The sequence below is a fragment of the Accipiter gentilis genome, unplaced genomic scaffold (assembly GCF_929443795.1).
Source record: "Accipiter gentilis unplaced genomic scaffold, bAccGen1.1, whole genome shotgun sequence".
In the NCBI taxonomy this organism is placed as follows: Eukaryota; Metazoa; Chordata; class Aves; order Accipitriformes; family Accipitridae; genus Astur; species Astur gentilis.
Window position 1 is genome coordinate 20,276 of NW_026060950.1, and position 72,089 is coordinate 92,364.

Below are 72,089 nucleotides of genomic sequence, written 5' to 3' on the forward strand. Positions count from 1 at the left end.
AACAGAACACCGTCAGCCCAACAGAACACCGGGAGCGGTATGTAAATCCTTATGCCAAAACTGCATTCTCTTAAATCTTATGAAAACCATCTCTAATATAAAGCCTGACTTGTCCATTTTCTGACACTCCCGTTCTCTGTCATCAAGGTACTTATTAGACAGTAAAACAACTGACGGGGTAAACACCATAACTAGCACAATAGCTGACTTGCGTAGCAGTTGCATATCAGGTCTGAAGAAATGTGACTTTAGTAGGTAGATACACATTCAGAAATGCACAAGAACTGAAAGGAGTAATCTGTAACTGGTAGACTAAGAACACTGCAATAGCATGCAATGTAAATCAACATGCACCTATAGGGAAGGGAAGTACAGAAACATTCTTCTGGATTGAAAAAAAAAAAAATATACGCAGCAATGGTAGGAAAAGGTACTTGGAACGTGCCACTTTCAATGCACTGAAACAATGTCTGCAACAGCAGTAAGAACACTGGCAAACTACCTTCTCTGTTCCACAGGGCCTTGAAACCCATACGCATTGTCTGTTGCCAGTTGCCCTTAGGAAACAAAGGCGCTGCGATCAGTAGAAGCGTGTAGAACACCGAAAATGAAACTTTTGAGTATGTCACATGCAAGATCCTCATTCTCCGTACAGTCTACAAGGTTACACAATTGTAAAATACTTTGTAAGAATGAGAATCCTGACGTTTGCCTTGGATTAAAAAAGTTTTAAAACTCCGTTTTGAGTTTTTTTTTCCAAGGGTTTTAGAAATAAAAGCATCTTGGTAAAGTGATTTTCACACACTGCACAGACACAAGCAATGTTTCTCCCACTGCGAGAGGAGTATCAAAATACTCTTATCTAATATGTTATAGACAAAAGTGACCAAGGTCACAGGAGAATCTGTACTTTCCCACTGATTACAAGGAACGGGCCAGCTGCTTTGTGCCTCCTATGCAGCTGGAGCATGCAGTTGCCTGGTAACTTGTTCCGACCTATTGCATCTTAATCACATATACATGGAGGAATACCAAGCTGACCGCTTAGGTTTATCAGCCAAAACAGTTTACAGCAACGCAATAGTTTAGAGCAATTCAGGAAGTTTAACACTGTATTTAGGTATGCGCTTATATGGTTTGACGAACAGAACTTTTATAAATGAAAGGGAAACAACAGGTGACTTTAGAGCATACAAAAGGTATAGTCTACAAACCAAATATCAATTATTAGCAATGTTTCCCTGTTCAAAGGGCATCACTTAATGTCTCAGACTCAACAAGCATGAACTGACAGACTGTTATGATTTGAAAATTTTAAAAAAGTTCTAATAGTGTGCCCAAAACAGAGCTGTTTCAGTGTTCAGGCTAGACTCGTTGTCTCCAGTAAATACATATCTTAATTCTAACACAGGATAAAAACCGATTTATAAATTTCCTCTTGTAAAAATGAAACTGTTCCAATCACCCTGTTCACTCCTATTTAAGATATTAAATAGGGCAAATCAGAAGTAACTTGAACCAATCCCTCCCACCCAGCTATAAACCAGGACCATATACAGCCCTTGCAGACTACACAAGACCCTGTCTCATTCCAGCCATATCATTAGCACAAGCTGTGCAAACCCATGCAAATCAACAGGTTCTCCAGGCATAAAAGCAGACTCCAACAGCAGTTAAGCCACTTCTTACAACTGACAAGGTCATACTTCCATCCCTGATCATAGCACAAGAACAAAAGAGAATGGGTCTTTATTGTCCTTCATGAACTTGAGGGGCTGCAAGAAACCAGTGAGGTTACAAGCCTGGATTCTGTAATGTCGCTATCAGCATAATTTCCAGATCAAAGATCCGGCCTCCTGTTACGATCATCAAACATAATTTTGAGGTCAGGGGACAGGTCATCACAACACTATGTTAGGTAGAGTATAAAACCTTATCATCAGATTCTCAGCTAGTTTAAGTCAATGTATTCTGTGTGTTCCGCTGAAGTCAACGAAACTAAACACACTATCATAGGAAAAAGATATTTCAGCACGCCTCAGACCTGGAAAACTATCTTGAAAAATGCCCGTAACTTTTAACACAAATTCTCTGCACTTCCCACGATCTCTCAACAGCGAGCAGTAGTAAGACCCTAACAGTTACTTGCAACCTATTTCTTGCATAGCATTCATTTTTATTTTAATTTTAAAAGGGGCAACTAATAAATAAGATTTTTGCAGCTACTCACAAAAATCAATAAGCAAAGACATTTGTTCCAAGACTTAAATTTCTTGTATAATTTAAAAACCTAGCAAAACTCTGTAAAGTAAAATAGATACATTTACCTACTAATGTAGGAAACTACAGACAAACTTCAGGAAATGACCAAAGGTGCAGAGGATAGGCTAATGCCTATTAGCATTAGGTAGAAAAACAAGGTAGAAAAGGTAGAAATGCCTATTAGCATTAAGGTAGAAGAAGAAGAAGAACAACAACAACAAAAAACCCCCAGAAGTTCTACAGAAAAATGAGTGAGCAGCCCACAGCACTGGCAGACAGCAGATTTTTTTATCCCCGCTTCCTCCACCCCTTCTTCTTACCCCCCCACCCCCGTTTTTTTTTAAAGGAAATAATTATTCTATTCTGAAACATATTGCCAGTGATGCAGTTGAAGCCAAAAGTTTAAATGAGTTCAGGAGAGAATTAACCGAATTCTAACACATGTGCCAACACAACTGCTATAAAAAGCATCTGCATCATGGTGAAATGCAAACAGCTACTCTGAGAATGACACATTATTCTTCACTAAATTTGCCTTTTACCCTGTTGTATAGTTACTAATGTTGAAAAGAGTCACTGCTGTGCAAGAAACTAAAACTTACAGCGCTTTATGCTCGGAGAGAACTGTGGCCCATCAGCTCGTGGCTGTGAAGTCTTACAACTTAACACGTTGCAGTTGCACACCAGCAAGTTCTGAGGTGGACTGCCGACTGTATTCAATAGTCACAGCTTATGTAGGAGGATATGATAAACTTTACTTATTTGCCTTTAACCGATGCTCCAAATATGTTAAAGTCGTTCTTAAAGCAGGTTACTGGTTTGATTACCCTTCATACAAAATCCTCCTTCAAATGGAGGTTTCTCTTCTCTTCTTTTCAGATTTAAGGCATGAACAGAAACCACACCTGCATCATCACTGAAATCAGTGCCTATTTTTCAATAAACTTTAGCAGCAGCATCAGAATTCGTCCTCAAGTACCGGTCATAAAGCAAATGCTTCATTCTTCAAAACTTTTTTTAGCAAAGGTTAGTAATGCTGTACCACAGACTCTCACGCCCAGTCACACATGTTCTTCCCGAGACTGTTACGCAGCTTAGTATTTTAAAAATCGCCATCCTAACTGCGTACCTGATACTACTGGTTCTCCCCTTTTTAAAGTCTGATGTTAAGGAAAAGCTGCAAGTCCTACAAAACCAGGCAGACTTGCTTGTTCTTGCCAAAGAGAAAAAGGTTAAGCATTATTAAAAAATAAGACTATTGCCTACCTTTAAGTATCCATAAAGCTATCAACACGAACCGTATGGTGGCCTGTTAGCATCGCTATTTGAACACGGGCATGCAAAATGTCCTTCAGTTAAATTCCAAACTCTATGAAGTAATTGGTGGGCAATTCCCCAAGGATAAAACGTCTATCAAAAGCCAACAGTAAGCCAGAAATCTCTTTCCGTTTCATAGGGTAAAAAAAAATAAATACAGTGAATCCTGAAAAAAGAAATAGATATTAGACAGGGAACGCCTATATACTTATAGGGCAAGTAATAAAACATTTAGTGTTTTGATTTTATTTTTTTTTATGTCATCACAATAGTTAGACAAACATGGAAACATTTGCAACAGCAATACTTGGGTCACTTTAAAATCTTGGTAACACTGAAATACAGGGCAGCGAAAGCTAATGATGTGGGGAGGGGACTTTAGGTCTTCTTATTTTCATACACATTCACACACACACACACATATATCTATATACACACGCGCACTCCACAACTCCAAAGAGCTATCTTAACTATGTCTGCCAGTAAACGGAAATAGTAGGCAGAAAGGAACCATATCTGTACTAAGACAGTTAGCTGTGCCGTAAAACTGAAGATCACTGCAACCAGTGCCATCTTAAAGAAGAAAAAACAACCACCACCAACAACAACCAAAAAACCTGAAAGGAACCATCACTGTGCATGTCATAAGCATGAAGTTATTTTAACCTGATGACTACTCTGCTCTATACTTTAAGCATCATGAAGTTTTTATGTATTTTTAAAGTCTAAGGTTATTATTTTAAATGGCCTACTTGTAGTGGCAGCCCAAGTAGCATTCTGGAGAACACCACAGTGCCCACAACTTCTACAGGTCAGTGCAGTCTGATCAAGCACTACATTTCTAGGGGAGGAAAACAAAAAACCACTACCGCTCATTTATTCAATTGAAAAGCTTATTACCTGCACCTTCCAAAGCAACAGGCTACAGGAACACTGAATGCAAAGTAAACCAGACCCATCTGGAATACTCTGACTCAGTCTCAGCTCCAAGTTACACATCTTTCATTTCGTATTTTAAGGGATTAACAGCATTTGGATGCACAGAAACTGCCTTTACAGTGAAGTCAGCAGACCTCCGAGTCAAAAGTTAAAATGTCTTCCTAAATTATAACAGTATTAGCACTTCCTCTGAAAAGGAGTGAAAAAAACACAACCAGGGAAGGAGGAAGTGACACAACACCAAGGGTTTTTTTTCCCAGAGATTACAAAATCCTGAGAGAACAAGATGCTTGTGCTATCAGAATAAAAATCCCCAAAGAAACAAAAGAGTTTACCTTTCCCTTGGAAAAGTTACTTTTGAGTCAAGATCTGCCCTTTTTCTCTCCCAAGCATGAAATCTCTCTTCAGCTTAAGACTCTCTTCTACTGCAGTAGAAGTTTAGTGCACATGCTGGAACCTGGACAAAATCTTATTTAAAAAAACAAACAATACAATAGTACTACAGTGGCTAGAAATCTTTTACATATTCTGATGAAAAGACTCAACTTATTTCTAGGAAATAAAGTGTTTGGGGCCAAAGCCAACAGATGATGTTCATGTAAGGTTAATTTTTTTTTTTTTTTTTTTTTTTTTTTTTTAAATTGATATATTGGAAAAAGCTGGAGAAGGAAGCGGGGACAGAAATGAAAAACCACTCAGGGAGTCAGTGGTATAGACTGTCACCATGCAATCTCAATATTGTAATTGCAGATCACATAGTCAGAACAAGCCAGTCAAAAGTAGCACACTCCCTGGGAGAGGGGCGGGAGTCTCTCTCCCCTTGTCTTTCAAGCCAAGACCCAACTAGCAGAAGGCAGCTTTTCTGTCAGATAAAGCAAGGCAAAAGGATCATGTACAGCAACTTCCTTGCAGCCTCTTGCTCCTGAGCACCCTTCTTCACCTCTTTCTTTCTTTCTCTCTTTCTTCTGGTGATGGGAAGGCAAAGCATGTTCTGTTCCTGTGAGCCCATACTGCTTGTCCCTATAGTCACAGCAGGCACCTGTGATTCCTCTCCGAAGACATTTACGCATAGAAATCAGTTGAGTGGTGTGTTACGGAAGCATAAGCTGCAGTGGACGTGATTTTGAATCAGTTAATTTTGTGCACACCATGACAAAATAAAACCAGCAATTTCTTACTTTATAGAAATTCTCCTAAAGTAGTAGTTGCCCCCAACAGCTGTCAAGTTTTTGTATCACAGGAGAACAAATGCAGCCAAAAGAACATTTTCTCTAAAAGGACCGCTCCTAACTACACAAGCAGGCAGGCACAGGCAGCTCCCGATTTAATAAAGCGTATGTACACAGCACCACTTAGTGGTGCAAGCGGAGTCACCGCTGACAGGAATGAGAAGCTTGAACACCAACCTTCCCGCCCTGGCCCCCTGGACACTGCAGCCTGATCTTGACAAATTGACCGCCTGGATAAAGAAAGCTATCTGGCAACTAAAAAGATCCATTGTACTTTTCTGCTCAGTACACCTAAAGATACAGATTCACCCTCGAAATCTCGGCAATTTCTTGAATACCACCAACACTCAGAACAGGTTTCAAATGGCAACGTGGCAGGACAAAGTAATAAATGCTTATCCTTAAGTCTGCTAACTTTCTAAACCTTTGCCTAGACCTTAAGGAAATGTAAAAACAAACAAACTACTGCAAAGTTCAATACGCAAGCCACGCAAAGTTAAGGCTATCAAGTAGGAACCTGATTACAAGTATAAATCATGCAACAGCTACTCTATGACATGTATGTCCTGAACAGATCATCCTCTACAGTGTAAGTCCAAGGTACAAACCCATCAGCACCTCCTTCCCTCTCTGTATCGCTGTGGTTACCTGCTCTGTGCCCAGAGCCAAAAAGAATCCCAACGTTGGAGTTACTGTTCCTTTTATGCCCACCCCCATACTTCTTTCCCGACGGAGAGGTGATGCACCTGATTTGAGGTGGAGTGCAGACAACCTTCTCATCTAGTGCTGGGCAGTTTATTTGTCCCATAAACAAACCCCAGGAAAGAGAATGCACGGTTGGACGGGTGCACTTGAGGTTTTGAACACGCGGTAGCACCGTTAACTGCTGAAAGAGCAGGACTCTCTGCCGCTCCGTGTCCATGTCACGACTGCCCTCACGTCCCCAGTCTGCACCCAGCTCCTCCAGGGTGTGCAGAGGGGCTTCCAGCCCTGGCTCAGCAGGCGTCCACATAAGATCCCCCAGCCAAGAGGGGGGTGTATGCTCACCTGCCACATCGATACCGTGGGTACATTAAAAGCCACCCCCCAACTCTTTCCCCAGGAGTGATTGGGGGAGGCTCTTCAGTCATCTGGCTGTAAACCCCCTCCCCCTCAGGGAGGCCAACATCCAGGCATGCCTTGCTCTAACTCCCCAAATCCACTGCCCTCCGAGGAATAAAAGGCGTCTGGGCCACTCCCCCGGCTCTAATCTGCAGATATGCCTGGCTTCCCAGAAGTAGGCTGAGAAAGCCAGCGTTAAGGCACTCCTTCCCACGCCCAGATCCACAAAATCCTCAGAGAAAAGAAGAAAAATAGCCACTTCACTGCAGCATGAAGTAAATAAACTTGGGGGACACAGGAGGCCAGTTCTCCTGGGGTCAATGGAAAGGAGGGCTAGATGCAACGTATCTGAGGATTTTCCATGTGCACAGCTGAAACAGCCATGCCTCAAGCAGGGATGCGTCCCATTTATGGCAGTTCCTCGCCACTTCTCATCCCCAAAAGACAAACTCGGGCCTCTGCCTTCTCCGTGTGTAGCTCCCCACTCCCTTCAGCATGGAGCTGCGAGGCTCTGGCTTTGTGGAGAACCACAGGTGGGAAACCGAGGCTACTAATGGTGACCACAGAGAACAGACCAGCTCGGAGGGGGCGAGGAGGGCCGATGCACAATTTCTACGTTTGAATTTGTTGGGAACTTGGTGGGAGTCACAGGCTTGCAAGCCACAACCCACAAGCTTGCAAGGCACAACCCCAGCTATCCAAGACATTGGCTTCCCAAGATCACAAACCTCCGGGGACGGGGACGGCGCCTGCGCCGGCGAGCGAACGCCGGGCTGCCCCAACGCAAAGCACGGCGCATGCGCCCGGGAGGCGCGTCCGCACGGCTGGTCGGGGAGCGGGCGCAGCGGGAAGCCCGCGGAAAACCACGCGAAACCGGCAACGCTCCCCAGTCTGACCTGGTCGGACTCCGGGGGCCGCGAGGACTACGCCGCGCCCGAGAGCCGCGCTGCTGCCCGGCCGCCGAGTCCGCGAAAACTACAGCTCCCGGCATGCCCCGGGAGGCAGCCTGCCCTGCTGCCTGACGCCGAGGGGACGCCGCTTCCGTTCCCCCCCACCTCCCCACGCCGGCGCAGCGGCAGTTCCCGCCGAGCCCCCAGCGCCGCTCCGGGTAGCTCCGGCACGGCGCGGCCCCGCTGCCGCTCCGTGCGTGCAACACGGACCCCGCCGTCCTCCTCGGGGCTTTCCCCGGGACCCGCCGGCCGACTGCGCAGCCCCGCCACGGGGCCCGGTGAGCCCCCACCCCGCGCGCACGTTCTCTCAGCCGCCCTGTCAGCGCCCCGCCCCCCACCCCCGCGCGCACGTTCTCTCAGCCGCCCTGTGAGCCCCCAGGGCTCCCCCTCGGCCTCGGCACCCCCACCTCCCCCGGGGCACCCCCACCTCCCCCGGGCCACCCCCGCCTCCGACGTTCGCGCTCCGAGGGGCGCCCGGCCCCGCTCACCTTCTCCCTCGGGGCAGCCGCAGCCCGGTCACTGCTCAGCTCCGCTCCTGCCTGGGCTCCCGGCGGCCCCTCCCCCGGCAGCCCCTCCCCTTGCCAGGGAGGGGGCGTCGCCATCAGCCTCTCACTGCCCGCACCTGCGGCTCCTCCAGCCCCGGCCCGCAGCTGTGGTACCGAAACCCGGAACCAAACCCCTCACCACCAAGGTGAAGTGAAGCAGCAGGCACTGCCTTGACTGAGTGACAGATGTCAAGAGTCATCTGATGTGGAAGAGGTGTTAACTGGGGTCAAAATACAGATTTTAATACCCATCTGATTTTAGTTCTAAGACTTGGCGATTGCCAGGTATCATCTTTTCGATTTCCCCAGGTCCACCCGCGAGCGAGGCCACAAGGGAGATTTCTTCCAGAGAGAGGATAGAGTTATTAAGTCTCAAGACCACGATTTGCTTTTCTCCTTCATGAAGAGGTGAGTGGGTCATATAGCATCACTAGTCACCCAAGCAGTTAAGCCTGAACTTTTCACCTGTCCTTTAATGCTGTCAACTCCAAGCTAAATTTTTCCTGTTATTAAGAGGGGACCAAAGATCATGTGAAGTATTATTATCCTTTCTACAAATACACCCCCATCTTGGAGCTTTAGCTACTAGAGAAGGTCTTGGGAGTTTGGGGTCAGAGAAGCTAGCTGCAAGTACAAACTTTCATACAGCTCTGTTTAGGATGTGTGATGTTTCTCTGGTTGTCTAAACCGGTCTAAATTTCCACAGGTGGTCCCAACTCTGGGTGGCTCTAACAAGGATCCTGGAACTCCAGTAAGTTCTAAACATCGTTTTATATTTTAAACATGATCCCAAGTTCCTTTTTGCACTTGTCTCTACGGTTTTGGCAGCTGACAGCCCCGAGGGGTGCTTGTACAAGTTTCTCCCGAAGGGCGAGTAAATTAATTCTTTTGTCCGTGAGGTGGATGGTTTGGTAACGTTATAATTCACAACGCTATAATTCCTTCTTTCAAATTTAAAAAAAATAATTGCCTTTTAAATCCATCCAATTGAATCTGCTAAAATGATTCTCGTTGTTCTACCTCTTTTCTCAAGTTTTGGTTAAATTCAATGTCAGTATTCTCCACGGAACTAGATTTTCATCTGACTTTGGAATCGGAAAGGCAGGCTGTTACCGAGGTTAAATTCTGTGTCTTTACAAAACTTTGAATCAGTTACAAAACTAGATTATTTTTTTTAATTCAAATTACAAAACCGGTTAATATCAAGATGAATAGTTCAAACAATAATTGTTCCATTTTGTTTATCTCATGTTTAGAACCCCTCAAAAAAACCCACATACACCCTCTAAACACACAAAAAGATTATTGCCCTCGACAATATTCCTAATAGCAACCCCAACATTATAAACTTTACACAACTGTTTTCCCAAATAGATAACGTGAAACTTACTTATAGATTTTCCGTTTTAAAGGGACAGTTTCTTTAGACTTCCAGTTTCTTGTTGGGTGCTTTCTTTATTCTCGAATAATGAAGCCAAGGTTCTTCTCCCAGACCTTTACTGCTACAAGTGTTGTTAAAATGACTCGATACGGTCCTTTCCACTTCTCGGTGATTTTATATATATTCAGTCTCCTGGTCGGAAGGGATGCGCTGCTACGTCCAGTTCTAAGGGTCCAGCTGTGGAGACATACTGACAAAGTTCTTGAAAAGAATTGCTTAAAGAAATCATAACACCTTTTAAAAACATATCTCCAAAGGCACTCAAGATACTCAGAACACAGGACTCTTGATATGGTCTTTCATACAACATTTCCTAAAGACTTGGCTTTTCTTTCTCTTCTGGCTATACTCCGATTCTTAATAGAGCCACGGGTAACGCTTTAACCCATGTGAGGAGTGAGGTTTCCTGACAAATTTTACTCGACAGTTGCTTAAGGATATAGTTCATTCTCTCTCTCTCTCTCTCTGCCCACACACTTGCTTGTGGTCTATGTGGGGTGTGATAGTCTCAATCCATAGATAATACTTGGCTCAACTTGTCTCATAATCTTTGCTATAAAATGAGGGCCATTGTCAGATGACATTCTTACAGGCACCCCATATTTTGGTATTATCTCTTTGAGCAAGACTTTGACTACTTCCCTTGCTTTGTTGGTGCGACAAGGGAAAGCCTTGGGCCACCCAGTAAAGATATCAACTAAAACTAGGACATATCCTTATTTTCAAGGCAATTCTATAAAATCAATTTGCTAATATTCTTCTAAAAAATTTCCTTATTTAATAATCCCAAAGATGATCTTATTACTGGTTCGGGGATAATTTTACATATACATTTCACATCCACTTATAATTGTTTAAACAATCTTTGTCATATTTCGCTTTCTGTTTCCCAGTATACTCTGTGATGTTCAATGGGGCATTTTCTCTTATTATTGTGGGTGGGACTATTATTCGACCTGTCGGTGTTACAGCCTATCCTGTTTCATTTTGTTAGCCTGCAATCTAATAATTAATTCTTCATCTTTTTCATTATAATTTGGAGTTTCTTTAGGCAATTTTATACCTTTCTCTGGAACTAGTGCTAGGATGCCTTTTTCTGCAGCCTCTTCAGCAGCTTTATCAGCCAGTCGGTTACCTGCGTTAGGACCGGTCTTACCTAACGGATGTGCTTTACAGTGCATCATCGTGACTGCTGTTGGTTTTTGAATGCTTTCTAACAATTTCAGTATTTGTTCTGCGTGCTGAACGGCGGTTCCTGGTGCAGATAACAGTCCTCTTTCTCCCCGTATCGCTCCATGTGCACGTACCACTCCAAAAGCATACTTTGAGTCTGTCCAAGTGTTGACTCGCTTTCCTTGACTTAGTTCCAGAGCTCAAGTAAGAGCTATCAATTCAGCCTTTTGGGCAGAGATCATCGAAGGCAAAGTTGGCAACGCAAGTACCTCCTCAGTAGTTATTGTCTATCTCGATAAAACGTTTTCCTTCACAGATGGAACCGCTTCCGTCGGCATATAGTTCCCAATCTGTTTCTTCTAGTGGCACATCTCAGAGATCCAGTCAGCTGGAGTAAACTCTTTCGATTGCCTGCAAGCAGTCACGTTCCAGTTCTCCTTTAACTCGGTCAGTTGTTGAAAACGCAACAGGGTTAACGGCGGTAGTAGTTTTTAGGTAAACATCATCTTGTTCCAGCAACAACACCACTTGGTATTTCAGCATTCTGCTAGGGGATAACCAGTGCCCCCCTTTCCGTTTTAGCACAACAGTTATCATATGGGAAACGTACAGTAATCCTTTCTCCTCAGGCGAACTTACGAGCTTCCTGGATCAGTAGCACAGTTGCAGCGACGGCTCTCGGACGACCAGAGCATCCCAGACTCACGTTATCCAATCGCTTCGAGAAGTAGGCCACAGCTCGCCCACTTGGCCCTAAATATTGGGCCAGGATACCCAGAGCTCTACCTCTTCTTTCACGAGCAGAAAGTTCAAGTGTCTCTTGTGAGATCTGGCAGACGCTAGGGCTGGCACCCCTATTACAGCCTGTTTCAATTCTTGGAAGGTAGCTTTCTCGGCATCGGTCCAATCCGTCGTTTGAGGTTTTGAGCTGCTCCTATAAAGGTCAGGCCAGCAAGCCACAATTTATAATCTACAGGTGACACCACTCGACCATTCCCGGAAATGCTTGTCATTCATTTTTTTAGTCTTAGGTTCGGGGAGACGACACATTGCCTCTTTTCTCTCAGTTCCCAATTGTCTCTGTCCTTTTAGGATTTTAAAACTCAAATTTAAGTTTCTTCTTTCTGGGTTATTTGGGTTTTTTTCTTTTGACACTCGATATCTACTGATTCCCAAAAAGTTCAAAAAGTTAAGAGTTGACTTTGTGCATTGTTCTTCCGTCTCAGCTACCATTAACAGATCGTCCATATATTTCAGCAAGATTTCTTGATTATTTTCTTTCTTCCAAATCTCTAATTCTCGTGCCAATTGATTTCCAAAAATGGTAAGACTATTCTTAAAGCCTTGAGGCAAGACTGTCCACGTATATCGTGTTTTTCTCCCAGTCTCAGGATTTTCCCATTCCAAAGCAAAAACCTCGTGACTATTGGGATCCAAGGGAATACAGAAAAAGGCATCTTTTCGGTCCAACACTGTGAACCATTCTCATTTCTCCGTTAGGGTTGTTAACAAAGTATAAGGATTTGCTACGACCGGATGAATACCTTGTACTATTTGATTTATTGCTCTGAGGAGGTCTTGAACTAATCTATCATCTTTTTCATCAGCCTTTTAAAAGGCAAGATCGGGGTGTTATATCTGGATTCACATTCTATTAACAATTTGTATCTTAAAAATTTTTGTATTACCATTACTAACTCTTTCCGACTTTCCGGTTTTAGGGGGTATTGTTTCATTCTTACCGGATTCGATCCTGGCTTTAAATCAACTCTCACAGGTTCTGCTTTTTGGATTTACCGGGAACTTCCCAGTCCAGACGACTGGAATGACAGCATTACACTTGGACCGGTATAATCTTCTGCTTTCGGTAAACATCCTGTTAACAACAAAGCCGCTGCTTCGATACGTTTAGTTTCTGGAATTAAAATTTTAAGCTCTCCATTTTTAAATTTAATTTCTGCCTCTAAGTTCTCAAATAGACCTCTCCTTAACAGGAGTTTAGGAGAATTTGGCACATACAAAAACTGCCGAGTGACCCATTGCTTTCCTAATTTCATTGTTAAAGATTTAAAGAAGGGTCTAGTTTCTCGTTCGCTTGTTGCACCAACACCACCAATTTCTTCAAAACTTAACTCTCCCTCTGAGGTATTTAAAACTGAAAAGGTGACTCTAGTGTCAACTCAAATTCAATTTTCTGTTCTCCCAGTTTAGCTGTAACCAGAGGTTCTGCTGGGAGACTCCCCTCCGGTCCCCGTCCGATACGTTCACTTAAAAAGAACAAATCTACATATGGCACTTTATTCCATTTACTCTCTCTCCTACAAAACAACAGTAATTGCAATATAGTATTGTAACTCAAAGTTCTGTTTGTTTACCATTTTTCCTGCAGTTCACCCCAACGTGCCAATAAACATCCCAGCGGTGACGTTTCTGGTAACTTTTCATCAGCAGTTCTATTTCCTGCACTCTTATTCTTAAACAATTTTGCTAATGCCATTATACTTATATACATTCAAATACCAAATACCAAACAAATGCAAACGACAGCTGTCCCAAATAATACACAAAGTCCAACCCAGCAATAGCTTTCGCTTATGACTTACGGGCAGACGCCTAGGCTTCCACTGCAGACGGCTACCCTCCAAGCCCCAACCCTGGGAAGCTTTCGCCACGCCTCACGGGCAGGCTTTCCAAACAAATTCCAAAGAAGCAGCGCCTTACCTTTTTTCCAGGGAACGCTGCGAGGAGCTTTGCGTGTCGAGGGTGACGGTTCTCCCCGAGAATACCTCGGTGCCGGCCGGAGCTCGATCGACACGCCATCTCGTCCAGTCTCACTCGCAAGGTCCCATCTGGGTCGCCAAAACCGTTACCGAAATCCAGAATAAAACTCCTTAACGCCAACGTGAAGTTAAGAAGCAGGCACTTTGTTTATCGCAGCGCTGGGGACACGGGGGATCGCTCCTCCAAAGGCGTGTCCCACTTAGTATCAAAATCCATCAGTTTTTACAGGCTTTTCCCGTCAGGTCATTGTTACCTAAGCTCCTTCCGTAAAAACGCATACTATGCTCGTTCTTAAATTTAACCGTTGTAACGATCGGTCCTGTGATTATATAACCTTACCAATATTCTTATTTAAAAACAATCATTGGTCAGTGACACTTGGCTCTGCTGACTGGCATCGTCGATACTCAAATCGAGATGGGGAGGGTAAGGGGGTTTCCAAGCAGCAAACTGGTGTCCACGACGGTTTCCTTAGTTTCCTGAAACAGAACGTAGGAAAACCAGTAACTTCCTGGTGAGGTTTCTAGGGTTAGCTGTTTCAAACTTTAACAATATTACGGTCCCTAGCGTCACGCATAACACAGCTCCTAAAGTTTCTATGGCTACGTTTCAAACTTAACAATCCTATACGTTACGCTTCACAATTTTACTTCTTAATCAAACCTAACTCTTCTATGTGATTAAATGTTGATTTCTTTACCAGAACATTTGCAACAGCTGGAGCCCAGCAGGAACAGGGGGGGCACGGCCCGACCCCCCCCAGCGCCTCACCTCCTCCTCCTCCCCTGGGCTCCCTCACAGCCCCTCGCCCCGTGCAGAGGGAGCGCAAACGCAGCCCAGAGGGCAAAGGGGCCGGCCGGCCAGCGTCTATTCAGTCAGTCGCGCACCTATCGAGTCCTGCCAGCGAGTCTGCTCCGGGGCTCGGGGCACCCCCCGGCGCTCCCCCTGCCCCTCGGACACCTCTGATAGCACATTTCCATACGTTCTGTATGGCACGTCTAAATATTTGGGTGGTTTTAATACTTTGTACCAGCTGTGGTTTGCTGCTAGGTGACTATAAAAGTGAGATTTGGTAAATAATGGTTAGAAATCTTATACTAACGCTACAACTGAAACAACAGACAAGAGTATAGCCGAGCAATTAACTAGCAGAGGTAGGTACTCCTAAGTTTTGCAGTTCTTTGCTCTTATGACTAGATGTTCCCCTGTAAGCTAAATGGGAACAATGCTGAAACTGACCACATGTGATTGAAACTGCGTTAAGCTTCAAGATCAAAGAACAAGGACAAGAATAAAGACTTCGAGGACAGCCAGCAAGAACTTCAAATGGGTCGGTGGTCGCAAAAGCAGCCCTTCGTCTCAAATGGATCCTTCCTTGCACGTGATCGGATGTAGGCAGTGCTATGATAATCGGTTGCCATCGTTTTTATGTATATGTATACTCATCTGATTAATAAGCAATTAGTTATTCTATATAACCTGTTTGTGCTAAAGCTGTGGCACGCACACTAGGTGGAACTATCCCCCGTGCATCCAGCGCTGCAGTGAAGAACGCCTGCTTTCTAAAACTCCAAAATGAGTCTTAGGGAGTTTCGTCGACCGGCTTTTCAGTATCAGAGGTACAAGGGAGGAAAGGAAAAAAAAAAAAAAGCAAAAAAAAAAAAAAGCAGGGGTGTGGGAAAGAGAGGGGACCAGGGGACGGAGGGGGCAGGGAGGGACCACAACACCGAAGAGGGGAGACGGGGCCCCGAGGGCCCGGGGCTCACCGCAGCTCTTGTTCTTGGCGCTGCCAAGAGACTTTGCCAGTTCAGCCGCTTCTTTCTCCTTCTCTCCTCCCTTCCTCTTCTGTAACTCCAGTCGCTTGGCTGTCCTCCGCATAACGGAACACGCGAGCCCCTCGCAGCTCTTGCGAGATGAGGCCTCCTAGACACGTAGCCTCGCTCGCTCGTTCACTACGTGGCCGTACCGTGCTGCTGGTCACGCATCACCCTGGCGGTCTGACCTGCTGTGGACTACGAGGAGGGATCCTCCCACACCCACAGAGGCAGGGTCCCTCTGGCCTGCAGCGGGAGGCAGCTGCCAGCCAGATGGCCTTCCGTTTCTTCTTCTTTACCTTTCTGCGGCCTCTCCAGCTTCAGCAGCTCCCGTCCACAGCCAGTAAGCGCTCCGCCTGTCCCTCTGCGCTCCCGTGCCGTGAGGAGAGGGAGGCCGGGCAGAGACAGGCCACGCGAGCCTGAGGCTGCTGCAGTCAGCGGCATCTCCGGGGACGAAAGGACAACCCCGCTCACGGCGTGGCCTCTGGCAGAGGGAAAGAGGCAGCAGCGACCGTTATTACCGCAGCTCCACCCTGGCCAGAGCCCCTCCGTCCGCAGGGGCTTCCGCGGACGGACGCCGCTCCTTCCCCGTGCCGCTGCTAACGGCACCCGCCTTAAGGGAGACTCGAGAACACCGGAGGGCCAGCTTGCCGCCCTCACGACAGGGCTCGGGGGCTGCCTGCGGCTGCAGCACAGGCTTCAGGGGAGGGGCTGCAGCTGGGGGCAGCCGCAGGGGCCGAGCGGGGCTGGGGAAAGGCGCCGGGGGAGCTCCGGCGACTCGGGAAGGCGCCCGCTGGCCGCGCCTGGGGGGTGCCCGCCTCCGTCCCCTCTTCCCTTCTGTCGGCTCTCGGGGACCTGCCCGGCGCTGCCCTGGCCCGGCTCGCCTCCGGCGGACCGGGAGCCTGCCGCGGCGGCCGCTTCGCAGCTTCCCGTCCCGCCGGCCCCGGGCGGCCAGCGGGCAGGAGGCACCCGCCGCCGCGGCCGCCGCCGCCCCCGCCGGAGGGGATGGCTCGCCTCACCCGCGGTCCAGGCGCGCGCTCGCCCGCTGCCGCCGACAGCCGCGCCCTGCGCGCCGCCACGCTGCTCCCGGGGACCGCGCATGTGTAATATGGAGGAGGGAAAGGAGGGAGGCAGGGCAGGAGATAGGAGAGCAGGGTGCGCAGGGCGAAACAACTCGCGTGGGTTAAAAACTCGTGTGGGTGAAGGGGGTGGGCTGGAGCAGGAGATGGGGGTGTGCATGGCGGAGACACGGACCTAGTGGGGAGGGTAGGTGAGGGTACAAAGGTGCACGGGGGGGTACTAAAACCAGACGTGCTGCTTCACAGAAATACGGTCCCACCTGAATTCAGTAGTAGGCTTTCTTCTGCGCTTAAACACTAATCAGGCATTTAAAAGCTTCAGTAGACTTGCAAACTGAAACCTCTGACAATTTACGTAGTCTTCTAATTTCTGATATCCAGGATATGTGAAAATAACACTCTCAATTCAACAGTTTTCACCGAGAATGATATGTGTTAACCTAAATCACACAAAGTGAATAATATCATGTTAGCCATGTAGCCTTTATTAAGAGGTTGAAATTACCTTCTCGGGATCTTTTAAGCTTCTAAGCGTAAAATAATTAGTGTAGCTTACAGATGTGGAAGAGAAATCTTTTGGTATCATAACCAAAGTAGTCTTCTCCTCTATGAATGGCAACACAATCTGTAATACTGCATCGACACTTCAAAACCCATTCTGTCTCTCCCCTTTTGTCATCCAATGTTGTCTTTTAGATATTTCAAGAAATTCTTTCATGGTCTATCCCATAAAATGAGAAGTAGATTATTACGGAAGAGCTCCACAGATAAAAAGTTAATGCATTAGACTAACTGTGATATAAAAATTACTGGAGATCTATTTATGTGTGATGTTCTGATGAATTATCTAGTTGTTTACAATTGCTAGGACTTCTCTCAGCGGTAAATCACTGGCAATGTGCACGAACACAAGAAACTCTTCACGGGGCACATTCATCCTTTATGCAATTAAATGAAGTTTTTAAATCACAAAAAGATTTGGCTGTTACACAGTCTGTGTAAATTACATGATAGTAACCCAAACCACAAGACCATGTCTCTCCTACTTTGCTCTGTTGCAGAAGAATCTCAGCTTGCAAAACACATCAGTTTTCTGTAACACAGATAACCAGGGTTCACACAGTCAGACTTTTCAGTCAGAAGGCCACAGAAAGAATCATAAAGAGACCGAGTATCTTTTCCTTAAACATCCTGTTTACAGACAGCTATGTTACCTCCAAGTGCTATGAAAGTTACTTTCTCTAAAACTATCTTCCATTTAGTTTTCCTTTTTTTTTTTTTTTTTTTACCTTTTATTCCCCTGAAAACAATCTTATAGCTTAATCCTTATAGGATTTTTTTTCAAGTTTTGGTTTTTTCTAACGACTATCAACACATGAACACTCTAAATAGTTTCAGGAAGGTCAGTATTTGCTACAGTTGCACTTGATCCAACATCCCACTTTTTTTTCCACCAAGCAAAGGAGTTCAACCAAGTTTCTTTCAAGAGCCATACAGGAGAAAGTACAGATTCTGCTCTGTCTGCTAACAAGCAGGCGAAGGAGCTGCTACCGATTTGAAAACTGTAGAGGCTCTGCTGTGCCCATTTTGAACTGGGGAACAAAAATAGTATTTAGGTCCACTTTTTCTCATTTGCAAAGCAGATCCACTGCCTTGGGAGACTGACCAGAATTACTTGGAACAAACAGTCTTTTTGCCTAGGATCTGTTTGTTAGTTCAGAAAACAGTCACTACGTCCCTGTGATAATATGACACGATTTCATCAAGACATTTCTGTCTCAAGGGGCCCAGCTGTATTTTATTTTCTATTAACACAGCATCTATCCAATTCCGGTCTCTGACTTAAGAGATGAGCAACATGCAATTTCTTCAATGTCTACTTATCACGTGAGGAAGTCAACAAACCTCTTTTCACAGTTACAAGCACTTTTCAAAGATGTGACAGTTCCCTCCGGTCATCAACTGACCCTGAACAAGTTGGAAAATATAAAAGGATCAATAAATGTGAGAAAGACCTTTGGTATGAGGGAACCCAGACAAACCCGTGCAGCAGCTTTCTTCTCTATTGATTGGAAGAGAATGCTGTTTGGCTGCTGCTTCTACGGATAATCCACAAATTATTTGCTATTCTTCTTAGCCAAAGGGCTAAGGCAGTGCCATCAGCAACTTCATAACATACCCTGAAACAAGAAGCAGATATTACAGCTCCAAGTCTGAGGAAACAGCATCAATGATTAAGACAGCTCTAACATGGAAGGCCTGGTAAGTGGCAGTGGTATAAGGCACTAGCAATTTATCAGGGCTCTCTTTCAAATGCTGGCATTTTCTGTGACTTGGATTTTGCCTATTGTTATGAGATCATTACATCACCTATCACACAAGTGTAGCTTTGTTAACTTTCAAAGAAAAGCTGCTAGACAATATACAACACAAAGTTAGACAAGCGAGGGAAGTACACAGGGATTTCACAGGCAATCTGGAATCGGGCACCCGACTTGAATTCCCGGCTTTGAAAACCTCTCTCCAAATGACTTACCATCCTTTCACTAAGATCCAGCAGCAGTTCCCTCCTGTGCCTCATGCTCTTCTTTAGCCAGCCAAAGCCCACGGAGCTGCACTGTAAGCTTGAAGACGAGGATGCCAGCTGCGTGTCCTATTTCTGTCACCTAGTTTTTACGTACCGTTTCTTGCTAATCAAAAGGCCCAGTGATTCCTCCTCACACATCACACTGGAGTTAGTACGTCCAAGCATTATTTCTGCCGCGCTACATTTGCACGGATTAGCTGCTGAACCCTCCAGATGATGTACTGCTTTTCAAGAAGGGTGTAGTATAACTGGCGAGGGTCTACAGTAAGTCCAAGAGGGTGCTCAACGATGTACAGGAGTCTGACTTCAAAGCATAAATTGAAAAACAGCCGCTTAACCTAGAAAGGGCAATACAGAAGAGAAATAACAATGTTTAAACTCTAAAAGGTAGCTGTAAGGAAGAACTATTGTGTGGATCCACTGCACACAGTTACACGGAATCATGGGGCTTAAATTACAACCTGAAAAACTTAGGGTATGTGGCAATCTTTGCAACAGTAGTAATAATTACAGGAAATGTTTAAGAATAAATTAGGCAAGCATTTGTCAAGAATGGTACAGAAAGTTGATCATTCACCTCTAGAACGAGAGCAACACTAGACTATCTTTAAAAGTTCTTCTTTCCCCACTGCTGTCCCAAGGCCAGGCACCGGCCCGGCCCGGCCAATGCCAGGCCCCTGCCCGCCGGCTCGGCCCCTGCCTGCCGGCCCGGCCCGGCCAAGGCCAGGCCCCTGCCCGCCGGCTCGGCCGGGCCCGGCCAAGGCCAGGCCCCTGCCCGCCGGTTCGGCCCGGCCCCTGCCCGGCCAAGGCCAGGCCCCTGCCCGCCGGTTCGGCCCGGCCCCTGCCCGGCCAAGGCCAGGCCCCTGCCCGCCGGTTCGGCTCGGCCCCTGCCCGGCCAAGGCCAGGCCCCTGCCCGCCGGCTCGACCCGGCCAAGGCCAGGCCCCTGCCCGCCGGCTCGACCCGGCCCGGCCAAGGCCAGGCCCCTGCCCGCCGGCTTGGCCCGGAGAAGGCCAGGCCCCTGCCCGCCGGCTCGGCCTGGCCCGGCCCGGACAAGGCCAGGCCCCTGCCCGCCGGCCCGGCCCGGACAAGGCCAGGCCCCTGCCCGCCGGCTCGGCACCCCCCGGCCCGGCCCGGCCAAAGCCAGGCCCCTGCCCGCCGGCTCGGCCCAGCCAAAGCCAGGCCCCTGCCCGCCGGCTCGGCCCGGCCCGGGCAAGGCCAGGCACCTGCCCGCCGGCTCGGCCCGGCCCGGCCAAGGCCAGGCACCTGCCCGCCGGCTCGGCCCGGCCCGGACAAGGCCAGGCCCCTGCCCGCCGGCTCGGCACCCCCCGGCCCGGCCCGGCCAAAGCCAGGCCCCTGCCCGCCGGCTCGGCCCGGCCCGGCCAAGGCCAGGCCCCGGCCCGCCGGCACGGCCAAGGCCCTGCCTGGCCAAGGCCAGGCCCCTGCCCGCCGGCTCGGCCCGGCCCGGCCAAGGCCAGGCCCCTGCCCGCCGGCTCGGCCCGGCCCGGCCCGGCCAAGGCCAGGCCCCTGCCCGCCGGCTCGGCCCGGCCCGGCCAAGGCCAGGCCCCTGCCCGCCGGCTCGGCCCGGCCCGGCCCAGGCCAGGCCCCTGCCCGCCGGCTCGGCCCGGCCCGGCCCAGGCCAGGCAAGGCCAGGCCCCTGCCCGCCGGCTCGGCCCGGCCCGGCCCGGACAAGGCCAGGCCCCTGCCCGCCGGCTCGGCACCCCCCGGCCCGGCCCGGCCAAAGCCAGGCCCCTGACCGCCGGCTCGGCCCAGCCAAGGCCGGGCCCCTGCCCGCCGGCTCGGCCCGGCCCGGCCAAGGCCCGCCCGAGGCCAGGCCCCTGCCCGCCGGCTCGGCCCGGCCCGGCCAAGGCCCGCCCGAGGCCAGGCCCCTGCCCGCCGGCTCGGCCCGGCCCGGCCCAGGCCCGCCCGAGGCCAGGCCCCTGCCCGCCGGCTCGGCCCGGCCCGGCCAAGGCCCGCCCGAGGCCAGGCCCCTGCCCGCCGGCTCGGCCCGGCCCGGCCAAGGCACGCCCGAGGCCAGGCCCCTGCCCGCCCAAGGCCAGGCCCCTGCCCGCCGGCTCGGCCCGGCCAAGGCCAGGCCCCTGCCCGCCGGCTCGGCCCGGCCCGGCCAAGGCCCGCCCGAGGCCAGGCCCCTGCCCGCCCGAGGCCAGGCCCCTGCCCGCCGGCCCGGCCCGACCCCGTCCCGGCCCAGGCCAGGCCCCTGCCCGCCGGCCCGGCCCGGCCCCGGCCCGGCCCAGGCCAGGCCCCTGCCCGCCGGCCCGGCCCGGCCCCGGCCCGGCCCAGGCCAGGCCCCTGCCCGCCGGCCCGGCCCGGCCCCGGCCCGGCCCAGGCCAGGCCCCTGCCCGCCGGCCCAGGCCAGGCCCCTGCCCGCCGGCCCAGGCCAGGCCCCTGCCCGCCGGCCCGGCCCCGGCCCGGCCCAGGCCAGGCCCCTGCCCGCCGGCCCGGCCCGGCCCCGGCCCGGCCAAGGCCAGGCCCCTGCCCGCCGGCCCCCCTCACCCCATCCAGCCGCTCGCCCTCCCTCTCTTCCCGCCGCCTCCGCACACAGCCGCAGCCCGGCGCTGCCCGAGGAAACCCTCACCTGACAGCAGCCGCCACCTCCGCACAGCCCCGCACCCCCGGGGTGAGCTGAGCTGATGGGCTGAGCTCCAATCTCCCCAGAAACCTCTGCCCTGACACCAGAGTCTCTGTAAACAGTTTCTGACCTCTTTTGGCACGTCACAGGATAGTAACCCAAACCACAAGACCATGTCTGTCCTACTTTGCTCTGTTGCAGAAGAATCTCAGCTTGCAAAACACATCAGTTTTCCGTAACACAGATAACCAGGGTTCACACAGTCAGACTTTTCAGTCAGAAGGCCACAGAAAGAATCATAAAGAGACCGAGTATCTTTTCCTTAAACATCCTGTTTACAGACAGCTATGGTACCTCCAAGTGCTATGAAAGTTACTTTCTCTAAAACTATCTTCCATTTAGTTTTCCTTTTTTTTTTTTTCCTTTTCTTCCCCTGAAAACAATCTTATAGCTTAATCCTTATAGGATTTTTTTCAAGTTTTGTTTTTTTCTAACGAGTATCAACACATGAAAACTCTAAATAGTTTCAGGAAGGTCAGTATTTGCTACAGTTGCACTTGATCCAACATCCCACCTTTTTTTTCCAACAAGCAAAGGAGTTCAACCAATTTTCATTCAAGAGCCATACAGGAGAAAGTACAGATTCTGCTCTGTCTGCTAACAAGCAGGCGAAGGAGCTGCTACTAATTTGAATACTATACAGGCTCTGCTGTGCCCATTTTGAACTGGGGAAGAAAAATAGCCCTTCCTGTTTCAACATTTAGGTCCACTTTTTCTCATTTGCAAAGCAGATCCGCTGCCTTGGGAGACTGACCAGAATTACTTGGAACAGTCTTTTTGCCTAGGATCTGTTTGTTAGTTCAGAAAACAGTCACTACGTCCCTGTGATAATATGACACGATTTCATCACTACATTTCTGTCTCAAGGGGCCCAGCTGTATTTTATTTTCTATTAACACAGCATCTATCCAATTCCCGTCTCTGACTTAAGAGATGAGCAACATGCAATTTCTTCAATGTCTACTTATCACGTGAGGAAGTCAACAAACCTCTTTTCACAGTTACAAGCACTTTTCAAAGATGTGACATTTCGCTCCTGTCATCAGCTGACCCTGAACAAGTTGGAAAATATAAAAGGATCAATAAATGTGAGAAAGACCTTTGGTATGAGGGAACCCAGACAAACCCGTGCAGCAGCTTTCTTCCCTATTGATTGGAAGAGAATGCTGTTTGGCTGCTGCTTCTACGGATAATCCACAAATTATTTGCTATTCTTCTTAGCCAAAGGGCTAAGGCAGTGCCATCAGCAACTTCATAACATACCGTGAAACAAGAAGCAGATATTACAGCTCCAAGTCTGAGGAAACAGCATCAATGATTAAGACAGCTCTAACATGGAAGGCCTGGTAAGTGGCAGTGGTATAAGGCACTAGCAATTTATCAGGGCTCTCTTTCAAATGCTGGCATTTTCTGTGACTTGGATTTTGCCTATTATTATGAGATCATTACATCACCTATCACACAAGTGTAGCTTTGTTAACTTTGAAAGAAAAGCTGCTAGACAATATACAACACAAAGTTAGACAAGCGAGGGAAGTACACAGGGATTTCACAGGCAATCTGGAATCGGGCACCTGACTTGAATTCCTGGCTTTGAAAACCTCTCTCCAAATGACTTACCATCCTTTCACTAAGATCCAGCAGCAGTTCTCTCCTGTGCCTCATGCTCTTCTGTAGTCAGCCAAAGCCCACGGAGCTGCACTGCAAGCTTGAAGACCAGGATGCCAGCTGCGTGTCCTATTTCTGTCACCTAGTTTTTACGTACCGTTTCTTGCTAATCAAAAGGCCCAGTGATTCCTCCTCACACATCACACTGGAGTTAGTACGTCCAAGCATTATTTCTGCCGCGCTACATTTGCACGGATTAGCTGCTGAACCCTCCAGATGATGTACTGCTTTTCAAGAAGGGTGTAGTATAACTGGCGAGGGTCTACAGTAAGTCCAAGAGGGTGCTCAACGATGTACAGAAGTCTGACTTCAAAGTATAAATTGAAAAACAGCCGCTTAACCTGGAAAGGGCAATACTGAAGAGAAAGAACAATGTTTAAACTCTAAAAGGTAGCTGTAAGGAAGAACTTTTGTGTGCATCCACTGCACACAGTTACACGGAATCATGGGGCTCAAATTACAACCTGAAAAACTTAGGGTATGTGGCAATCTTTGCAACAGTAGTAACAATTACAGGAAATGTTTAAGAATAAATTAGGCAAGCATTTGTCAAGAATGGTACAGAAAGTTGATCATTCACCTCTAGAATGAGAGCAACACTAGACTATCTTCAAAGGTTCTTCTTTCCCCACTGCTGTCCCTCTCCGTATTTCTACCCTCAAACACAAGCATCATCCCCAGCTCTGCACTTACAATTCTATCTGCATATGCACATGTCTAGAGATGCACATTTATTTCTTCGTTACACACAGCTGAAGGAGAGTACTCATAGGTAAGCCAATTTACATAAACAGCTTCTGAAAGTTAAACACCTCGGCTTCTTGCAAAACGTCAGCCCAACAGAACACCGTCAGCCCAACAGAACACCGGGAGCGGTATGTAAATCCTTATGCCAAAATTGCGTTCTCTTAAATCTTATGAAAACCATTTCTAACATAAAGCCTGACCTGACTGGTCTATTTTCTGACACTCCCCTTCTCTGTCATCAGGTACTTATTAGATAGTAAAACAACTGACGGGGTAAACACCATAACTAGCACAATAGCTGACTTCCGTAGCAGTTGCATATCAGGTCTGAAGAAATGTGAGTTTAGTAGGTGTATAGGTAGATACACATTCAGAAATGCACAAGAACTGAAAGGAGTAATCTGTAACTGGTAGACTAAGAACACTGCAATAGCATGCAATGTAAATCAACATGCACCTATAGGGAAGGGAAGTACAGAAACATTCTTCTGGATTAAAAAAAAAAAAAAAAAAATACGCAGCAATGGTAGGAAAAGGTACTTGGAACGTGCCACTTTCAGTCCACTGAAACAATGTCTGCAACAGCAGTAAGAACACTGGCAAACTACCTTCTCTGTTCCACAGGGCCTTGAGACCCATACGCATTGTCTGTTGCCACTTGCTGTTAGGAAACAAAGGCACTGCGATCAGTAGAAGCGTGTAGAACACCGAAAATGAAACTTTTGAGTATGTCACATGCAAGATCCTCATTCTCCGTACAGTCTACAAGGTTACACAATTGTAAAATACTTCGTAAGAATGAGAATCCTGACGTTTGCCTTGGATTAAAAAAGTTTTTAAATTCCGTTTCGAGGTTTTTTTCCCCAAGGGTTTTAGAAATAAAAGCGTCTTGGTAAAGTGATTTTCACACACTGCACAGACACAAGCAGTGTTTCTCCCACTGCGAGAGGAGTATCAAAATACTCTTATCTAATATGTTAGACAAGAGTGACCGAGGTCACAGGAGAATCTGTACTTTCCCACTGATTACAAGGAACGGGCCAGCTGCTTTGTGCCTCCTATGCAGCTGGAGCATGCAGTTGCCTGGTAACTTGTTCCGACCTATTGCATCTTAATCACATATACACGTAGGAATACCAAGCTGACCGCTTAGGTTTATCAGCCAAAACAGTTTACAGCAACGCAATAGTTTAGAGCAATTCAGGAAGTTTAACACTGAATTTAGGTATGTGCTTATATGGTTTGATGAACAGAGCTTCTATAAATGAAAGGGAAACAACAGAAGTTATTTATATGTGATTTCAGAACATACAAAAGGTATAGTCTACAAACCAAGTATCAAGTACTAGCAATATTTACCTGTTCAAAGGGCATCATGTAATGTCTCAGACTCAACAAGCATAAACTGACAGACTGTTATGACTTGAAAATTTTAAAAAAGTTCCAATAGTGTGCCCAAAATGGAGGTGTTTCAGTGTTCAGGCTAGACTCCTTGTCTCCAGTAAATACACATCTTAATTCTAACACAGGATAAAAACCGATTTATAAATGTCCTCTTGTAAAAATGAAACCGTTCCAATCACCCTGTTCACTCCTATTTAAGATATTAAATAGGGCAAATCAGAAGTAACTTGAACCAATCCCTCCCACCCAGCTATAAACCAGGACCATATACAGCCCTTGCAGACTACACAAGATCCTGTCTCATTCCAGCCACATCATTAGCATAAGCTGTGCAAACCCATGCAAATCAACAGGTTTTCCAGGCATAAAAGCAGACTCCAACAGCAGTTAAGCCACTTCTTACAACTGACAATGTCATACTTCCATCCCTGATCATAGCACAAGAACAAAAGAGAATGGGTCCTTATTGTCCTTCATGAACTTGAGGGGCTGCAAGAAACCAGTGAAGTTACAAGCCTGGATTCTGTAATGTCGCTATCAGCATAATTTCCAGATCAAAGATCCGGCCTCCTGTTAAGATCATCAAACATAATTTTGAGTTTGGAGGACAGGTCATCACAACACTATGTTAGGTAGAGTATAAAACCTTATCATCAGATTCTCAGCTAGTTTAAGTCAATGTATTCTGTGTGTTCCGCTGAAGTCAATGAAACTAAACACACTATCACAGGAAAGAGGTATTTCAGCATGCCTCAGACCTGGAAAACTATCTTGAAAAATGCCCATAACTTTTAACACAAATTCTCTGCACTTCCCACGATCTCTCAACAGCGAGCGGTAGTAAGACCCTAACAGTTACTTGCAACCTATTTCTTGCATAGCATTCATTTTTATTTTAATTTTAAAAGGGGCAACTAATACATAAGATTTTTGCAGCTACTCACAAAAATCAATAAGCAAAGACATTTGTTCCAAGATTTAAATTACTTGTATAATTTAAAAAACTATCAAAGCTCTGTAAAGTAAAAAAGATACATTTACCTACTAATGTAGGAAACTACAGACAAACTTCAGGAAATGACCAAAGGTGCAGAGGATAGGCTAATAGGCTAAGGTAGAAAAACAACAACAACAAAAAAAAACCCAGGAGTTCTACAGAAAAATGAGTGAGCAGCCCACAGCACTGGCAGACAACAGATTTTTTTATACCCACTTCCTCCACCCCTTCTTCCTATTCCCTCCCCCCCCCTTTTTTTTTTTTTAAGGGAAATAATTATTCTATTGTGAAACATATTGTCAGTGATGCAGTTGAAGCCAAAAGTTTACATGAGTTCAGGAGAGGATTAACCGAATTCTAAGACATGTGCCAACACAACTGCTATAGAAAGCATCTGCATCACGGTGAAATGCAAACAGCTACTCTGATAACGACACATTATTATTCACTAAATTTGCCTTTGCCTTTTACCCTGTTGTATAGTTACTAATGTTGAAAAGAGTCACTGCTGTGCAAGAAACTAAAACTTACAGTGCTTCATGCTGGGAGAGAACTGTGGCCCGTCAGCTCGTGGCTGTGAAGCCTTACAACTTAACACGTTGCAGTTGCACACCAACAAGTTCTGAGGTGGACTGCTGACTGTATTCAATAGTCACAGCTTAGGTAGGAGGATATGATAAACTTGACTTATTTGCCTTTAACCGATGCTCCAAATATGTTAAAGTCGTTCTTAAAGCAGGTTACTGGTTTGATTACCCTTCATACAAAATCCTCCTTCAAATAGAGGTTTCTCTTCTCTTCTTTTCAGATTTAAGGCATGAACAGAAACCACACCTGCATCATCACTGAAATCAGTGCCTATTTTTCAATCAACTTTAGCAGCATCAGAATTCGTCCTCAAGTACCGTTCATAAAGCAAATGCTTCATTCTTCAAAACTTTTTTTAGCAAAGGTTAGTAATGCTGTACCACAGACTCTCACGCCCAGTCACACATGTTCTTCCCGAGACCGTTACGCAGCTTAGTATTTTAAAAATCGCCATCCTAACTGCGTACCTGATACTACTGGTTCTCCCCTTTTTAAAGTCTGATGTTAAGGAAAAGCTGCAAGTCCTACAAAACCAGGCAGACTTGCTTGTTCATGCCAAAGAGAAAAAGGTTAAGCATTATTAAAAAATAAGACTATTGCCTACCTTTAAGTATCCATAAAGCTATCAACATGAACCGTATGGTGGCCTGTTAGCATCGCTATTTGAACACGGGCATGCAAAATGTCCTTCAGTTAAATTCCAAACTCTATGAAGTAATTGGTGGGCAATTCCCCAAGGATAAAACGTCTATCAAAAGCCAACAGTAAGCCAGAAATCTCTTTCCGTTTCATAGGGTAAAAAAAAATAAATACAGTGAATCCTGAAAAAAGAAATCGATATTAGACAGGGAACGCCTATATACTTATAGGGCAAGTAATAAAACATTTAGTGTTTTGATTTTTTTCTTTTTATTTATGTCATCACAATAGTTAGACAAACATGGAAACATTTGCAACAGCAATACTTGGGTCACTTTAAAATCTTGGTAACACTGAAATACAGGGCAGCGAAAGCTAATGATGTGGGGAGGGGACTTTAGGTCTTATTATTTTCAGACACATTCACACACACACATATATCTATATACACACGCGCACTCCACAACTCCAAAGAGCTATCTTAACTATGTCTGCCAGTAAACGGAAATAGTAGGCAGAAAGGAACCATATCCATACTAAGACAGTTAGCTGTGTCGTAAAACTGAAGATCACTGCAACCAGTGCCATCTTAAAGAAGAAGGAAAAAAAAAAAAAAAAAAACCAACACCAAAAAACCTGAAAGGAACCATCGCTGTGCATGTCATAAGCATGAAGTTATTTTAACCTGGTGACTACTCTGCTCTATACTTTAAGCATCGTGAAGTTTTTATGTGTTTTTAAGGTCTAAGGTTACTATTTTAAATGACCTACTTGTAGTGGCAGCCCAAGTAGCATTCTGGAGAACACCACAGTGCCCACAGCTTCTACAGGTCAGTGCAGTCTGATCAAGCACTACATTTCTAGGGGAGGAAAACAAAAAAACACTACCGCTCATTTATTCAATTGAAAAGCTTATTACCTGTACCTTCCAAAGCAACAGGCTACAGGAACACTGAATGCAAAGTAAACCAGACCCATCTGGAATAATCTGACCTCTCAGCTCCAAGTTACACATCTTTCATTTCGTATTTTAAGGGATTAACAGCATTTGGATGCACAGAAACTGTCTTTACAGTGATGTCTGCAGACCTCCGAGTCACAAGTTAAAAATGTCTTCCTAAATTATAACAGTATTAGCACTTCCTCTGAAAGGAGTGAAAAAAACACAACCAGGGAAGGAGGAAAGTGACACACCACCAAGGTTTTTTTTCCCCAGAGATAACAAAATCCTGAGAGAACAAGATGCTTGTGCTATCAGAATAAAAATCCCCAAAGAAACAAAAGAGTTTACCTTTCCCTTGGAAAAGTTACTTTTGAGTCAAGATCTGCTCTTTTTCTCTCCCAACCATGAAATCTCTCTTCAGCTTAAGACTCTCTTCTACTGCAGTAGAAATTTAGTGCACATGCTGGAACCTGGACAGAATCTTATTTAAAAAAACAAACAATACAATAGTACTACAGTGGCTAGAAATCTTTTACATATTCTGATGAAAAGACTCAACTTATTTCTAGGAAATAAAGTGTTTGGGGCCAAAGCCAACGCATGATGTTCATGTAAGGTTAAATTTTTATTAATTTTTTTCTTTTTTTAAATTGATATATTGAAAAAAGCTGGAGAAGGAAGCAGGGACAGAAATGAAAAACCATTCAGGGAGTCAGTGGTATAGACTGTCAGCACGCAACCTAAATATTGTAATTGCAGATCACATAGTCAGAACAAGCCAGTCAAAAGTAGCACACTCCCTGGGAGAGGGGCGGGAGTCTCTTCCCCCTTGTCTTTCAAGCCAAGACCCAACTAGCAGAAGGCAGCTTTTCTGTCAGATAAAGCAAGGCAAAAGGATCATGTACAGCAACTTCCTTGCAGCCTCTTGCTCCTGAGCACCCTTCTTCACCTCTTTCTCTCTTTCTTCTGGTGATGGGAAGGCAAAGCATGTTCTGTTCCTGTGAGCCCATGCTGCTTGTCCCTATAGTCACAGCAGGCACCTGTGATTCCTCTCCGAAGACATTTACGCATAGAAATCAGTTGAGTGGTGTGTTACGGAAGCATAAGCTGCAGTGGACGTGATTCTGAATCAGTTATTGTTTTGCCCATCATGACAAAATAAAACCGGCAATTTCTTACTTTATAGAAATCCTCCTAAAGTAGTAGTTGCCCCCAATCGCTGTCAAGTTTTTGTATCACAGGAGAACAAATGCAGCCAAAAGAACATCTTCTCTAAAATGACCACTCCGAACTGCACAAGCAGGCAGGCACAGGCAGCTCCCGATTTAATTAAGCGTATGTACACAGCACCACTTAGTGGTGCAAGCGGAGTCACCGCTGATAGGAATGAGAAGCTTGAACACCAACCTTCCCTCCCCGGCCCCCTGGACACTGCAGCCTGATCTTGACAAATTGACCGCCTGGATAAAGCAAGCTATCTGGCAACTAAAAAGATCCATTGTACTTTTCTGCTCAGTACACCTAAAGATACAGATTCACCCTCTAAATCTCGGCCAATTTCTTGAATACCACCAACACTCAGAACAGGTTTCAAATGGCAACGTGGCAGGACAAAGTAATAAATACTTATCCTTAAGTCTGCTAACTTTCTAAACCTTTGCCTAGACCTTAAGGAAATGTAAAAACAAACAAACTACTGCAAAGTTCAATACGCAAGCCACGCAAAGTTAAGGCTATCAAGTAGGAACCTGATTACGAGTATAAATCATGCAATAGCTACTCTATGACATGGATGTCCTGAACAGATCATCCTCTACAGTGTAAGTCCAAGGTACAAACCCATCAGCACCTCCTTCCCTCTCTGTATCGCTGTGGTTACCTGCTCTGTGCCCAGAGCCAAAAAGAATCCCGACGTTGGAGTTACTGTTCCTTTTATGCCCAGCCCCATACTTCTTTCCTGACGGAGAGGTGACGCACCTGATTTGAGGTGGAGTGCAGACAACCTTCTCATCTAGTGCTGGGCAGTTTATTTGTCCCACAAACAAACCCCAGGAAAGAGAATGCACGGTTGGACGGGTGCACTTGAGATTTTGACCACGCGGTAGCACCGTTAACTGCTGAAAGAGCAGGACTCTCTGCCGTTCTGTGTCCACGTCACGACTGCCCTCACGTCCCCAGTCTGCACCCAGCTCCTCCAGGGTGTGCAGAGGGGCTTCCAGCCCTGGCTCAGCAGGCGTCCACATAAGATCCCCCAGCCAAGAGGGGGGTGTATGCTCACCTGCCACATCGATACCGTGGGTACATTAAAAGCCACCCCCCAACTCTTTCCCCAGGAGTGATTGGGGGAGGCTCTTCAGTCATCTGGCTGTAAACCCCCTCCCCCTCAGGGAGACCAACATCCAGGCATGCCTTGCTCTAACTCCCCAAATCCACTGCCCTCCGAGGAATAAAAGGCGTCTGGGCCACTCCCCCGGCTCTAATCTGCAGATATGCCTGGCTTCCCAGAAGTAGGCTGAGAAAGCCAGCGTTAAGGCACTCCTTCCCACGCCCAGATCCACAAAATCCTCAGAGAAAAGAAGAAAAATAGCCACTTCACTGCAGCAGGAAGTAAATAAACTTGGGGGACACAGGAGGCCAGTTCTCCCGGGGTCAATGGAAGGGAGGGCTAGATGCAACGTATCTGAGGATTTTCCATGTGCACAGCTGAAACAGCCATGTCTCAAGCAGGGATACGTCCCATTTACGGCAGTTCCTCCCCACTTCTCATCCCCAAAAGACAAACTCGGGCCTCTGCCTTCTCCGTGTGTAGCTCCCCACTCCCTTCAGCATGGAGCTGCGAGGCTCTGGGTTTGTGGAGAACCACAGGTGGGAAACCGAGGCTACTAATGGTGACCACAGAGAACAGACCAGCTCGGAGGGGGCGAGGAGGGCCGATGCACAATTTCTACGTTTGAATTTGTTGGGAACTTGGTGGGAGTCACAGGCTTGCAAGCCACAACCCACAAGCTTGCAAGGCACAACCCCAGCTATCCAGGACATGGGCTTCCCAAGATCACAAACCTCCGGGGACGGGGACGGCGCCTGCGCCGGCGAGCGAACGCCGGGCTGCCCCAACGCGAAGCACGGCGCATGCGCCCGGGAGGCGCGTCCGCACGGCTGGTCGGGGAGCGGGCGCAGCGGGAAGCCCGCGGAAAACCACGCGAAACCGGCAACGCTCCCGAGTCTGACCTGGTCGGACTCCGGGGGCCGCGAGGACTACACCGCGCACGAGAGCCGCGCTGCTGCCCGGCCGCCGAGTCCGCGAAAAACTACAGCTCCCGGCATGCCCCGGGAGGCAGCCTGCCCTGCTGCCTGACCCCGAGGGGACGCCGCTTCCGTTCCCCCCCACCTCCCCACGCTGGCGCAGCGGCAGTTCCCGCCGAGCCCCCAGCGCCGCTCCGGGTAGCTCCGGCACGGCGCGGCCCCGCTGCCGCTCCGTGCGTGCAACACGGACCCCGCCGTCCTCCTCGGGGCTTTCCCCGGGACCCGCCGGCCGACTGCGCAGCCCCGCCACGGGGCCCGGTGAGCCCCCACCCCCGCGCGCCCGTTCTCTCAGCCGCCCTGTCAGCGCCCCACCCCTCACCCCCGCGCGCCCGTTCTCTCAGCCGCCCTGTCAGCGTCCCCCCCCCCCATCCCCGCGCGCACGTTCTCTCAGCCGCCCTGTCAGCGTCCCCCCCCCCATCCCCGCGCGCACGTTCTCTCAGCCGCCCTGTCAGCGTCCCCCCCCCCATCCCCGCGCGCACGTTCTCTCAGCCGCCCTGTCAGCGCCCCGCCCCCCACCCCCGCGCGCACGTTCTCTCAGCCGCCCTGTGAGCCCCCAGGGCTCCCCCCCCGGCCTCGGCACAGGCGGCCCCCACCTCCCCCGGGCCACCCCCGCCTCCGACGTTCGCGCTCCGAGGGGTGCCCGGCCCCGCTCACCTTCTCCCTCGGGGCAGCCGCAGCCCGGTCACTGCTCAGCTCCGCTCCTGCCTGGGCTCCCGGCGGCCCCTCCCCTTGCCAGGGAGGGGGCGTCGCCATCAGCCTCTCACTGCCCGCACCTGCGGCTCCTCCAGCCCCGGCCCGCAGCTGTGGTACCGAAACCCGGAACCAAACCCCTCACCACCAAGGTGAAGTGAAGCAGCAGGCACTGCCTTGACTGAGTGACAGATGTCAAGAGTCATCTGATGTGGAAGAGGTGTTAACTGGGGTCAAAATACAGATTTTAATACCCATCTTATTTTAGTTCTAAGACTTGGCGATTGCCAGGTATCATCTTTTCGATTTCCCCAGGTCCACCCGCGAGCGAGGCCACAAGGGAGATTTCTTCCAGAGAGAGGATAGAGTTATTAAGTCTCAAGACCACGATTTGCTTTTCTCCTTCATGAAGAGGTGAGTGGGTCATATAGCATCACTAGTCACCCAAGCAGTTAAGCCTGAACTTTTCACCTGTCCTTTAATGCTGTCAACTCCAAGCTAAATTTTTCCTGTTATTAAGAGGGGACCAAAGATCATGTGAAGTATTATTATCCTTTCTACAAATACACCCCCATCTTGGAGCTTTAGCTACTAGAGAAGGTCTTGGGAGTTTGGGGTCAGAGGAGCTAGCTGCAAGTACAAACTTTCATACAGCTCTGTTTAGGATGTGTGATGTTTCTCTGGTTGTCTAAACCGGTCTAAATTTCCACAGGTGGTCCCAACTCTGGGTGGCTCTAACAAGGATCCTGGAACTCCAGTAAGTTCTAAACATCGTTTTATATTTTAAACATGATCCCAAGTTCCTTTTTGCACTTGTCTCTACGGTTTTGGCAGCTGACAGCCCCGAGGGGTGCTTGTACAAGTTTCTCCCGAAGGGCGAGTAAATTAATTCTTTTGTCCGTGAGGTGGATGGTTTGGTAACGTTATAATTCACAACGCTATAATTCCTTCTTTCAAATTTAAAAAAAATAATTGCCTTTTAAATCCATCCAATTGAATCTGCTAAAATGATTCTCGTTGTTCTACCTCTTTTCTCAAGTTTTGGTTAAATTCAATGTCAGTATTCTCCACGGAACTAGATTTTCATCTGACTTTGGAATCGGAAAGGCAGGCTGTTACCGAGGTTAAATTCTGTGTCTTTACAAAACTTTGAATCAGTTACAAAACTAGATTATTTTTTTTAATTCAAATTACAAAACCGGTTAATATCAAGATGAATAGTTCAAACAATAATTGTTCCATTTTGTTTATCTCATGTTTAGAACCCCTCAAAAAAACCCACATACACCCTCTAAACACACAAAAAGATTATTGCCCTCGACAATATTCCTAATAGCAACCCCAACATTATAAACTTTACACAACTGTTTTCCCAAATAGATAACGTGAAACTTACTTATAGATTTTCCGTTTTAAAGGGACAGTTTCTTTAGACTTCCAGTTTCTTGTTGGGTGCTTTCTTTATTCTCGAATAATGAAGCCAAGGTTCTTCTCCCAGACCTTTACTGCTACAAGTGTTGTTAAAATGACTCGATACGGTCCTTTCCACTTCTCGGTGATTTTATATATATTCAGTCTCCTGGTCGGAAGGGATGCGCTGCTACGTCCAGTTCTAAGGGTCCAGCTGTGGAGACATACTGACAAAGTTCTTGAAAAGAATTGCTTAAAGAAATCATAACACCTTTTAAAAACATATCTCCAAAGGCACTCAAGATACTCAGAACACAGGACTCTTGATATGGTCTTTCATACAACATTTCCTAAAGACTTGGCTTTTCTTTCTCTTCTGGCTATACTCCGATTCTTAATAGAGCCACGGGTAACGCTTTAACCCATGTGAGGAGTGAGGTTTCCTGACAAATTTTACTCGACAGTTGCTTAAGGATATAGTTCATTCTCTCTCTCTCTCTCTCTGCCCACACACTTGCTTGTGGTCTATGTGGGGTGTGATAGTCTCAATCCATAGATAATACTTGGCTCAACTTGTCTCATAATCTTTGCTATAAAATGAGGGCCATTGTCAGATGACATTCTTACAGGCACCCCATATTTTGGTATTATCTCTTTGAGCAAGACTTTGACTACTTCCCTTGCTTTGTTGGTGCGACAAGGGAAAGCCTTGGGCCACCCAGTAAAGATATCAACTAAAACTAGGACATATCCTTATTTTCAAGGCAATTCTATAAAATCAATTTGCTAATATTCTTCTAAAAAATTTCCTTATTTAATAATCCCAAAGATGATCTTATTACTGGTTCGGGGATAATTTTACATATACATTTCACATCCACTTATAATTGTTTAAACAATCTTTGTCATATTTCGCTTTCTGTTTCCCAGTATACTCTGTGATGTTCAATGGGGCATTTTCTCTTATTATTGTGGGTGGGACTATTATTCGACCTGTCGGTGTTACAGCCTATCCTGTTTCATTTTGTTAGCCTGCAATCTAATAATTAATTCTTCATCTTTTTCATTATAATTTGGAGTTTCTTTAGGCAATTTTATACCTTTCTCTGGAACTAGTGCTAGGATGCCTTTTTCTGCAGCCTCTTCAGCAGCTTTATCAGCCAGTCGGTTACCTGCGTTAGGACCGGTCTTACCTAACGGATGTGCTTTACAGTGCATCATCGTGACTGCTGTTGGTTTTTGAATGCTTTCTAACAATTTCAGTATTTGTTCTGCGTGCTGAACGGCGGTTCCTGGTGCAGATAACAGTCCTCTTTCTCCCCGTATCGCTCCATGTGCACGTACCACTCCAAAAGCATACTTTGAGTCTGTCCAAGTGTTGACTCGCTTTCCTTGACTTAGTTCCAGAGCTCAAGTAAGAGCTATCAATTCAGCCTTTTGGGCAGAGATCATCGAAGGCAAAGTTGGCAACGCAAGTACCTCCTCAGTAGTTATTGTCTATCTCGATAAAACGTTTTCCTTCACAGATGGAACCGCTTCCGTCGGCATATAGTTCCCAATCTGTTTCTTCTAGTGGCACATCTCAGAGATCCAGTCAGCTGGAGTAAACTCTTTCGATTGCCTGCAAGCAGTCACGTTCCAGTTCTCCTTTAACTCGGTCAGTTGTTGAAAACGCAACAGGGTTAACGGCGGTAGTAGTTTTTAGGTAAACATCATCTTGTTCCAGCAACAACACCACTTGGTATTTCAGCATTCTGCTAGGGGATAACCAGTGCCCCCCTTTCCGTTTTAGCACAACAGTTATCATATGGGAAACGTACAGTAATCCTTTCTCCTCAGGCGAACTTACGAGCTTCCTGGATCAGTAGCACAGTTGCAGCGACGGCTCTCGGACGACCAGAGCATCCCAGACTCACGTTATCCAATCGCTTCGAGAAGTAGGCCACAGCTCGCCCACTTGGCCCTAAATATTGGGCCAGGATACCCAGAGCTCTACCTCTTCTTTCACGAGCAGAAAGTTCAAGTGTCTCTTGTGAGATCTGGCAGACGCTAGGGCTGGCACCCCTATTACAGCCTGTTTCAATTCTTGGAAGGTAGCTTTCTCGGCATCGGTCCAATCCGTCGTTTGAGGTTTTGAGCTGCTCCTATAAAGGTCAGGCCAGCAAGCCACAATTTATAATCTACAGGTGACACCACTCGACCATTCCCGGAAATGCTTGTCATTCATTTTTTTAGTCTTAGGTTCGGGGAGACGACACATTGCCTCTTTTCTCTCAGTTCCCAATTGTCTCTGTCCTTTTAGGATTTTAAAACTCAAATTTAAGTTTCTTCTTTCTGGGTTATTTGGGTTTTTTTCTTTTGACACTCGATATCTACTGATTCCCAAAAAGTTCAAAAAGTTAAGAGTTGACTTTGTGCATTGTTCTTCCGTCTCAGCTACCATTAACAGATCGTCCATATATTTCAGCAAGATTTCTTGATTATTTTCTTTCTTCCAAATCTCTAATTCTCGTGCCAATTGATTTCCAAAAATGGTAAGACTATTCTTAAAGCCTTGAGGCAAGACTGTCCACGTATATCGTGTTTTTCTCCCAGTCTCAGGATTTTCCCATTCCAAAGCAAAAACCTCGTGACTATTGGGATCCAAGGGAATACAGAAAAAGGCATCTTTTCGGTCCAACACTGTGAACCATTCTCATTTCTCCGTTAGGGTTGTTAACAAAGTATAAGGATTTGCTACGACCGGATGAATACCTTGTACTATTTGATTTATTGCTCTGAGGAGGTCTTGAACTAATCTATCATCTTTTTCATCAGCCTTTTAAAAGGCAAGATCGGGGTGTTATATCTGGATTCACATTCTATTAACAATTTGTATCTTAAAAATTTTTGTATTACCATTACTAACTCTTTCCGACTTTCCGGTTTTAGGGGGTATTGTTTCATTCTTACCGGATTCGATCCTGGCTTTAAATCAACTCTCACAGGTTCTGCTTTTTGGATTTACCGGGAACTTCCCAGTCCAGACGACTGGAATGACAGCATTACACTTGGACCGGTATAATCTTCTGCTTTCGGTAAACATCCTGTTAACAACAAAGCCGCTGCTTCGATACGTTTAGTTTCTGGAATTAAAATTTTAAGCTCTCCATTTTTAAATTTAATTTCTGCCTCTAAGTTCTCAAATAGACCTCTCCTTAACAGGAGTTTAGGAGAATTTGGCACATACAAAAACTGCCGAGTGACCCATTGCTTTCCTAATTTCATTGTTAAAGATTTAAAGAAGGGTCTAGTTTCTCGTTCGCTTGTTGCACCAACACCACCAATTTCTTCAAAACTTAACTCTCCCTCTGAGGTATTTAAAACTGAAAAGGTGACTCTAGTGTCAACTCAAATTCAATTTTCTGTTCTCCCAGTTTAGCTGTAACCAGAGGTTCTGCTGGGAGACTCCCCTCCGGTCCCCGTCCGATACGTTCACTTAAAAAGAACAAATCTACATATGGCACTTTATTCCATTTACTCTCTCTCCTACAAAACAACAGTAATTGCAATATAGTATTGTAACTCAAAGTTCTGTTTGTTTACCATTTTTCCTGCAGTTCACCCCAACGTGCCAATAAACATCCCAGCGGTGACGTTTCTGGTAACTTTTCATCAGCAGTTCTATTTCCTGCACTCTTATTCTTAAACAATTTTGCTAATGCCATTATACTTATATACATTCAAATACCAAATACCAAACAAATGCAAACGACAGCTGTCCCAAATAATACACAAAGTCCAACCCAGCAATAGCTTTCGCTTATGACTTACGGGCAGACGCCTAGGCTTCCACTGCAGACGGCTACCCTCCAAGCCCCAACCCTGGGAAGCTTTCGCCACGCCTCACGGGCAGGCTTTCCAAACAAATTCCAAAGAAGCAGCGCCTTACCTTTTTTCCAGGGAACGCTGCGAGGAGCTTTGCGTGTCGAGGGTGACGGTTCTCCCCGAGAATACCTCGGTGCCGGCCGGAGCTCGATCGACACGCCATCTCGTCCAGTCTCACTCGCAAGGTCCCATCTGGGTCGCCAAAACCGTTACCGAAATCCAGAATAAAACTCCTTAACGCCAACGTGAAGTTAAGAAGCAGGCACTTTGTTTATCGCAGCGCTGGGGACACGGGGGATCGCTCCTCCAAAGGCGTGTCCCACTTAGTATCAAAATCCATCAGTTTTTACAGGCTTTTCCCGTCAGGTCATTGTTACCTAAGCTCCTTCCGTAAAAACGCATACTATGCTCGTTCTTAAATTTAACCGTTGTAACGATCGGTCCTGTGATTATATAACCTTACCAATATTCTTATTTAAAAACAATCATTGGTCAGTGACACTTGGCTCTGCTGACTGGCATCGTCGATACTCAAATCGAGATGGGGAGGGTAAGGGGGTTTCCAAGCAGCAAACTGGTGTCCACGACGGTTTCCTTAGTTTCCTGAAACAGAACGTAGGAAAACCAGTAACTTCCTGGTGAGGTTTCTAGGGTTAGCTGTTTCAAACTTTAACAATATTACGGTCCCTAGCGTCACGCATAACACAGCTCCTAAAGTTTCTATGGCTACGTTTCAAACTTAACAATCCTATACGTTACGCTTCACAATTTTACTTCTTAATCAAACCTAACTCTTCTATGTGATTAAATGTTGATTTCTTTACCAGAACATTTGCAACAGCTGGAGCCCAGCAGGAACAGGGGGGGCACGGCCCGACCCCCCCCAGCGCCTCACCTCCTCCTCCTCCCCTGGGCTCCCTCACAGCCCCTCGCCCCGTGCAGAGGGAGCGCAAACGCAGCCCAGAGGGCAAAGGGGCCGGCCGGCCAGCGTCTATTCAGTCAGTCGCGCACCTATCGAGTCCTGCCAGCGAGTCTGCTCCGGGGCTCGGGGCACCCCCCGGCGCTCCCCCTGCCCCTCGGACACCTCTGATAGCACATTTCCATACGTTCTGTATGGCACGTCTAAATATTTGGGTGGTTTTAATACTTTGTACCAGCTGTGGTTTGCTGCTAGGTGACTATAAAAGTGAGATTTGGTAAATAATGGTTAGAAATCTTATACTAACGCTACAACTGAAACAACAGACAAGAGTATAGCCGAGCAATTAACTAGCAGAGGTAGGTACTCCTAAGTTTTGCAGTTCTTTGCTCTTATGACTAGATGTTCCCCTGTAAGCTAAATGGGAACAATGCTGAAACTGACCACATGTGATTGAAACTGCGTTAAGCTTCAAGATCAAAGAACAAGGACAAGAATAAAGACTTCGAGGACAGCCAGCAAGAACTTCAAATGGGTCGGTGGTCGCAAAAGCAGCCCTTCGTCTCAAATGGATCCTTCCTTGCACGTGATCGGATGTAGGCAGTGCTATGATAATCGGTTGCCATCGTTTTTATGTATATGTATACTCATCTGATTAATAAGCAATTAGTTATTCTATATAACCTGTTTGTGCTAAAGCTGTGGCACGCACACTAGGTGGAACTATCCCCCGTGCATCCAGCGCTGCAGTGAAGAACGCCTGCTTTCTAAAACTCCAAAATGAGTCTTAGGGAGTTTCGTCGACCGGCTTTTCAGTATCAGAGGTACAAGGGAGGAAAGGAAAAAAAAAAAAAAGCAAAAAAAAAAAAAAGCAGGGGTGTGGGAAAGAGAGGGGACCAGGGGACGGAGGGGGCCGGGAGGGACCACAACACCGAAGAGGGGAGACGGGGCCCCGAGGGCCCGGGGCTCACCGCAGCTCTTGTTCTTGGCGCTGCCAAGAGACTTTGCCAGTTCAGCCGCTTCTTTCTCCTTCTCTCCTCCCTTCCTCTTCTGTAACTCCAGTCGCTTGGCTGTCCTCCGCATAACGGAACACGCGAGCCCCTCGCAGCTCTTGCGAGATGAGGCCTCCTAGACACGTAGCCTCGCTCGCTCGTTCACTACGTGGCCGTACCGTGCTGCTGGTCACGCATCACCCTGGCGGTCTGACCTGCTGTGGACTACGAGGAGGGATCCTCCCACACCCACAGAGGCAGGGTCCCTCTGGCCTGCAGCGGGAGGCAGCTGCCAGCCAGATGGCCTTCCGTTTCTTCTTCTTTACCTTTCTGCGGCCTCTCCAGCTTCAGCAGCTCCCGTCCACAGCCAGTAAGCGCTCCGCCTGTCCCTCTGCGCTCCCGTGCCGTGAGGAGAGGGAGGCCGGGCAGAGACAGGCCACGCGAGCCTGAGGCTGCTGCAGTCAGCGGCATCTCCGGGGACGAAAGGACAACCCCGCTCACGGCGTGGCCTCTGGCAGAGGGAAAGAGGCAGCAGCGACCGTTATTACCGCAGCTCCACCCTGGCCAGAGCCCCTCCGTCCGCAGGGGCTTCCGCGGACGGACGCCGCTCCTTCCCCGTGCCGCTGCTAACGGCACCCGCCTTAAGGGAGACTCGAGAACACCGGAGGGCCAGCTTGCCGCCCTCACGACAGGGCTCGGGGGCTGCCTGCGGCTGCAGCACAGGCTTCAGGGGAGGGGCTGCAGCTGGGGGCAGCCGCAGGGGCCGAGCGGGGCTGGGGAAAGGCGCCGGGGGAGCTCCGGCGACTCGGGAAGGCGCCCGCTGGCCGCGCCTGGGGGGTGCCCGCCTCCGTCCCCTCTTCCCTTCTGTCGGCTCTCGGGGACCTGCCCGGCGCTGCCCTGGCCCGGCTCGCCTCCGGCGGACCGGGAGCCTGCCGCGGCGGCCGCTTCGCAGCTTCCCGTCCCGCCGGCCCCGGGCGGCCAGCGGGCAGGAGGCACCCGCCGCCGCGGCCGCCGCCGCCCCCGCCGGAGGGGATGGCTCGCCTCACCCGCGGTCCAGGCGCGCGCTCGCCCGCTGCCGCCGACAGCCGCGCCCTGCGCGCCGCCACGCTGCTCCCGGGGACCGCGCATGTGTAATATGGAGGAGGGAAAGGAGGGAGGCAGGGCAGGAGATAGGAGAGCAGGGTGCGCAGGGCGAAACAACTCGCGTGGGTTAAAAACTCGTGTGGGTGAAGGGGGTGGGCTGGAGCAGGAGATGGGGGTGTGCATGGCGGAGACACGGACCTAGTGGGGAGGGTAGGTGAGGGTACAAAGGTGCACGGGGGGGTACTAAAACCAGACGTGCTGCTTCACAGAAATACGGTCCCACCTGAATTCAGTAGTAGGCTTTCTTCTGCGCTTAAACACTAATCAGGCATTTAAAAGCTTCAGTAGACTTGCAAACTGAAACCTCTGACAATTTACGTAGTCTTCTAATTTCTGATATCCAGGATATGTGAAAATAACACTCTCAATTCAACAGTTTTCACCGAGAATGATATGTGTTAACCTAAATCACACAAAGTGAATAATATCATGTTAGCCATGTAGCCTTTATTAAGAGGTTGAAATTACCTTCTCGGGATCTTTTAAGCTTCTAAGCGTAAAATAATTAGTGTAGCTTACAGATGTGGAAGAGAAATCTTTTGGTATCATAACCAAAGTAGTCTTCTCCTCTATGAATGGCAACACAATCTGTAATACTGCATCGACACTTCAAAACCCATTCTGTCTCTCCCCTTTTGTCATCCAATGTTGTCTTTTAGATATTTCAAGAAATTCTTTCATGGTCTATCCCATAAAATGAGAAGTAGATTATTACGGAAGAGCTCCACAGATAAAAAGTTAATGCATTAGACTAACTGTGATATAAAAATTACTGGAGATCTATTTATGTGTGATGTTCTGATGAATTATCTAGTTGTTTACAATTGCTAGGACTTCTCTCAGCGGTAAATCACTGGCAATGTGCACGAACACAAGAAACTCTTCACGGGGCACATTCATCCTTTATGCAATTAAATGAAGTTTTTAAATCACAAAAAGATTTGGCTGTTACACAGTCTGTGTAAATTACATGATAGTAACCCAAACCACAAGACCATGTCTCTCCTACTTTGCTCTGTTGCAGAAGAATCTCAGCTTGCAAAACACATCAGTTTTCTGTAACACAGATAACCAGGGTTCACACAGTCAGACTTTTCAGTCAGAAGGCCACAGAAAGAATCATAAAGAGACCGAGTATCTTTTCCTTAAACATCCTGTTTACAGACAGCTATGTTACCTCCAAGTGCTATGAAAGTTACTTTCTCTAAAACTATCTTCCATTTAGTTTTCCTTTTTTTTTTTTTTTTTTCCCTTTTCTTCCCCTGAAAACAATCTTATAGCTTAATCCTTATAGGATTTTTTTTCAAGTTTTGTTTTTTTCTAACGAGTATCAACACATGAACACTCTAAATAGTTTCAGGAAGGTCAGTATTTGCTACAGTTGCACTTGATCCAACATCCCACTTTTTTTTCCACCAAGCAAAGGAGTTCAACCAAGTTTCTTTCAAGAGCCATACAGGAGAAAGTACAGATTCTGCTCTGTCTGCTAACAAGCAGGCGAAGGAGCTGCTACCGATTTGAAAACTGTAGAGGCTCTGCTGTGCCCATTTTGAACTGGGGAACAAAAATAGTATTTAGGTCCACTTTTTCTCATTTGCAAAGCAGATCCACTGCCTTGGGAGACTGACCAGAATTACTTGGAACAAACAGTCTTTTTGCCTAGGATCTGTTTGTTAGTTCAGAAAACAGTCACTACGTCCCTGTGATAATATGACACGATTTCATCAAGACATTTCTGTCTCAAGGGGCCCAGCTGTATTTTATTTTCTATTAACACAGCATCTATCCAATTCCGGTCTCTGACTTAAGAGATGAGCAACATGCAATTTCTTCAATGTCTACTTATCACGTGAGGAAGTCAACAAACCTCTTTTCACAGTTACAAGCACTTTTCAAAGATGTGACAGTTCCCTCCGGTCATCAACTGACCCTGAACAAGTTGGAAAATATAAAAGGATCAATAAATGTGAGAAAGACCTTTGGTATGAGGGAACCCAGACAAACCCGTGCAGCAGCTTTCTTCTCTATTGATTGGAAGAGAATGCTGTTTGGCTGCTGCTTCTACGGATAATCCACAAATTATTTGCTATTCTTCTTAGCCAAAGGGCTAAGGCAGTGCCATCAGCAACTTCATAACATACCCTGAAACAAGAAGCAGATATTACAGCTCCAAGTCTGAGGAAACAGCATCAATGATTAAGACAGCTCTAACATGGAAGGCCTGGTAAGTGGCAGTGGTATAAGGCACTAGCAATTTATCAGGGCTCTCTTTCAAATGCTGGCATTTTCTGTGACTTGGATTTTGCCTATTGTTATGAGATCATTACATCACCTATCACACAAGTGTAGCTTTGTTAACTTTCAAAGAAAAGCTGCTAGACAATATACAACACAAAGTTAGACAAGCGAGGGAAGTACACAGGGATTTCACAGGCAATCTGGAATCGGGCACCCGACTTGAATTCCCGGCTTTGAAAACCTCTCTCCAAATGACTTACCATCCTTTCACTAAGATCCAGCAGCAGTTCCCTCCTGTGCCTCATGCTCTTCTTTAGCCAGCCAAAGCCCACGGAGCTGCACTGTAAGCTTGAAGACGAGGATGCCAGCTGCGTGTCCTATTTCTGTCACCTAGTTTTTACGTACCGTTTCTTGCTAATCAAAAGGCCCAGTGATTCCTCCTCACACATCACACTGGAGTTAGTACGTCCAAGCATTATTTCTGCCGCGCTACATTTGCACGGATTAGCTGCTGAACCCTCCAGATGATGTACTGCTTTTCAAAAAGGGTGTAGTATAACTGGTGAGGGTCTACAGTAAGTCCAAGAGGGTGCTCAACGATGTACAGGAGTCTGACTTCAAAGCATAAATTGAAAAACAGCCGCTTAACCTAGAAAGGGCAATACAGAAGAGAAATAACAATGTTTAAACTCTAAAAGGTAGCTGTAAGGAAGAACTATTGTGTGCATCCACTGCACACAGTTACACGGAATCATGGGGCTTAAATTACAACCTGAAAAACTTAGGGTATGTGGCAATCTTTGCAACAGTAGTAATAATTACAGGAAATGTTTAAGAATAAATTAGGCAAGCATTTGTCAAGAATGGTACAGAAAGTTGATCATTCACCTCTAGAACGAGAGCAACACTAGACTATCTTTAAAAGTTCTTCTTTCCCCACTGCTGTCCCAAGGCCAGGCACCGGCCCGGCCCGGCCAATGCCAGGCCCCTGCCCGCCGGCTCGGCCCCTGCCCGCCGGCCCGGCCCGGCCAAGGCCAGGCCCCTGCCCGCCGGCTCGGCCGGGCCCGGCCAAGGCCAAGCCCCTGCCCGCCGGTTCGGCCCGGCCCCTGCCCGGCCAAGGCCAGGCCCCTGCCCGCCGGTTCGGCCCGGCCCCTGCCCGGCCAAGGCCAGGCCCCTGCCCGCCGGTTCGGCCCGGCCCCTGCCCGGCCAAGGCCAGGCCCCTGCCCGCCGGTTCGGCTCGGCCCCTGCCCGGCCAAGGCCAGGCCCCTGCCCGCCGGCTCGACCCGGCCAAGGCCAGGCCCCTGCCCGCCGGCTCGACCCGGCCCGGCCAAGGCCAGGCCCCTGCCCGCCGGCTTGGCCCGGAGAAGGCCAGGCCCCTGCCCGCCGGCTCGGCCTGGCCCGGCCCGGACAAGGCCAGGCCCCTGCCCGCCGGCCCGGCCCGGACAAGGCCAGGCCCCTGCCCGCCGGCTCGGCACCCCCCGGCCCGGCCCGGCCAAAGCCAGGCCCCTGCCCGCCGGCTCGGCCCAGCCAAAGCCAGGCCCCTGCCCGCCGGCTCGGCCCGGCCCGGGCAAGGCCAGGCACCTGCCCGCCGGCTCGGCCCGGCCCGGCCAAGGCCAGGCCCCGGCCCGCCGGCACGGCCAAGGCCCGGCCTGGCCCAGGTTAGGCCCCTGCCCGCCGGCTCGGCCCGGCCCGGCCAAGGCCAGGCCCCTGCCCGCCGGCTCGGCCCGGCCCAGGCCAGGCCCCTGCCTGGCCAAGGCCAGGCCCCTGCCCGCCGGCTCGGCCCGGCCCGGCCAAGGCCAGGCCCCTGCCCGCCGGCTCGGCCCGGCCCGGCCCGGCCAAGGCCAGGCCCCTGCCCGCCGGCTCGGCCCGGCCCGGCCAAGGCCAGGCCCCTGCCCGCCGGCTCGGCCCGGCCCGGCCCAGGCCAGGCCCCTGCCCGCCGGCTCGGCCCGGCCCGGCCCAGGCCAGGCAAGGCCAGGCCCCTGCCCGCCGGCTCGGCCCGGCCCGGCCCGGACAAGGCCAGGCCCCTGCCCGCCGGCTCGGCACCCCCCGGCCCGGCCCGGCCAAAGCCAGGCCCCTGACCGCCGGCTCGGCCCAGCCAAGGCCGGGCCCCTGCCCGCCGGCTCGGCCCGGCCCGGCCAAGGCCCGCCCGAGGCCAGGCCCCTGCCCGCCGGCTCGGCCCGGCCCGGCCAAGGCCCGCCCGAGGCCAGGCCCCTGCCCGCCGGCTCGGCCCGGCCCGGCCCAGGCCCGCCCGAGGCCAGGCCCCTGCCCGCCGGCTCGGCCCGGCCAGGCCAAGGCCCGCCCGAGGCCAGGCCCCTGCCCGCCGGCTCGGCCCGGCCCGGCCAAGGCACGCCCGAGGCCAGGCCCCTGCCCGCCCAAGGCCAGGCCCCTGCCCGCCGGCTCGGCCCGGCCAAGGCCAGGCCCCTGCCCGCCGGCTCGGCCCGGCCCGGCCAAGGCCCGCCCGAGGCCAGGCCCCTGCCCGCCCGAGGCCAGGCCCCTGCCCGCCGGCCCGGCCCGACCCCGTCCCGGCCCAGGCCAGGCCCCTGCCCGCCGGCCCGGCCCGGCCCCGGCCCGGCCCAGGCCAGGCCCCTGCCCGCCGGCCCGGCCCGGCCCCGGCCCGGCCCAGGCCAGGCCCCTGCCCGCCGGCCCGGCCCGGCCCCGGCCCGGCCCAGGCCAGGCCCCTGCCCGCCGGCCCAGGCCAGGCCCCTGCCCGCCGGCCCGGCCCCGGCCCGGCCCAGGCCAGGCCCCTGCCCGCCGGCCCGGCCCGGCCCCGGCCCGGCCAAGGCCAGGCCCCTGCCCGCCGGCCCCCCTCACCCCATCCAGCCGCTCGCCCTCCCTCTCTTCCCGCCGCCTCCGCACACAGCCGCAGCCCGGCGCTGCCCGAGGAAACCCTCACCTGACAGCAGCCGCCACCTCCGCACAGCCCCGCACCCCCGGGGTGAGCTGAGCTGATGGGCTGAGCTCCAATCTCCCCAGAAACCTCTGCCCTGACACCAGAGTCTCTGTAAACAGTTTCTGACCTCTTTTGGCACGTCACAGGATAGTAACCCAAACCACAAGACCATGTCTGTCCTACTTTGCTCTGTTGCAGAAGAATCTCAGCTTGCAAAACACATCAGTTTTCCGTAACACAGATAACCAGGGTTCACACAGTCAGACTTTTCAGTCAGAAGGCCACAGAAAGAATCATAAAGAGACCGAGTATCTTTTCCTTAAACATCCTGTTTACAGACAGCTATGGTACCTCCAAGTGCTATGAAAGTTACTTTCTCTAAAACTATCTTCCATTTAGTTTTCCTTTTTTTTTTTTTCCTTTTCTTCCCCTGAAAACAATCTTATAGCTTAATCCTTATAGGATTTTTTTCAAGTTTTGTTTTTTTCTAACGAGTATCAACACATGAAAACTCTAAATAGTTTCAGGAAGGTCAGTATTTGCTACAGTTGCACTTGATCCAACATCCCACCTTTTTTTTCCAACAAGCAAAGGAGTTCAACCAATTTTCATTCAAGAGCCATACAGGAGAAAGTACAGATTCTGCTCTGTCTGCTAACAAGCAGGCGAAGGAGCTGCTACTAATTTGAATACTATACAGGCTCTGCTGTGCCCATTTTGAACTGGGGAAGAAAAATAGCCCTTCCTGTTTCAACATTTAGGTCCACTTTTTCTCATTTGCAAAGCAGATCCGCTGCCTTGGGAGACTGACCAGAATTACTTGGAACAGTCTTTTTGCCTAGGATCTGTTTGTTAGTTCAGAAAACAGTCACTACGTCCCTGTGATAATATGACACGATTTCATCACTACATTTCTGTCTCAAGGGGCCCAGCTGTATTTTATTTTCTATTAACACAGCATCTATCCAATTCCCGTCTCTGACTTAAGAGATGAGCAACATGCAATTTCTTCAATGTCTACTTATCACGTGAGGAAGTCAACAAACCTCTTTTCACAGTTACAAGCACTTTTCAAAGATGTGACATTTCGCTCCTGTCATCAGCTGACCCTGAACAAGTTGGAAAATATAAAAGGATCAATAAATGTGAGAAAGACCTTTGGTATGAGGGAACCCAGACAAACCCGTGCAGCAGCTTTCTTCTCTATTGATTGGAAGAGAATGCTGTTTGGCTGCTGCTTCTACGGATAATCCACAAATTATTTGCTATTCTTCTTAGCCAAAGGGCTAAGGCAGTGCCATCAGCAACTTCATAACATACCGTGAAACAAGAAGCAGATATTACAGCTCCAAGTCTGAGGAAACAGCATCAATGATTAAGACAGCTCTAACATGGAAGGCCTGGTAAGTGGCAGTGGTATAAGGCACTAGCAATTTATCAGGGCTCTCTTTCAAATGCTGGCATTTTCTGTGACTTGGATTTTGCCTATTATTATGAGATCATTACATCACCTATCACACAAGTGTAGCTTTGTTAACTTTGAAAGAAAAGCTGCTAGACAATATACAACACAAAGTTAGACAAGCGAGGGAAGTACACAGGGATTTCACAGGCAATCTGGAATCGGGCACCTGACTTGAATTCCTGGCTTTGAAAACCTCTCTCCAAATGACTTACCATCCTTTCACTAAGATCCAGCAGCAGTTCTCTCCTGTGCCTCATGCTCTTCTGTAGTCAGCCAAAGCCCACGGAGCTGCACTGCAAGCTTGAAGACCAGGATGCCAGCTGCGTGTCCTATTTCTGTCACCTAGTTTTTACGTACCGTTTCTTGCTAATCAAAAGGCCCAGTGATTCCTCCTCACACATCACACTGGAGTTAGTACGTCCAAGCATTATTTCTGCCGCGCTACATTTGCACGGATTAGCTGCTGAACCCTCCAGATGATGTACTGCTTTTCAAGAAGGGTGTAGTATAACTGGCGAGGGTCTACAGTAAGTCCAAGAGGGTGCTCAACGATGTACAGAAGTCTGACTTCAAAGTATAAATTGAAAAACAGCTGCTTAACCTGGAAAGGGCAATACTGAAGAGAAAGAACAATGTTTAAACTCTAAAAGGTAGCTGTAAGGAAGAACTTTTGTGTGCATCCACTGCACACAGTTACACGGAATCATGGGGCTCAAATTACAACCTGAAAAACTTAGGGTATGTGGCAATCTTTGCAACAGTAGTAACAATTACAGGAAATGTTTAAGAATAAATTAGGCAAGCATTTGTCAAGAATGGTACAGAAAGTTGATCATTCACCTCTAGAATGAGAGCAACACTAGACTATCTTCAAAGGTTCTTCTTTCCCCACTGCTGTCCCTCTCCGTATTTCTACCCTCAAACACAAGCATCATCCCCAGCTCTGCACTTACAATTCTATCTGCATATGCACATGTCTAGAGATGCACATTTATTTCTTCGTTACACACAGCTGAAGGAGAGTACTCATAGGTAAGCCAATTTACATAAACAGCTTCTGAAAGTTAAACACCTCGGCTTCTTGCAAAACGTCAGCCCAACAGAACACCGTCAGCCCAACAGAACACCGGGAGCGGTATGTAAATCCTTATGCCAAAATTGCGTTCTCTTAAATCTTATGAAAACCATTTCTAACATAAAGCCTGACCTGACTGGTCTATTTTCTGACACTCCCCTTCTCTGTCATCAGGTACTTATTAGATAGTAAAACAACTGACGGGGTAAACACCATAACTAGCACAATAGCTGACTTCCGTAGCAGTTGCATATCAGGTCTGAAGAAATGTGAGTTTAGTAGGTGTATAGGTAGATACACATTCAGAAATGCACAAGAACTGAAAGGAGTAATCTGTAACTGGTAGACTAAGAACACTGCAATAGCATGCAATGTAAATCAACATGCACCTATAGGGAAGGGAAGTACAGAAACATTCTTCTGGATTAAAAAAAAAAAAAAAAAAATACGCAGCAATGGTAGGAAAAGGTACTTGGAACGTGCCACTTTCAGTCCACTGAAACAATGTCTGCAACAGCAGTAAGAACACTGGCAAACTACCTTCTCTGTTCCACAGGGCCTTGAGACCCATACGCATTGTCTGTTGCCACTTGCTGTTAGGAAACAAAGGCACTGCGATCAGTAGAAGCGTGTAGAACACCGAAAATGAAACTTTTGAGTATGTCACATGCAAGATCCTCATTCTCCGTACAGTCTACAAGGTTACACAATTGTAAAATACTTCGTAAGAATGAGAATCCTGACGTTTGCCTTGGATTAAAAAAGTTTTTAAATTCCGTTTCGAGGTTTTTTTCCCCAAGGGTTTTAGAAATAAAAGCGTCTTGGTAAAGTGATTTTCACACACTGCACAGACACAAGCAGTGTTTCTCCCACTGCGAGAGGAGTATCAAAATACTCTTATCTAATATGTTAGACAAGAGTGACCGAGGTCACAGGAGAATCTGTACTTTCCCACTGATTACAAGGAACGGGCCAGCTGCTTTGTGCCTCCTATGCAGCTGGAGCATGCAGTTGCCTGGTAACTTGTTCCGACCTATTGCATCTTAATCACATATACACGTAGGAATACCAAGCTGACCGCTTAGGTTTATCAGCCAAAACAGTTTACAGCAACGCAATAGTTTAGAGCAATTCAGGAAGTTTAACACTGAATTTAGGTATGTGCTTATATGGTTTGATGAACAGAGCTTCTATAAATGAAAGGGAAACAACAGAAGTTATTTATATGTGATTTCAGAACATACAAAAGGTATAGTCTACAAACCAAGTATCAAGTACTAGCAATATTTACCTGTTCAAAGGGCATCATGTAATGTCTCAGACTCAACAAGCATAAACTGACAGACTGTTATGACTTGAAAATTTTAAAAAAGTTCCAATAGTGTGCCCAAAATGGAGGTGTTTCAGTGTTCAGGCTAGACTCCTTGTCTCCAGTAAATACACATCTTAATTCTAACACAGGATAAAAACCGATTTATAAATGTCCTCTTGTAAAAATGAAACCGTTCCAATCACCCTGTTCACTCCTATTTAAGATATTAAATAGGGCAAATCAGAAGTAACTTGAACCAATCCCTCCCACCCAGCTATAAACCAGGACCATATACAGCCCTTGCAGACTACACAAGATCCTGTCTCATTCCAGCCACATCATTAGCATAAGCTGTGCAAACCCATGCAAATCAACAGGTTTTCCAGGCATAAAAGCAGACTCCAACAGCAGTTAAGCCACTTCTTACAACTGACAATGTCATACTTCCATCCCTGATCATAGCACAAGAACAAAAGAGAATGGGTCCTTATTGTCCTTCATGAACTTGAGGGGCTGCAAGAAACCAGTGAAGTTACAAGCCTGGATTCTGTAATGTCGCTATCAGCATAATTTCCAGATCAAAGATCCGGCCTCCTGTTAAGATCATCAAACATAATTTTGAGTTTGGAGGACAGGTCATCACAACACTATGTTAGGTAGAGTATAAAACCTTATCATCAGATTCTCAGCTAGTTTAAGTCAATGTATTCTGTGTGTTCCGCTGAAGTCAATGAAACTAAACACACTATCACAGGAAAGAGGTATTTCAGCATGCCTCAGACCTGGAAAACTATCTTGAAAAATGCCCATAACTTTTAACACAAATTCTCTGCACTTCCCACGATCTCTCAACAGCGAGCGGTAGTAAGACCCTAACAGTTACTTGCAACCTATTTCTTGCATAGCATTCATTTTTATTTTAATTTTAAAAGGGGCAACTAATACATAAGATTTTTGCAGCTACTCACAAAAATCAATAAGCAAAGACATTTGTTCCAAGATTTAAATTACTTGTATAATTTAAAAAACTATCAAAGCTCTGTAAAGTAAAAAAGATACATTTACCTACTAATGTAGGAAACTACAGACAAACTTCAGGAAATGACCAAAGGTGCAGAGGATAGGCTAATAGGCTAAGGTAGAAAAACAACAACAACAAAAAAAAACCCAGGAGTTCTACAGAAAAATGAGTGAGCAGCCCACAGCACTGGCAGACAACAGATTTTTTTATACCCACTTCCTCCACCCCTTCTTCCTATTCCCTCCCCCCCCCTTTTTTTTTTTTTAAGGGAAATAATTATTCTATTGTGAAACATATTGTCAGTGATGCAGTTGAAGCCAAAAGTTTACATGAGTTCAGGAGAGGATTAACCGAATTCTAAGACATGTGCCAACACAACTGCTATAGAAAGCATCTGCATCACGGTGAAATGCAAACAGCTACTCTGATAACGACACATTATTATTCACTAAATTTGCCTTTGCCTTTTACCCTGTTGTATAGTTACTAATGTTGAAAAGAGTCACTGCTGTGCAAGAAACTAAAACTTACAGTGCTTCATGCTGGGAGAGAACTGTGGCCCGTCAGCTCGTGGCTGTGAAGCCTTACAACTTAACACGTTGCAGTTGCACACCAACAAGTTCTGAGGTGGACTGCTGACTGTATTCAATAGTCACAGCTTAGGTAGGAGGATATGATAAACTTGACTTATTTGCCTTTAACCGATGCTCCAAATATGTTAAAGTCGTTCTTAAAGCAGGTTACTGGTTTGATTACCCTTCATACAAAATCCTCCTTCAAATAGAGGTTTCTCTTCTCTTCTTTTCAGATTTAAGGCATGAACAGAAACCACACCTGCATCATCACTGAAATCAGTGCCTATTTTTCAATCAACTTTAGCAGCATCAGAATTCGTCCTCAAGTACCGTTCATAAAGCAAATGCTTCATTCTTCAAAACTTTTTTTAGCAAAGGTTAGTAATGCTGTACCACAGACTCTCACGCCCAGTCACACATGTTCTTCCCGAGACCGTTACGCAGCTTAGTATTTTAAAAATCGCCATCCTAACTGCGTACCTGATACTACTGGTTCTCCCCTTTTTAAAGTCTGATGTTAAGGAAAAGCTGCAAGTCCTACAAAACCAGGCAGACTTGCTTGTTCATGCCAAAGAGAAAAAGGTTAAGCATTATTAAAAAATAAGACTATTGCCTACCTTTAAGTATCCATAAAGCTATCAACATGAACCGTATGGTGGCCTGTTAGCATCGCTATTTGAACACGGGCATGCAAAATGTCCTTCAGTTAAATTCCAAACTCTATGAAGTAATTGGTGGGCAATTCCCCAAGGATAAAACGTCTATCAAAAGCCAACAGTAAGCCAGAAATCTCTTTCCGTTTCATAGGGTAAAAAAAAATAAATACAGTGAATCCTGAAAAAAGAAATAGATATTAGACAGGGAACGCCTATATACTTATAGGGCAAGTAATAAAACATTTAGTGTTTTGATTTTTTTCTTTTTATTTATGTCATCACAATAGTTAGACAAACATGGAAACATTTGCAACAGCAATACTTGGGTCACTTTAAAATCTTGGTAACACTGAAATACAGGGCAGCGAAAGCTAATGATGTGGGGAGGGGACTTTAGGTCTTATTATTTTCAGACACATTCACACACACACATATATCTATATACACACGCGCACTCCACAACTCCAAAGAGCTATCTTAACTATGTCTGCCAGTAAACGGAAATAGTAGGCAGAAAGGAACCATATCCATACTAAGACAGTTAGCTGTGTCGTAAAACTGAAGATCACTGCAACCAGTGCCATCTTAAAGAAGAAGGAAAAAAAAAAAAAAAAAAACCAACACCAAAAAACCTGAAAGGAACCATCGCTGTGCATGTCATAAGCATGAAGTTATTTTAACCTGGTGACTACTCTGCTCTATACTTTAAGCATCGTGAAGTTTTTATGTGTTTTTAAGGTCTAAGGTTACTATTTTAAATGACCTACTTGTAGTGGCAGCCCAAGTAGCATTCTGGAGAACACCACAGTGCCCACAGCTTCTACAGGTCAGTGCAGTCTGATCAAGCACTACATTTCTAGGGGAGGAAAACAAAAAAACACTACCGCTCATTTATTCAATTGAAAAGCTTATTACCTGTACCTTCCAAAGCAACAGGCTACAGGAACACTGAATGCAAAGTAAACCAGACCCATCTGGAATAATCTGACCTCTCAGCTCCAAGTTACACATCTTTCATTTCGTATTTTAAGGGATTAACAGCATTTGGATGCACAGAAACTGTCTTTACAGTGATGTCTGCAGACCTCCGAGTCACAAGTTAAAAATGTCTTCCTAAATTATAACAGTATTAGCACTTCCTCTGAAAGGAGTGAAAAAAACACAACCAGGGAAGGAGGAAAGTGACACACCACCAAGGTTTTTTTTCCCCAGAGATAACAAAATCCTGAGAGAACAAGATGCTTGTGCTATCAGAATAAAAATCCCCAAAGAAACAAAAGAGTTTACCTTTCCCTTGGAAAAGTTACTTTTGAGTCAAGATCTGCTCTTTTTCTCTCCCAACCATGAAATCTCTCTTCAGCTTAAGACTCTCTTCTACTGCAGTAGAAATTTAGTGCACATGCTGGAACCTGGACAGAATCTTATTTAAAAAAACAAACAATACAATAGTACTACAGTGGCTAGAAATCTTTTACATATTCTGATGAAAAGACTCAACTTATTTCTAGGAAATAAAGTGTTTGGGGCCAAAGCCAACGCATGATGTTCATGTAAGGTTAAATTTTTATTAATTTTTTTCTTTTTTTAAATTGATATATTGAAAAAAGCTGGAGAAGGAAGCAGGGACAGAAATGAAAAACCATTCAGGGAGTCAGTGGTATAGACTGTCAGCACGCAACCTAAATATTGTAATTGCAGATCACATAGTCAGAACAAGCCAGTCAAAAGTAGCACACTCCCTGGGAGAGGGGCGGGAGTCTCTTCCCCCTTGTCTTTCAAGCCAAGACCCAACTAGCAGAAGGCAGCTTTTCTGTCAGATAAAGCAAGGCAAAAGGATCATGTACAGCAACTTCCTTGCAGCCTCTTGCTCCTGAGCACCCTTCTTCACCTCTTTCTCTCTTTCTTCTGGTGATGGGAAGGCAAAGCATGTTCTGTTCCTGTGAGCCCATGCTGCTTGTCCCTATAGTCACAGCAGGCACCTGTGATTCCTCTCCGAAGACATTTACGCATAGAAATCAGTTGAGTGGTGTGTTACGGAAGCATAAGCTGCAGTGGACGTGATTCTGAATCAGTTATTGTTTTGCCCATCATGACAAAATAAAACCGGCAATTTCTTACTTTATAGAAATCCTCCTAAAGTAGTAGTTGCCCCCAATCGCTGTCAAGTTTTTGTATCACAGGAGAACAAATGCAGCCAAAAGAACATCTTCTCTAAAATGACCACTCCGAACTGCACAAGCAGGCAGGCACAGGCAGCTCCCGATTTAATTAAGCGTATGTACACAGCACCACTTAGTGGTGCAAGCGGAGTCACCGCTGATAGGAATGAGAAGCTTGAACACCAACCTTCCCTCCCCGGCCCCCTGGACACTGCAGCCTGATCTTGACAAATTGACCGCCTGGATAAAGCAAGCTATCTGGCAACTAAAAAGATCCATTGTACTTTTCTGCTCAGTACACCTAAAGATACAGATTCACCCTCTAAATCTCGGCCAATTTCTTGAATACCACCAACACTCAGAACAGGTTTCAAATGGCAACGTGGCAGGACAAAGTAATAAATACTTATCCTTAAGTCTGCTAACTTTCTAAACCTTTGCCTAGACCTTAAGGAAATGTAAAAACAAACAAACTACTGCAAAGTTCAATACGCAAGCCACGCAAAGTTAAGGCTATCAAGTAGGAACCTGATTACGAGTATAAATCATGCAATAGCTACTCTATGACATGGATGTCCTGAACAGATCATCCTCTACAGTGTAAGTCCAAGGTACAAACCCATCAGCACCTCCTTCCCTCTCTGTATCGCTGTGGTTACCTGCTCTGTGCCCAGAGCCAAAAAGAATCCCGACGTTGGAGTTACTGTTCCTTTTATGCCCAGCCCCATACTTCTTTCCCGACGGAGAGGTGACGCACCTGATTTGAGGTGGAGTGCAGACAACCTTCTCATCTAGTGCTGGGCAGTTTATTTGTCCCACAAACAAACCCCAGGAAAGAGAATGCACGGTTGGACGGGTGCACTTGAGATTTTGACCACGCGGTAGCACCGTTAACTGCTGAAAGAGCAGGACTCTCTGCCGTTCTGTGTCCACGTCACGACTGCCCTCACGTCCCCAGTCTGCACCCAGCTCCTCCAGGGTGTGCAGAGGGGCTTCCAGCCCTGGCTCAGCAGGCGTCCACATAAGATCCCCCAGCCAAGAGGGGGGTGTATGCTCACCTGCCACATCGATACCGTGGGTACATTAAAAGCCACCCCCCAACTCTTTCCCCAGGAGTGATTGGGGGAGGCTCTTCAGTCATCTGGCTGTAAACCCCCTCCCCCTCAGGGAGACCAACATCCAGGCATGCCTTGCTCTAACTCCCCAAATCCACTGCCCTCCGAGGAATAAAAGGCGTCTGGGCCACTCCCCCGGCTCTAATCTGCAGATATGCCTGGCTTCCCAGAAGTAGGCTGAGAAAGCCAGCGTTAAGGCACTCCTTCCCACGCCCAGATCCACAAAATCCTCAGAGAAAAGAAGAAAAATAGCCACTTCACTGCAGCAGGAAGTAAATAAACTTGGGGGACACAGGAGGCCAGTTCTCCCGGGGTCAATGGAAGGGAGGGCTAGATGCAACGTATCTGAGGATTTTCCATGTGCACAGCTGAAACAGCCATGTCTCAAGCAGGGATACGTCCCATTTACGGCAGTTCCTCCCCACTTCTCATCCCCAAAAGACAAACTCGGGCCTCTGCCTTCTCCGTGTGTAGCTCCCCACTCCCTTCAGCATGGAGCTGCGAGGCTCTGGGTTTGTGGAGAACCACAGGTGGGAAACCGAGGCTACTAATGGTGACCACAGAGAACAGACCAGCTCGGAGGGGGCGAGGAGGGCCGATGCACAATTTCTACGTTTGAATTTGTTGGGAACTTGGTGGGAGTCACAGGCTTGCAAGCCACAACCCACAAGCTTGCAAGGCACAACCCCAGCTATCCAGGACATGGGCTTCCCAAGATCACAAACCTCCGGGGACGGGGACGGCGCCTGCGCCGGCGAGCGAACGCCGGGCTGCCCCAACGCGAAGCACGGCGCATGCGCCCGGGAGGCGCGTCCGCACGGCTGGTCGGGGAGCGGGCGCAGCGGGAAGCCCGCGGAAAACCACGCGAAACCGGCAACGCTCCCGAGTCTGACCTGGTCGGACTCCGGGGGCCGCGAGGACTACACCGCGCACGAGAGCCGCGCTGCTGCCCGGCCGCCGAGTCCGCGAAAAACTACAGCTCCCGGCATGCCCCGGGAGGCAGCCTGCCCTGCTGCCTGACCCCGAGGGGACGCCGCTTCCGTTCCCCCCCACCTCCCCACGCTGGCGCAGCGGCAGTTCCCGCCGAGCCCCCAGCGCCGCTCCGGGTAGCTCCGGCACGGCGCGGCCCCGCTGCCGCTCCGTGCGTGCAACACGGACCCCGCCGTCCTCCTCGGGGCTTTCCCCGGGACCCGCCGGCCGACTGCGCAGCCCCGCCACGGGGCCCGGTGAGCCCCCACCCCCGCGCGCCCGGTCTCTCAGCCGCCCTGTCAGCGCCCCACCCCTCACCCCCGCGCGCCCGTTCTCTCAGCCGCCCTGTCAGCGTCCCCCCCCCCCATCCCCGCGCGCACGTTCTCTCAGCCGCCCTGTCAGCGTCCCCCCCCCCATCCCCGCGCGCACGTTCTCTCAGCCGCCCTGTCAGCGTCCCCCCCCCCATCCCCGCGCGCACGTTCTCTCAGCCGCCCTGTCAGCGCCCCGCCCCCCACCCCCGCGCGCACGTTCTCTCAGCCGCCCTGTGAGCCCCCAGGGCTCCCCCCCCGGCCTCGGCACAGGCGGCCCCCACCTCCCCCGGGCCACCCCCGCCTCCGACGTTCGCGCTCCGAGGGGTGCCCGGCCCCGCTCACCTTCTCCCTCGGGGCAGCCGCAGCCCGGTCACTGCTCAGCTCCGCTCCTGCCTGGGCTCCCGGCGGCCCCTCCCCTTGCCAGGGAGGGGGCGTCGCCATCAGCCTCTCACTGCCCGCACCTGCGGCTCCTCCAGCCCCGGCCCGCAGCTGTGGTACCGAAACCCGGAACCAAACCCCTCACCACCAAGGTGAAGTGAAGCAGCAGGCACTGCCTTGACTGAGTGACAGATGTCAAGAGTCATCTGATGTGGAAGAGGTGTTAACTGGGGTCAAAATACAGATTTTAATACCCATCTTATTTTAGTTCTAAGACTTGGCGATTGCCAGGTATCATCTTTTCGATTTCCCCAGGTCCACCCGCGAGCGAGGCCACAAGGGAGATTTCTTCCAGAGAGAGGATAGAGTTATTAAGTCTCAAGACCACGATTTGCTTTTCTCCTTCATGAAGAGGTGAGTGGGTCATATAGCATCACTAGTCACCCAAGCAGTTAAGCCTGAACTTTTCACCTGTCCTTTAATGCTGTCAACTCCAAGCTAAATTTTTCCTGTTATTAAGAGGGGACCAAAGATCATGTGAAGTATTATTATCCTTTCTACAAATACACCCCCATCTTGGAGCTTTAGCTACTAGAGAAGGTCTTGGGAGTTTGGGGTCAGAGGAGCTAGCTGCAAGTACAAACTTTCATACAGCTCTGTTTAGGATGTGTGATGTTTCTCTGGTTGTCTAAACCGGTCTAAATTTCCACAGGTGGTCCCAACTCTGGGTGGCTCTAACAAGGATCCTGGAACTCCAGTAAGTTCTAAACATCGTTTTGTATTTTAAACATGATCCCAAGTTCCTTTTTGCACTTGTCTCTACGGTTTTGGCAGCTGACAGCCCCGAGGGGTGCTTGTACAAGTTTCTCCCGAAGGGCGAGTAAATTAATTCTTTTGTCCGTGAGGTGGATGGTTTGGTAACGTTATAATTCACAACGCTATAATTCCTTCTTTCAAATTTAAAAAAAATAATTGCCTTTTAAATCCATCCAATTGAATCTGCTAAAATGATTCTCGTTGTTCTACCTCTTTTCTCAAGTTTTGGTTAAATTCAATGTCAGTATTCTCCACGGAACTAGATTTTCATCTGACTTTGGAATCGGAAAGGCAGGCTGTTACCGAGGTTAAATTCTGTGTCTTTACAAAACTTTGAATCAGTTACAAAACTAGATTATTTTTTTTAATTCAAATTACAAAACCGGTTAATATCAAGATGAATAGTTCAAACAATAATTGTTCCATTTTGTTTATCTCATGTTTAGAACCCCTCAAAAAAACCCACATACACCCTCTAAACACACAAAAAGATTATTGCCCTCGACAATATTCCTAATAGCAACCCCAACATTATAAACTTTACACAACTGTTTTCCCAAATAGATAACGTGAAACTTACTTATAGATTTTCCGTTTTAAAGGGACAGTTTCTTTAGACTTCCAGTTTCTTGTTGGGTGCTTTCTTTATTCTCGAATAATGAAGCCAAGGTTCTTCTCCCAGACCTTTACTGCTACAAGTGTTGTTAAAATGACTCGATACGGTCCTTTCCACTTCTCGGTGATTTTATATATATTCAGTCTCCTGGTCGGAAGGGATGCGCTGCTACGTCCAGTTCTAAGGGTCCAGCTGTGGAGACATACTGACAAAGTTCTTGAAAAGAATTGCTTAAAGAAATCATAACACCTTTTAAAAACATATCTCCAAAGGCACTCAAGATACTCAGAACACAGGACTCTTGATATGGTCTTTCATACAACATTTCCTAAAGACTTGGCTTTTCTTTCTCTTCTGGCTATACTCCGATTCTTAATAGAGCCACGGGTAACGCTTTAACCCATGTGAGGAGTGAGGTTTCCTGACAAATTTTACTCGACAGTTGCTTAAGGATATAGTTCATTCTCTCTCTCTCTCTCTCTGCCCACACACTTGCTTGTGGTCTATGTGGGGTGTGATAGTCTCAATCCATAGATAATACTTGGCTCAACTTGTCTCATAATCTTTGCTATAAAATGAGGGCCATTGTCAGATGACATTCTTACAGGCACCCCATATTTTGGTATTATCTCTTTGAGCAAGACTTTGACTACTTCCCTTGCTTTGTTGGTGCGACAAGGGAAAGCCTTGGGCCACCCAGTAAAGATATCAACTAAAACTAGGACATATCCTTATTTTCAAGGCAATTCTATAAAATCAATTTGCTAATATTCTTCTAAAAAATTTCCTTATTTAATAATCCCAAAGATGATCTTATTACTGGTTCGGGGATAATTTTACATATACATTTCACATCCACTTATAATTGTTTAAACAATCTTTGTCATATTTCGCTTTCTGTTTCCCAGTATACTCTGTGATGTTCAATGGGGCATTTTCTCTTATTATTGTGGGTGGGACTATTATTCGACCTGTCGGTGTTACAGCCTATCCTGTTTCATTTTGTTAGCCTGCAATCTAATAATTAATTCTTCATCTTTTTCATTATAATTTGGAGTTTCTTTAGGCAATTTTATACCTTTCTCTGGAACTAGTGCTAGGATGCCTTTTTCTGCAGCCTCTTCAGCAGCTTTATCAGCCAGTCGGTTACCTGCGTTAGGACCGGTCTTACCTAACGGATGTGCTTTACAGTGCATCATCGTGACTGCTGTTGGTTTTTGAATGCTTTCTAACAATTTCAGTATTTGTTCTGCGTGCTGAACGGCGGTTCCTGGTGCAGATAACAGTCCTCTTTCTCCCCGTATCGCTCCATGTGCACGTACCACTCCAAAAGCATACTTTGAGTCTGTCCAAGTGTTGACTCGCTTTCCTTGACTTAGTTCCAGAGCTCAAGTAAGAGCTATCAATTCAGCCTTTTGGGCAGAGATCATCGAAGGCAAAGTTGGCAACGCAAGTACCTCCTCAGTAGTTATTGTCTATCTCGATAAAACGTTTTCCTTCACAGATGGAACCGCTTCCGTCGGCATATAGTTCCCAATCTGTTTCTTCTAGTGGCACATCTCAGAGATCCAGTCAGCTGGAGTAAACTCTTTCGATTGCCTGCAAGCAGTCACGTTCCAGTTCTCCTTTAACTCGGTCAGTTGTTGAAAACGCAACAGGGTTAACGGCGGTAGTAGTTTTTAGGTAAACATCATCTTGTTCCAGCAACAACACCACTTGGTATTTCAGCATTCTGCTAGGGGATAACCAGTGCCCCCCTTTCCGTTTTAGCACAACAGTTATCATATGGGAAACGTACAGTAATCCTTTCTCCTCAGGCGAACTTACGAGCTTCCTGGATCAGTAGCACAGTTGCAGCGACGGCTCTCGGACGACCAGAGCATCCCAGACTCACGTTATCCAATCGCTTCGAGAAGTAGGCCACAGCTCGCCCACTTGGCCCTAAATATTGGGCCAGGATACCCAGAGCTCTACCTCTTCTTTCACGAGCAGAAAGTTCAAGTGTCTCTTGTGAGATCTGGCAGACGCTAGGGCTGGCACCCCTATTACAGCCTGTTTCAATTCTTGGAAGGTAGCTTTCTCGGCATCGGTCCAATCCGTCGTTTGAGGTTTTGAGCTGCTCCTATAAAGGTCAGGCCAGCAAGCCACAATTTATAATCTACAGGTGACACCACTCGACCATTCCCGGAAATGCTTGTCATTCATTTTTTTAGTCTTAGGTTCGGGGAGACGACACATTGCCTCTTTTCTCTCAGTTCCCAATTGTCTCTGTCCTTTTAGGATTTTAAAACTCAAATTTAAGTTTCTTCTTTCTGGGTTATTTGGGTTTTTTTCTTTTGACACTCGATATCTACTGATTCCCAAAAAGTTCAAAAAGTTAAGAGTTGACTTTGTGCATTGTTCTTCCGTCTCAGCTACCATTAACAGATCGTCCATATATTTCAGCAAGATTTCTTGATTATTTTCTTTCTTCCAAATCTCTAATTCTCGTGCCAATTGATTTCCAAAAATGGTAAGACTATTCTTAAAGCCTTGAGGCAAGACTGTCCACGTATATCGTGTTTTTCTCCCAGTCTCAGGATTTTCCCATTCCAAAGCAAAAACCTCGTGACTATTGGGATCCAAGGGAATACAGAAAAAGGCATCTTTTCGGTCCAACACTGTGAACCATTCTCATTTCTCCGTTAGGGTTGTTAACAAAGTATAAGGATTTGCTACGACCGGATGAATACCTTGTACTATTTGATTTATTGCTCTGAGGAGGTCTTGAACTAATCTATCATCTTTTTCATCAGCCTTTTAAAAGGCAAGATCGGGGTGTTATATCTGGATTCACATTCTATTAACAATTTGTATCTTAAAAATTTTTGTATTACCATTACTAACTCTTTCCGACTTTCCGGTTTTAGGGGGTATTGTTTCATTCTTACCGGATTCGATCCTGGCTTTAAATCAACTCTCACAGGTTCTGCTTTTTGGATTTACCGGGAACTTCCCAGTCCAGACGACTGGAATGACAGCATTACACTTGGACCGGTATAATCTTCTGCTTTCGGTAAACATCCTGTTAACAACAAAGCCGCTGCTTCGATACGTTTAGTTTCTGGAATTAAAATTTTAAGCTCTCCATTTTTAAATTTAATTTCTGCCTCTAAGTTCTCAAATAGACCTCTCCTTAACAGGAGTTTAGGAGAATTTGGCACATACAAAAACTGCCGAGTGACCCATTGCTTTCCTAATTTCATTGTTAAAGATTTAAAGAAGGGTCTAGTTTCTCGTTCGCTTGTTGCACCAACACCACCAATTTCTTCAAAACTTAACTCTCCCTCTGAGGTATTTAAAACTGAAAAGGTGACTCTAGTGTCAACTCAAATTCAATTTTCTGTTCTCCCAGTTTAGCTGTAACCAGAGGTTCTGCTGGGAGACTCCCCTCCGGTCCCCGTCCGATACGTTCACTTAAAAAGAACAAATCTACATATGGCACTTTATTCCATTTACTCTCTCTCCTACAAAACAACAGTAATTGCAATATAGTATTGTAACTCAAAGTTCTGTTTGTTTACCATTTTTCCTGCAGTTCACCCCAACGTGCCAATAAACATCCCAGCGGTGACGTTTCTGGTAACTTTTCATCAGCAGTTCTATTTCCTGCACTCTTATTCTTAAACAATTTTGCTAATGCCATTATACTTATATACATTCAAATACCAAATACCAAACAAATGCAAACGACAGCTGTCCCAAATAATACACAAAGTCCAACCCAGCAATAGCTTTCGCTTATGACTTACGGGCAGACGCCTAGGCTTCCACTGCAGACGGCTACCCTCCAAGCCCCAACCCTGGGAAGCTTTCGCCGCGCCTCACGGGCAGGCTTTCCAAACAAATTCCAAAGAAGCAGCGCCTTACCTTTTTTCCAGGGAACGCTGCGAGGAGCTTTGCGTGTCGAGGGTGACGGTTCTCCCCGAGAATACCTCGGTGCCGGCCGGAGCTCGATCGACACGCCATCTCGTCCAGTCTCACTCGCAAGGTCCCATCTGGGTCGCCAAAACCGTTACCGAAATCCAGAATAAAACTCCTTAACGCCAACGTGAAGTTAAGAAGCAGGCACTTTGTTTATCGCAGCGCTGGGGACACGGGGGATCGCTCCTCCAAAGGCGTGTCCCACTTAGTATCAAAATCCATCAGTTTTTACAGGCTTTTCCCGTCAGGTCATTGTTACCTAAGCTCCTTCCGTAAAAACGCATACTATGCTCGTTCTTAAATTTAACCGTTGTAACGATCGGTCCTGTGATTATATAACCTTACCAATATTCTTATTTAAAAACAATCATTGGTCAGTGACACTTGGCTCTGCTGACTGGCATCGTCGATACTCAAATCGAGATGGGAAGGGTAAGGGGGTTTCCAAGCAGCAAACTGGTGTCCACGACGGTTTCCTTAGTTTCCTGAAACAGAACGTAGGAAAACCAGTAACTTCCTGGTGAGGTTTCTAGGGTTAGCTGTTTCAAACTTTAACAATATTACGGTCCCTAGCGTCACGCATAACACAGCTCCTAAAGTTTCTATGGCTACGTTTCAAACTTAACAATCCTATACGTTACGCTTCACAATTTTACTTCTTAATCAAACCTAACTCTTCTATGTGATTAAATGTTGATTTCTTTACCAGAACATTTGCAACAGCTGGAGCCCAGCAGGAACAGGGGGGGCACGGCCCGACCCCCCCCAGCGCCTCACCTCCTCCTCCTCCCCTGGGCTCCCTCACAGCCCCTCGCCCCGTGCAGAGGGAGCGCAAACGCAGCCCAGAGGGCAAAGGGGCCGGCCGGCCAGCGTCTATTCAGTCAGTCGCGCACCTATCGAGTCCTGCCAGCGAGTCTGCTCCGGGGCTCGGGGCGCCCCCCGGCGCTCCCCCTGCCCCTCGGACACCTCTGATAGCACATTTCCATACGTTCTGTATGGCACGTCTAAATATTTGGGTGGTTTTAATACTTTGTACCAGCTGTGGTTTGCTGCTAGGTGACTATAAAAGTGAGATTTGGTAAATAATGGTTAGAAATCTTATACTAACGCTACAACTGAAACAACAGACAAGAGTATAGCCGAGCAATTAACTAGCAGAGGTAGGTACTCCTAAGTTTTGCAGTTCTTTGCTCTTATGACTAGATGTTCCCCTGTAAGCTAAATGGGAACAATGCTGAAACTGACCACATGTGATTGAAACTGCGTTAAGCTTCAAGATCAAAGAACAAGGACAAGAATAAAGACTTCGAGGACAGCCAGCAAGAACTTCAAATGGGTCGGTGGTCGCAAAAGCAGCCCTTCGTCTCAAATGGATCCTTCCTTGCACGTGATCGGATGTAGGCAGTGCTATGATAATCGGTTGCCATCGTTTTTATGTATATGTATACTCATCTGATTAATAAGCAATTAGTTATTCTATATAACCTGTTTGTGCTAAAGCTGTGGCACGCACACTAGGTGGAACTATCCCCCGTGCATCCAGCGCTGCAGTGAAGAACGCCTGCTTTCTAAAACTCCAAAATGAGTCTTAGGGAGTTTCGTCGACCGGCTTTTCAGTATCAGAGGTACAAGGGAGGAAAGGGAAAAAAAAAAAAAGCAAAAAAAAAAAAAAGCAGGGGTGTGGGAAAGAGAGGGGACCAGGGGACGGAGGGGGCAGGGAGGGACCACAACACCGAAGAGGGGAGACGGGGCCCCGAGGGCCCGGGGCTCACCGCAGCTCTTGTTCTTGGCGCTGCCAAGAGACTTTGCCAGTTCAGCCGCTTCTTTCTCCTTCTCTCCTCCCTTCCTCTTCTGTAACTCCAGTCGCTTGGCTGTCCTCCGCATAACGGAACACGCGAGCCCCTCGCAGCTCTTGCGAGATGAGGCCTCCTAGACACGTAGCCTCGCTCGCTCGTTCACTACGTGGCCGTACCGTGCTGCTGGTCACGCATCACCCTGGCGGTCTGACCTGCTGTGGACTACGAGGAGGGATCCTCCCACACCCACAGAGGCAGGGTCCCTCTGGCCTGCAGCGGGAGGCAGCTGCCAGCCAGATGGCCTTCCGTTTCTTCTTCTTTACCTTTCTGCGGCCTCTCCAGCTTCAGCAGCTCCCGTCCACAGCCAGTAAGCGCTCCGCCTGTCCCTCTGCGCTCCCGTGCCGTGAGGAGAGGGAGGCCGGGCAGAGACAGGCCACGCGAGCCTGAGGCTGCTGCAGTCAGCGGCATCTCCGGGGACGAAAGGACAACCCCGCTCACGGCGTGGCCTCTGGCAGAGGGAAAGAGGCAGCAGCGACCGTTATTACCGCAGCTCCACCCTGGCCAGAGCCCCTCCGTCCGCAGGGGCTTCCGCGGACGGACGCCGCTCCTTCCCCGCGCCGCTGCTAACGGCACCCGCCTTAAGGGAGACTCGAGAACACCGGAGGGCCAGCTTGCCGCCCTCACGACAGGGCTCGGGGGCTGCCTGCGGCTGCAGCACAGGCTTCAGGGGAGGGGCTGCAGCTGGGGGCAGCCGCAGGGGCCGAGCGGAGCTGGGGAAAGGCGCCGGGGGAGCTCCGGCGACTCGGGAAGGCGCCCGCTGGCCGCGCCTGGGGGGTGCCCGCCTCCGTCCCCTCTTCCCTTCTGTCGGCTCTCGGGGACCTGCCCGGCGCTGCCCTGGCCCGGCTCGCCTCCGGCGGACCGGGAGCCTGCCGCGGCGGCCGCTTCGCAGCTTCCCGTCCCGCCGGCCCCGGGCGGCCAGCGGGCAGGAGGCACCCGCCGCCGCGGCCGCCGCCGCCCCCGCCGGAGGGGATGGCTCGCCTCACCCGCGGTCCAGGCGCTCGCCCGCTGCCGCCGACAGCCGCGCCCTGCGCGCCGCCACGCTGCTCCCGGGGACCGCGCATGTGTAATATGGAGGAGGGAAAGGAGGGAGGCAGGGCAGGAGATAGGAGAGCAGGGTGCGCAGGGCGAAACAACTCGCGTGGGTTAAAAACTCGTGTGGGTGAAGGGGGTGGGCTGGAGCAGGAGATGGGGGTGTGCATGGCGGAGACACGGACCTAGTGGGGAGGGTAGGTGAGGGTACAAAGGTGCACGGGGGGGTACTAAAACCAGACGTGCTGCTTCACAGAAATACGGTCCCACCTGAATTCAGTAGTAGGCTTTCTTCTGCGCTTAAACACTAATCAGGCATTTAAAAGCTTCAGTAGACTTGCAAACTGAAACCTCTGACAATTTACGTAGTCTTCTAATTTCTGATATCCAGGATATGTGAAAATAACACTCTCAATTCAACAGTTTTCACCGAGAATGATATGTGTTAACCTAAATCACACAAAGTGAATAATATCATGTTAGCCATGTAGCCTTTATTAAGAGGTTGAAATTACCTTCTCGGGATCTTTTAAGCTTCTAAGCGTAAAATAATTAGTGTAGCTTACAGATGTGGAAGAGAAATCTTTTGGTATCATAACCAAAGTAGTCTTCTCCTCTATGAATGGCAACACAATCTGTAATACTGCATCGACACTTCAAAACCCATTCTGTCTCTCCCCTTTTGTCATCCAATGTTGTCTTTTAGATATTTCAAGAAATTCTTTCATGGTCTATCCCATAAAATGAGAAGTAGATTATTACGGAAGAGCTCCACAGATAAAAAGTTAATGCATTAGACTAACTGTGATATAAAAATTACTGGAGATCTATTTATGTGTGATGTTCTGATGAATTATCTAGTTGTTTACAATTGCTAGGACTTCTCTCAGCGGTAAATCACTGGCAATGTGCACGAACACAAGAAACTCTTCACGGGGCACATTCATCCTTTATGCAATTAAATGAAGTTTTTAAATCACAAAAAGATTTGGCTGTTACACAGTCTGTGTAAATTACATGATAGTAACCCAAACCACAAGACCATGTCTCTCCTACTTTGCTCTGTTGCAGAAGAATCTCAGCTTGCAAAACACATCAGTTTTCTGTAACACAGATAACCAGGGTTCACACAGTCAGACTTTTCAGTCAGAAGGCCACAGAAAGAATCATAAAGAGACCGAGTATCTTTTCCTTAAACATCCTGTTTACAGACAGCTATGTTACCTCCAAGTGCTATGAAAGTTACTTTCTCTAAAACTATCTTCCATTTAGTTTTCCTTTTTTTTTTTTTTTTTTCCCTTTTCTTCCCCTGAAAACAATCTTATAGCTTAATCCTTATAGGATTTTTTTTCAAGTTTTGTTTTTTTCTAACGAGTATCAACACATGAACACTCTAAATAGTTTCAGGAAGGTCAGTATTTGCTACAGTTGCACTTGATCCAACATCCCACTTTTTTTTCCACCAAGCAAAGGAGTTCAACCAAGTTTCTTTCAAGAGCCATACAGGAGAAAGTACAGATTCTGCTCTGTCTGCTAACAAGCAGGCGAAGGAGCTGCTACCGATTTGAAAACTGTAGAGGCTCTGCTGTGCCCATTTTGAACTGGGGAACAAAAATAGTATTTAGGTCCACTTTTTCTCATTTGCAAAGCAGATCCACTGCCTTGGGAGACTGACCAGAATTACTTGGAACAAACAGTCTTTTTGCCTAGGATCTGTTTGTTAGTTCAGAAAACAGTCACTACGTCCCTGTGATAATATGACACGATTTCATCAAGACATTTCTGTCTCAAGGGGCCCAGCTGTATTTTATTTTCTATTAACACAGCATCTATCCAATTCCGGTCTCTGACTTAAGAGATGAGCAACATGCAATTTCTTCAATGTCTACTTATCACGTGAGGAAGTCAACAAACCTCTTTTCACAGTTACAAGCACTTTTCAAAGATGTGACAGTTCCCTCCGGTCATCAACTGACCCTGAACAAGTTGGAAAATATAAAAGGATCAATAAATGTGAGAAAGACCTTTGGTATGAGGGAACCCAGACAAACCCGTGCAGCAGCTTTCTTCTCTATTGATTGGAAGAGAATGCTGTTTGGCTGCTGCTTCTACGGATAATCCACAAATTATTTGCTATTCTTCTTAGCCAAAGGGCTAAGGCAGTGCCATCAGCAACTTCATAACATACCCTGAAACAAGAAGCAGATATTACAGCTCCAAGTCTGAGGAAACAGCATCAATGATTAAGACAGCTCTAACATGGAAGGCCTGGTAAGTGGCAGTGGTATAAGGCACTAGCAATTTATCAGGGCTCTCTTTCAAATGCTGGCATTTTCTGTGACTTGGATTTTGCCTATTGTTATGAGATCATTACATCACCTATCACACAAGTGTAGCTTTGTTAACTTTCAAAGAAAAGCTGCTAGACAATATACAACACAAAGTTAGACAAGCGAGGGAAGTACACAGGGATTTCACAGGCAATCTGGAATCGGGCACCCGACTTGAATTCCCGGCTTTGAAAACCTCTCTCCAAATGACTTACCATCCTTTCACTAAGATCCAGCAGCAGTTCCCTCCTGTGCCTCATGCTCTTCTTTAGCCAGCCAAAGCCCACGGAGCTGCACTGTAAGCTTGAAGACGAGGATGCCAGCTGCGTGTCCTATTTCTGTCACCTAGTTTTTACGTACCGTTTCTTGCTAATCAAAAGGCCCAGTGATTCCTCCTCACACATCACACTGGAGTTAGTACGTCCAAGCATTATTTCTGCCGCGCTACATTTGCACGGATTAGCTGCTGAACCCTCCAGATGATGTACTGCTTTTCAAAAAGGGTGTAGTATAACTGGTGAGGGTCTACAGTAAGTCCAAGAGGGTGCTCAACGATGTACAGGAGTCTGACTTCAAAGCATAAATTGAAAAACAGCCGCTTAACCTAGAAAGGGCAATACAGAAGAGAAATAACAATGTTTAAACTCTAAAAGGTAGCTGTAAGGAAGAACTATTGTGTGCATCCACTGCACACAGTTACACGGAATCATGGGGCTTAAATTACAACCTGAAAAACTTAGGGTATGTGGCAATCTTTGCAACAGTAGTAATAATTACAGGAAATGTTTAAGAATAAATTAGGCAAGCATTTGTCAAGAATGGTACAGAAAGTTGATCATTCACCTCTAGAACGAGAGCAACACTAGACTATCTTTAAAAGTTCTTCTTTCCCCACTGCTGTCCCAAGGCCAGGCACCGGCCCGGCCCGGCCAATGCCAGGCCCCTGCCCGCCGGCTCGGCCCCTGCCCGCCGGCCCGGCCCGGCCAAGGCCAGGCCCCTGCCCGCCGGCTCGGCCGGGCCCGGCCAAGGCCAAGCCCCTGCCCGCCGGTTCGGCCCGGCCCCTGCCCGGCCAAGGCCAGGCCCCTGCCCGCCGGTTCGGCCCGGCCCCTGCCCGGCCAAGGCCAGGCCCCTGCCCGCCGGTTCGGCCCGGCCCCTGCCCGGCCAAGGCCAGGCCCCTGCCCGCCGGTTCGGCTCGGCCCCTGCCCGGCCAAGGCCAGGCCCCTGCCCGCCGGCTCGACCCGGCCAAGGCCAGGCCCCTGCCCGCCGGCTCGACCCGGCCCGGCCAAGGCCAGGCCCCTGCCCGCCGGCTTGGCCCGGAGAAGGCCAGGCCCCTGCCCGCCGGCTCGGCCTGGCCCGGCCCGGACAAGGCCAGGCCCCTGCCCGCCGGCCCGGCCCGGACAAGGCCAGGCCCCTGCCCGCCGGCTCGGCACCCCCCGGCCCGGCCCGGCCAAAGCCAGGCCCCTGCCCGCCGGCTCGGCCCAGCCAAAGCCAGGCCCCTGCCCGCCGGCTCGGCCCGGCCCGGGCAAGGCCAGGCACCTGCCCGCCGGCTCGGCCCGGCCCGGCCAAGGCCAGGCCCCGGCCCGCCGGCACGGCCAAGGCCCGGCCTGGCCCAGGTTAGGCCCCTGCCCGCCGGCTCGGCCCGGCCCGGCCAAGGCCAGGCCCCTGCCCGCCGGCTCGGCCCGGCCCAGGCCAGGCCCCTGCCTGGCCAAGGCCAGGCCCCTGCCCGCCGGCTCGGCCCGGCCCGGCCAAGGCCAGGCCCCTGCCCGCCGGCTCGGCCCGGCCCGGCCCGGCCAAGGCCAGGCCCCTGCCCGCCGGCTCGGCCCGGCCCGGCCAAGGCCAGGCCCCTGCCCGCCGGCTCGGCCCGGCCCGGCCCAGGCCAGGCCCCTGCCCGCCGGCTCGGCCCGGCCCGGCCCAGGCCAGGCAAGGCCAGGCCCCTGCCCGCCGGCTCGGCCCGGCCCGGCCCGGACAAGGCCAGGCCCCTGCCCGCCGGCTCGGCACCCCCCGGCCCGGCCCGGCCAAAGCCAGGCCCCTGACCGCCGGCTCGGCCCAGCCAAGGCCGGGCCCCTGCCCGCCGGCTCGGCCCGGCCCGGCCAAGGCCCGCCCGAGGCCAGGCCCCTGCCCGCCGGCTCGGCCCGGCCCGGCCAAGGCCCGCCCGAGGCCAGGCCCCTGCCCGCCGGCTCGGCCCGGCCCGGCCCAGGCCCGCCCGAGGCCAGGCCCCTGCCCGCCGGCTCGGCCCGGCCAGGCCAAGGCCCGCCCGAGGCCAGGCCCCTGCCCGCCGGCTCGGCCCGGCCCGGCCAAGGCACGCCCGAGGCCAGGCCCCTGCCCGCCCAAGGCCAGGCCCCTGCCCGCCGGCTCGGCCCGGCCAAGGCCAGGCCCCTGCCCGCCGGCTCGGCCCGGCCCGGCCAAGGCCCGCCCGAGGCCAGGCCCCTGCCCGCCCGAGGCCAGGCCCCTGCCCGCCGGCCCGGCCCGACCCCGTCCCGGCCCAGGCCAGGCCCCTGCCCGCCGGCCCGGCCCGGCCCCGGCCCGGCCCAGGCCAGGCCCCTGCCCGCCGGCCCGGCCCGGCCCCGGCCCGGCCCAGGCCAGGCCCCTGCCCGCCGGCCCGGCCCGGCCCCGGCCCGGCCCAGGCCAGGCCCCTGCCCGCCGGCCCAGGCCAGGCCCCTGCCCGCCGGCCCGGCCCCGGCCCGGCCCAGGCCAGGCCCCTGCCCGCCGGCCCGGCCCGGCCCCGGCCCGGCCAAGGCCAGGCCCCTGCCCGCCGGCCCCCCTCACCCCATCCAGCCGCTCGCCCTCCCTCTCTTCCCGCCGCCTCCGCACACAGCCGCAGCCCGGCGCTGCCCGAGGAAACCCTCACCTGACAGCAGCCGCCACCTCCGCACAGCCCCGCACCCCCGGGGTGAGCTGAGCTGATGGGCTGAGCTCCAATCTCCCCAGAAACCTCTGCCCTGACACCAGAGTCTCTGTAAACAGTTTCTGACCTCTTTTGGCACGTCACAGGATAGTAACCCAAACCACAAGACCATGTCTGTCCTACTTTGCTCTGTTGCAGAAGAATCTCAGCTTGCAAAACACATCAGTTTTCCGTAACACAGATAACCAGGGTTCACACAGTCAGACTTTTCAGTCAGAAGGCCACAGAAAGAATCATAAAGAGACCGAGTATCTTTTCCTTAAACATCCTGTTTACAGACAGCTATGGTACCTCCAAGTGCTATGAAAGTTACTTTCTCTAAAACTATCTTCCATTTAGTTTTCCTTTTTTTTTTTTTCCTTTTCTTCCCCTGAAAACAATCTTATAGCTTAATCCTTATAGGATTTTTTTCAAGTTTTGTTTTTTTCTAACGAGTATCAACACATGAAAACTCTAAATAGTTTCAGGAAGGTCAGTATTTGCTACAGTTGCACTTGATCCAACATCCCACCTTTTTTTTCCAACAAGCAAAGGAGTTCAACCAATTTTCATTCAAGAGCCATACAGGAGAAAGTACAGATTCTGCTCTGTCTGCTAACAAGCAGGCGAAGGAGCTGCTACTAATTTGAATACTATACAGGCTCTGCTGTGCCCATTTTGAACTGGGGAAGAAAAATAGCCCTTCCTGTTTCAACATTTAGGTCCACTTTTTCTCATTTGCAAAGCAGATCCGCTGCCTTGGGAGACTGACCAGAATTACTTGGAACAGTCTTTTTGCCTAGGATCTGTTTGTTAGTTCAGAAAACAGTCACTACGTCCCTGTGATAATATGACACGATTTCATCACTACATTTCTGTCTCAAGGGGCCCAGCTGTATTTTATTTTCTATTAACACAGCATCTATCCAATTCCCGTCTCTGACTTAAGAGATGAGCAACATGCAATTTCTTCAATGTCTACTTATCACGTGAGGAAGTCAACAAACCTCTTTTCACAGTTACAAGCACTTTTCAAAGATGTGACATTTCGCTCCTGTCATCAGCTGACCCTGAACAAGTTGGAAAATATAAAAGGATCAATAAATGTGAGAAAGACCTTTGGTATGAGGGAACCCAGACAAACCCGTGCAGCAGCTTTCTTCCCTATTGATTGGAAGAGAATGCTGTTTGGCTGCTGCTTCTACGGATAATCCACAAATTATTTGCTATTCTTCTTAGCCAAAGGGCTAAGGCA